At 25.2% G+C, this 72,089-nt stretch overlaps 3 protein-coding genes across 4 annotated transcripts in view; 1 reads left to right on the top strand and 2 right to left on the bottom strand.

The window, feature by feature from the left end:
• LOC132927203 (uncharacterized) overlaps positions 1-12,260 on the bottom strand; it is a 14,154-nt gene extending 1,894 nt beyond the window's left edge. Inside the window, exons 1-3 of the mRNA XM_060991688.1 lie at positions 12,141-12,260; positions 11,946-11,994; positions 4,319-4,534 (exon numbers count right to left, since the gene is read on the bottom strand). Of these exons, the coding sequence (XP_060847671.1) occupies positions 4,319-4,499 (181 nt within the window). The 5' untranslated portion in view covers positions 4,500-4,534; positions 11,946-11,994; positions 12,141-12,260. The remainder of the gene's footprint in view (positions 1-4,318; positions 4,535-11,945; positions 11,995-12,140) is intronic.
• A 3,899-nt stretch (positions 12,261-16,159) lies between these two features.
• On the top strand, positions 16,160-51,402 carry LOC132924687 (uncharacterized). Of its 2 annotated transcripts, XM_060989121.1 has the most exons (6): positions 16,160-16,256; positions 16,333-16,473; positions 46,740-46,906; positions 49,657-49,770; positions 50,475-50,559; positions 50,633-51,402. In XM_060989121.1, exons 3-6 carry the CDS (start codon positions 46,765-46,767, stop codon positions 50,712-50,714), a joined length of 423 nt encoding a protein of 140 aa, XP_060845104.1. In that variant the 5' UTR covers positions 16,160-16,256; positions 16,333-16,473; positions 46,740-46,764; the 3' UTR covers positions 50,715-51,402. The 2 variants fall into 2 exon arrangements, with proteins under 2 accessions (XP_060845104.1, XP_060845103.1); XM_060989120.1 differs by lacking the exons at positions 16,160-16,256; positions 16,333-16,473 and adding an exon at positions 31,743-31,891.
• Positions 51,403-56,984: 5,582 nt separating this feature from the next.
• On the bottom strand, positions 56,985-65,089 carry LOC132924308 (uncharacterized). Its single transcript, XM_060988539.1, has 2 exons — positions 64,522-65,089; positions 56,985-58,362 (listed from the first exon to the last, which is right to left on the bottom strand). The coding sequence occupies exons 1-2, from the start codon at positions 64,961-64,963 to the stop codon at positions 57,869-57,871; spliced, it is 936 nt and encodes a 311-aa protein (XP_060844522.1). The 5' UTR covers positions 64,964-65,089; the 3' UTR covers positions 56,985-57,868.
• Between the last annotated feature and the right edge of the window lie 7,000 nt (positions 65,090-72,089).

Here is a 72,089-nt window from a genome sequence, read left to right as displayed (position 1 = left end):
TGAGTTCCTATGGAGGGCAGATTTGCTTCAACTGCTGTATGACAATCGGTGCTGTCAGTAAAAAGATAATTTCTATTAGGTAATCTATTTTTCTAACGAAACTGTTTATTCTACGTTTTTGAAACTACTTATTAGCGTCAAGAAATAATAATGTTCTGTGTTTGCGTAGGGAACTATATAGGGAACCCATAAAAGCTTCAATTATTCCCGCAAGTAAATCATGTTCAGTTGCTGATTTACTCGCTTTGAATTACTTTATCCTTGTCTGTCTTTAAACTGGGTTTTATTGGGATTTAATTCTTTACATTTTTCACATTGCTTTGTGTTAACTTAAATTTAGCGTCTATTGGTCTTTGGCGTTCATGTTCGAATGTTTTGTTATGACATTATATGTGAACTTTTTTCGTGATTTTTTTGATTTTAATTTTATTAATATCACCATTGACCATTTATATGGAAACATAATTTTTGACAATTTTAAAAAATAATCTTAAAGTGTATGAAATACGTTTAGTGGATAGTGGATCATTGTATTATATATTTTTAGATATATTGAACAAATTCCCGAAATACAATGTGCATAATGTACTAATATAGGTTTTGTATAATTATAATAACATCTATTGTTTATGTAAATATGTATCTATAATAGATTTACAACTATATAAAAAATAACAAATATTTCAGTTAGTATATATATAATATATGTATAATATATTAATATGATATAAATACTTATTAATTATTATCATAGTATCTGTCAAATATTTTAAATAATTTCTTTAAAGTTTATTAATTTTGAAGTTATGTTAAAAATAGTAAAATATGACACTAAATTTAAAAAATATTAATCATAACGTTTTAAAATCGATAATTTAATATTTTTACAATTAGTTTTGGATAAAATAGATCTATTTAAAAATATAATACTTAAAAATTTTCTAAAACGGATGAATAATTTTATAAGAAACAGTTTATTAAAAGATTCTCATGGATGATTAAAACGTATATTACCCAGAAAATCATTTACAATTAAAATGCATCTATAACAATATCTTAAGTGGACATTTTTCAATCAAAATAGTTTCCGGCTAATAATATAATTATAAAAATTGAAAAATCATCGTGATGCATAACGCATAAGTAATTTTCTAAAATTGGAGTCATTATTTGAAGAATATGATAAATAAAAAAATTATAGGAGGAATGATTGGTCTACAAGTTTTTTAGTAATTTGCATAGTCTACACAATCTAAACATGAATATTTTTCTAAAGATTTTTTTTTTATTAATTATCTGCATACATAAGTGCAGGATGGTCCAACTTTTTGTAGTTGGCGGGCCAATTTACACTTTCATAAAAAGATCGAGGACCGCCAAAAGAAAAAAAATTATATTATTACCTATCTATATTTTATTTTATATAATGCACAAATTATTACATTACAGATTAAGTTAATTATATTAAGAATTAATTGATTAATTAATATGATGATTGACATTGTTTTTCAGAAACCAATTGAACATCCTGTGGTGGTTAATCTGATGCACGATTCTGTAAACGAATCATGAATACGGTTTTTTGATTTAGACTTTATCTCGGACTTTATTAAATTCATTGTAGAAAATTCCGACTCACAAATATACGTACTTCCAAATAATGACAAAATTTCAGGAGAAACATTCCGTAATGTTGGGAATAATAATTATAATATTATTGTGATTTTAATTTTTAATAAAAAAAAAAAATTAATTTAATTGTTGGGGGGGGGGGGGAGGCTCCAAGGGCCGCGGGTTGGACCGCTCCACTCTGCATAAGAAGTGTATGCATTAGCCTCTAGAATAAATAGTTTTCTATGATCCACTGTACCGATTTTTATATCCTTATATAAAAATATTTTTTCTTTGGGAGCAAGCTGCACGTTTATTTGCTGAATACTAAAATATCAGTGTAACCAGAAAAAACGAATTTAATATATTTATTTAATGCACGGATACACAGATACACAGATGTAGATTTTACAGAAAAATTGAACATATTTTTGATTCCTGAACGATTGAAAAAACGTTAACGTTACTGTACGTACATCGAGACTAACCCGACGTGGTTGGTAAATATTAATAATATGTATGTGGCAACAGACATGCAGGGCAATAACACACGTGTATCATTGCAAATTGATAAATTAAAAAAATGTAACAAGGAAAAAACGAATAATTTCAAACTATATTTCATTTTCAAATAATATGATTTGGTTGAAAACGAATCGATAAATATTAAATAACGATATAATATGTTATCTTAATTTTAAGGTTTTACGCTCGTTTTTAAAAGATATTATAATATATAAGCTATATTATTGATGAACATTATATTATTTATTATTATTACACAAAACATTTATTTTCTATACAATTTGATAGTTTTGTATACTCACAATGCATCGTATAATTTTAAAACGGAAGTTATAAAATCAAAATAATACAAAGATTTGTTTTGAATGTATTAATGATCATATAAATATAAAATATAAAACAAAATAATGGAGATGTTTTAAGTCATCGTCTTTAAAATATAAAGGTAAATTGTACTACTTTATTTCTATATAGCTAATTAATGTTCTATCAACATTTTATGATTGGTAAAAAATTCAACTTTTTGAATTTTTGAATGCTTTATTGCATATTTGCATGTCATCAGATTTCATCACAATATCATCAATATGTAATAAAACTAAAATTATATTTATAGATTATAAACCTTTCTATCATGAATTTTTTTTTAAATAAAGAAAAGTTATATTTTTTTCTAAATCATATTGTTTGAAGATTGAAAAACATTTTTTCTTGCTTTTGTTTCTGCTGCTTTTTTACATTTGTTTTTATTTCCTAGATTATTGAAGATTATACAATTAACAATATAAGTTATAACGAAAGTATTATTCATTCTACATAATATCATTGATTGAACTGTTTATTATAATTTGTAGTAGATGGTAATAGAAATAGGAACACCGAATAAAATGCTAATGTAAGATTTAGTCATTGGTTGGCACTAATCTGACGACGGTAAGTAATAACTAATAAGTATAGGTGTACGCCAGTACGTGTGCATTAAAAATAAGGCAAATGAACTAGTTGTGGTAAAAGAACCTATAAAATATAATATTATAGTTTATGTGGTGAAATGATCTCGATTAATAAATCCAACCGAGTGTATGAGAATGTTTTAAAAATTAATTTGTGTACTTTTAGGTACGCCGTAAGCGTACCCACGTTGAAGGTATACTGATGTAATTCAAAAAGAAGAAAATCACTATTTACCTACATGTCTGATATACGTTAGGTACTTACATATAATCACAGTAAGTAATAAAAACCAATATAATAAGGTCAAACAATAAGGTCGTGTAATGTTTTTTTTTATATAGACAGAGAAAAAATGATGTACCTTTATGAGCTGTATAATGAACTCAAATTCGTAATTGCCGAGCTATTTATATATGTTTATCTTGTGTACACCATTACAAAAATTCAGTGCGTATAATGTCATTACAAAGAAAACTACGCAATACTACGGAAACTTCGGATAATTGTCACGATTTAGTTTTTTGCTTCTATTCAACGGTGCATGACTATAGGCGGTACAGAATAGTACAATAATTATGTGTTGAAAAAAAAAATATTAAAGATACAAACGTTTAAGTAAATACTTTATCTAAAAAAAACTAAACTGTTCTAGAGATTATCAAATTTATTTGAATTTTCATCAACAATAATCTGTGATTTACAAATTAAACACAATCAATGTTTGCATATTATATAATTAATAAAAATAGGTAACTGTCTACTAAGTACCTACATATTGTCGAGTATAAGAATATTTTTGTTATTTTTGAATAAAATAATAGTATATTTAGTAATATAGAACGTTATATCTTATATCTACTCTTATAATTATATGCTTTGTAGTACTTATTATATACTTAATACTCATCATTAGTCATTTAACACCTTCTTCACTCGACGAAACTTGAAGTCTCTACCAAATATTTATTAATTACCTGTTTAAATATTATTCAGACGTATTCATCATAATATAAGTAATAAATAATAATTGGACAATAATAGGCAATAATAATAATGATAATAATAATAATAATAAATGATAGTTATGATTTTGCATTTCAGTTCGTGCCTATTTTTCAAATACGTCTATTATTTGGGAATTGTTAGATAAATTTTGCGTCATTGGTAAATAATTAGTGTTTAAAACGACCAGAAACCTCCTGCAGTCTTATAGATATTATAATATTACCTGTAAACACATCAAAAGTATCTGCGGCTGCCGAATCTCGGGATGCGATTGTGTCAATCGGGTCGTCTGCGTTGACAGAAACCTCAGTTGCTGCTGATCTGATGCTTCTACGATCAAAACTACCATGGCACGAGCAAACAGTTACAGCCAACAAGACGGCAATTGATAGTAATTTGTTCATTGTGTATACTTTGTTTTTGTCGATGATTTAAAAATCTATGAAAAAAAAAACAAGACAAACAAATAATAATAATATTCGATCGTATAATGCCTTTAATATAGTAATTCACAATTGATATATAGATTCAATGCATATAGATTAATATGTTTAAAAATAAATATACATGAAGATAAGCACTAGCAATTGACCAAATAAGTTCAAAGAAAAAATCACCTATAAAAAACTTGAAGTCTCTAAATCCCTGTTGGTACCTAATAATTTGCCAACATTGTATTTAATGACTTTTTGTGGCGATAGTCCAAAACACTAAAATAATGTCATACATGGCGGGATTGGAATGTGTATCACGCTAAATATAAATAATATACATATCAAAGGTTATCTAAATAATACCATGTCATTTTTCAAAATATATATATCAAAAAATTTAAATACTATAAAATATCAGATAGATATATTTTAAAAACCAATAAAAATAACCGTTATTACAGTAAATACGTATATTATTCTAATTTCTAAATTATTAGAATAATTCAATAAATAATGTATTATTATAATGGGTATTAAAAATTATTGTATGCGTAATATCCTAGTTATAGAAAATACGAACAGTAAATTAGTTAGTTAATTATATTCTGTTAAGAATACAAATTTTATTCTCAATAAATAAAATTAAAATTGATTAAAATATATTTGATGTTTTAGACTTATCAATTTTCTCTATCTAACTTTAGCGGATACTCTTAATTTAAATGAATATTTAAATTACAAAAAAAAATAATTATTAGGTATGTTAGTAAACCCATATTATTTTTAATATATTAATACAATATAAATTTATTTACATATTCGTACTTTAAACTTTAAACTAAAGTCCATTTTATCGATAACTTGTTAAATAACATTTTTTTAATCAGTTTGTCTAGCTAGAAATAACTATATGTAATTGATAATTAAAATGTATTACTTAAAAATTAATTGTAATATTATACTCGTATATTCGTATATCTAATCCGTAAGTATACCGAACGAATTTGTTGCTAGTTACTTGCAAGATGCGACAAGATGTTGACCAAGATTGAAATATTCAAAAATTCTTAATTATTATTTAACAAACCAATCTGCACTTGGATTTGTCATGCTATTATAAGTAGATCCTTTTACAAAACTATATAATTAGTTATTTTATATTTTATTCAAAAAATAATGTTATAGAAAACTATTTCTATGATAGGCTGATTTAGACTTTTGTGTTTTAAATAGTCTATAAGTACATTAAAAATTGATCCGGATATCCGGAATATGAATATTGTCTAGATATGGTAACGCACTTTCATGTAGCAATTCCAACTCATACTAATCTAACAAATTTCTCTTGATTTCTTTTCTTTTTTTACAAAATAGCTCATTGTATACGCTTAATATATATAACATATTAATTAATTGTTTATTTCCTGTTATGTTCTTGCTAGATGATATATTATTTTATATTTTTAACACACAAAATAATATAATATGATAATATATTATTATCTTCTACTGTTCAGTGTAAAATAAAAACTATCATATTTAGAGGTATGTGTATATTGAAATAATTTTTTTTTATGTTTGTTGTGTTATTATTATTTTTTTTTATTCTACAAGTAGAAGAACACCACTTAGATATGGGATAATGTTATATTATACTTTAATGAAATAGTAATATTGATCGTTTTCAACACATTTGTATTATTAATAACTAATACTCGTATTTGAGCAGTTAATGTGAACATTGGTTTACTTTTCATTATACCTACCACGTGTGTTAGTACGAGTTTAATTTTGAGGATCGTTCTAGTTTGCATAATGATTGTCATTTGTCTTCGGATCGAACGACAATCGTGAGATCCGTACTCGGGAGTGGAGTTCTACTTATATATTATGTAGGTATGCGTTTTCGACTACATTCTATTGTAATCGACGGCGTCTAATATCATGCGGGTGTCCAGTCGCAATGAAAACCACAATGTGACGGTCGCGAACAGAGATTCGTGGCTGGCACCCGATACTCTCACCATATATTATATAGGTATTTGGTACCCATCATGGACAATCAAATAGTAAATATGTATATACGCACTTCGAGTGTTTAATATGCATGTGCGCGACGATCGGATTTCTAATAATGTATCCATTGTGTCCGTTAATTATTATTTCTATAATCGAAACTCCTGGTGCAATGGTAATAATGATTTTAAATCTTAACGTCATTCCGGTCGCGTTCCAGTAGGAAACCGAATCGTTAATATATCGCGCCACTTTGGAATATATCAACACAGTGTTTTGTAGATAGACCGTATCCGCTTTTAACTACTGCCTACACATCCATTAATAATGATGACGGTGATTCGTCACAAACTGTAGTAACAAATACGATTATTATTAACATTCGACAAGCGGTTCTAACCGTTATTTTTACGCGACTTTTGTAACGATTCAAAAATTTCAAACCGACCGGTGACACCGAGGTATTTTGGTGCGAGTCGAAACGTTTTCGTTATGCGCAAAGTTACACACACAAACACACACACACACAAACACACACACACACATACCTACACGCACATATAAATATATAATATATATATGTATAATATACATCATTTCATAAATCAATATTTATTATACGTAGGTCATAAATAATATATCATAGAACTCGTGTACATACATATGTGTGCCAATGTATTTGATTTATTATATATTTATTTTATTGGTAGGTATCTATAAGAATAGTTTAATTTTATATTGCGTTCGATGTATAGCAGCCATTTCTTGCATATAATATTATTATTGTTAAGTATGTTTTAAACGGTTATTTAATGAGTGACAAAGATGTATTATTTAGAATTGCTGATAAATCAGTAAGTTAAAATCGATGAGCGATGTTAATTCCATATTATAAACCAGGTCATTCAATATTGAACTCGAAATCGTACAATTGCAGAACATGACTTTTACAGCGTAAACGGTACACAGTAGTATAGCATAGCGCGCGCGCGCGCGCACACACACACACATACCACACCACACACTTTTTAATTATCACAATGTACAATTGTACAAGCGCAGAGTACTTTGTTAACGATCACATTCATTGTTTCTATATATTTTTCAAACGTAGTCAATTGTTTGTGTAAAATTACATAATATATATTAAAAGTTTTGAACTTGATTTACATTCAACTACCTAATAAACGTACCACATCAATAAGATATTGCTAAAAATAACATATAAATAAATTTAAAAAATTTAATTTAATTTAAATTTTTTTGTTTTACGTGGTTTGCAACATAGATAATATGTATACCCACATCTATACCTAATATACACAGCATGTTTTATAAAATGTGAGTATAGTTATTACTTATTACTTATTATTGTTTTCGTGTTCTTAGAAGACAGAAGTGTCTTCGATCAGACTAAAATGATTTGCAATTCTACTGAAATTAAAATAATTGATATACGATTTGAATAAAAGAACAATCTAATATGTTGTTTCAATGATTATTATATTGTCCAGCGCCGTAGCCAGAAATGTCAGACATGACAATAATTTTATTAATTTTATTACCGTTTGATGGTGATACAGCAATGCGGCTCTTATCACACTTACTTGATCTTGATTTGATAATATGATGTATAATTATATGAATTATATTGTGAGAAATACAGTGCAAACTTAATTTGTTGTCATGATTGGCCATCAAAAATTAACCCCCCCCAGAAAAAACCTGGCTACGGTTATATCGTCTATCGATGGGCTGTATACGTCTTGGTACAAAAATAGAAAATCGTTTTTAAAAAGTCATGAACGTCCATTTTAGATCACTCAACGTAAAAGAAAAAAGAAAAACATACTTTACTTATGTTATTTTGTTAGCATTTTTTTTATACTGTAATGAAAATCTATGATTTGAGCAGTTTTTTTTTAGTAGTACGTACTATTATTTTGATTGAATTTAAACTGTCAAAACTCAAGAGATATAAAAGTTTGATCCCAAGGGTACAAAATGCTCGAGTTCCGTTAGTGACAAAATTAATGCTCAAGAAACAGCCAACAATGGAAGAGTGGTACACAGGCGTATAGTATTTCTTTTTCATCACACAAGTTTCTTAAGTTGAGAACTACTTCTCAACATCAATTTACTAATGAAAAAGGTAATCAGGCATTTAAAGGATAATTTTATTCAAGTTAAAATTATTATTAAATAGTTATGATTCGAGATATGAACAATATTCGATTGTATTAATAACATTAAAAGCGTTATCATTCTATAGTTTCGTAAAAATGTAAGTACACTTAGGAATTTAAAATAAATCTTATAAAATATGATTCCAAATAAACCTAATAAAAAATAAGTATTTCCATTAAGCGTGAAATCCACGTCTCTAGTTATATTCATCGAAGTTTCACGTAATCAAATACATAAGACTAGATATCTTCGAGAATATATATATTAACTGAGGTTGACAATTAGTCAAGGAAGTCAAGGAAGAGACAAGTGAACACCAGTTTGTTATGGTTGTTTAAAATATGTCATCGGAATTTTGTACATTTATAAAAATGTGTATATAAGAATTACCAACTTACATTTAAACTCATTAGACATACTATGGAGTATGGACATATTATTGCAGTGCAATAACATTAGCCTAAATAAAATATAGGTAGTCCTCGCACGTACACTATACATTTGATATTATTTATTGCCTTTTACAATAAATTAAATGGTAATAATATTTTTGAATGACGTATAACGATTTATATTTAATTTTAATAGACGATTAGTATTTTTCTGTTTATTTTTTAATCAAAAATGACAAAAAAAATGACAATCAGTTTAAAAATGTAAGCTAAAGATCTAAATTATAACCTTTTGACCGTCATCATCGAACAGCACTTTTGTTGTCTAATGTCCGCAATATATAAATCATTATGTTATATTATACAACAATACAATTGTAAACATTTTATGGTTATTATTTGTCTGGTAGTTATCTTGTAGGTATAGTAATAATGATAATAGTAAATAAAAAAGTATGTTTATCTATGTGCTCTATTTATATAATTAATCATCTCTAAAAAGTCATATTCAAACTGCCATTAGTTGTATAGTTTATAATTATACTATTGGGCATATAATAAAATTGACATTTATTTTATAGAATTAAATTACAATTTTAATTTAACAATTTAACGGGATTGTAAATTCAAAAGTACGGATGTTATGGATTGTGATGAATACTTTTTAGATATATATATTGCGATATTTTGAATTTTTTAGATTATATTTATTCTCAATGATAATCCATGCCTACTTATTTACACATTTTATGTCTTTAAATATGTTCCTTTTTTTTGGTGGGGGGGGGGGGGGGGGTAGTAAATAGTATCCAATTATAGTTAAAGCAAAGTTACTTATTTTGGTGTTTTATATATATTTAATAAAATTGGTTTGTCTATGATATTTAGTTGATATAATATATTTTTAATCTAAAGAATGAATTTCGGAATTAATCGTGTCTAGATAATAGCTTAGTAACTTTTTTATTTTTATAATATTCTGTCTTTATTTGTAAGTGGTCATTACTTATTTGTTTCGCTAACATAATAATATTTTCGTGTACCTAATTTAGTTGGAAAAATATTGGATCCATTAAATATTAGACTCAATATATTTATCAGTGGAAAATGTGATATATTTCAGAAGTCATGGTGTAAGCAAAAAAACGTAGTTTATCGTTATTCATATTTTAATATTTGTATTGAATACAATCAATTATTGTGTAATGGAATTTTTAGTACTAGTAATACAATAGGTTTTTGTGCATAAGTTAATAAATAAATAAAAATTGTTGGAACAGAAAAAAATGTAATCTTTTGCAGATAGTTAACTATTGTACCTATATAAATTATAAATATGTAGGTATGCATAAATACACTTTGTTAAACATAATACATTTTAAAAACTGTTTTGTACTATTAATAAAAACATTTAAGTAATACTAAGAGGAAAGTTAATAAATCAAAAATTAATTCAATATTATAATATAAAACTGACATATAAAATATTTACCTAACATAATTTGAATTATTATAGATATACGTATTACGTATAGGACCTATACTATATAGGTATATATGTATATAGGTATATCGGACTGGTGCGTGATATAGTAGTTATACGATTCAAATTTGTTAACATTGAAGTTGGGTTTAACATTTTTTAATGATAATTAATTAAATGTGCTTATTTATTTTAATAGTATAAACAATGTATAATTTTATAACCGGTATTATTTTGTAAATCATGTGTATTATTTAGTATCCAATCTCTAATAGTTTTTATGGATATTTTAAAGTTTAAGGAAGTTAAAAATTTTTAAATTACGTTTAAATTTGACATATTGTTCAATTATTATTTTTTTTTCTGAAAAATCGTGAGTGGCTCTTTTACATCTCCGGAAAGACAATTTTACAGCAAATAATGTATTTTGAAAATAATAACATTAATATTTTACGAACGGGAAACGGGGAAAATAATAATTAAAGTTGGAATAAAACTCTTTAATATTAAGATGTATTTAGTATACAAAAATATTATGTATTTTGTACACTAAATAAAATATATTTTTTGTTAAAGACTTTGTATTTTGAATTATTTACTTATTATCTGGTTTAAAAAATATAATGCAAAATAATTTGTAAAGACTGGTTTCAAGTTGACTATAGGTAAGTAATATAAATCCATGGCATTTTTAATCACAAATCGTCTAAACTTAAAAGTTGGTTTTTAATCGAAAACCAAAGCCTTCCTTAAACCAAAATACATTTTTAGACTTCTAGGGAAGGCTTTTGTAATACGGATAAACCATTTTCCCGCGTACTGTTTCAATAACAACCAAATGTACGGGCATAAGCGTGTGTGCGGAGTGTGTAGGGTGTGCAAGTATCTATATACCTTGCGGGAAGACACCTTTTTTATATGACATATTATAGACTCAAAATAATACTTTCTTAGAAAAATAAAAAATATGTAGGTGCGATCGATGATAAGAACCATGAAATTATATCCTTTTCAATAAGAAAATATGTTTTTGTTTTTCAACATACAAAAAATGTTGAAAAACCAAATATTTTCTAATAAAAATCAGTAATAATAATAATGGTAACTAGTGCGCTTATGCTTTTGGCGAGCACATTTCATCAGCTGCATATAGTATTCGCCCTGTGCCTAACTATGTACAAGACATACGTATTATGTAAGTAGTGCTCAGAGTGATCGCCGCCTGTCCGACGGCAATTCATTTATTACCGTACATTATTGTTATATTATTACTATAATTTGTATTACTGTTATTGTCACTGTATACTGAAACATAACAATGAGTATTTTTATAGGTACCTGTTGGCTTGGGATTCGTCGACGGCGTATATGATGGCTGTGCAGCGAACTATTGAACGAAAAACAAAATTCGCATAAGTCACAACAAACTGGAAGACACAATGCGTAAAAAAGCGATCGGAAAAAGAGACGAACAATGACCTGTTCGTATAACAATAATTCAAAATGTGATATAATATATTATAGGTATATTACACGAAACTTGTCGAAGAGACTCGGTGACGTCGTGTACGTGTTATACCGTTGCGTGTTGGGCGAGTGATGGACGCGTTCGCAAAATGCTTCGGTCGAATGTTCGCCGGTGCAGTCCAGTGCCGGGTATTTAATTGATTCCCACCAGACGAATTTGGGGCGGTGGCAGAGTGCGAAAGCCGGTGGAAAGCGAAAAGTAGAAAAATAAACCGCGCACCGGTTCGCCCGCGTCAACCGCGACCGAATACCACTACCACGGTCACGGCCACCGTCGTACGTATTATTATTATATTATTACATACCGGTTCGTCCGAAGACGCGGCAAAACCGATATGTCTACGACGCAAACATTGCAAATCACTAATAGTGGGCACCTACTATTATATTAGAGTGTACGCGAGAAGCGTTAAATGATAATTATACTCATCGTAATATTAATAATAATAATGAGTAATGACATACAAGAACTACGATACCGGATGATAGTCCGCTGTACGATCATATAGGCATAAACAGTGTTTGAAGCTAATTACCTAAAGTACTTAAGGCGAGAGGGGATTGAGTTTAGTCGTACGAAGTAGATCGAAGAAGTAATCGCGAGGATTTAAGACTATTAATATCGGAGTTTGTTGTATTTTATTATGACACATAATATTTTTACCGGCAATAGATCAAGTGACGAAATTTCTATTAAATTGTAAAAGTAACTATATAAACGATAACACGAGCCTGCAGAGTCCTCTCTCAAAGGCTCTTTATTATTATTGCGCCTATATAATATGAATAATATGATCATAATGTTATAGGTGTCTACACCAAACGTATCGTCATTCTCCAGTCGCCAGAATTTTATTTTTAGGTAAGATTATACGATAGATATATTCATAATTATAAATAAGATTAGTATTAATGGTACTAGATATGTAGGTAAATATAATTTAAAAAATATTAATGTCTGCTTCTATTTAAACAGCTTTAGGTTACTTTTTTTTAAAAATACCAATGTTTTAATGTTTATATGATTTGTGTATTTAATACATTTCATAATTTGAGTTATTATTTCTGATCAAACTAAACACATGAATAAATGCAAAAAATGCTAACATAGGTGTATACAGTAAAACTTCTTTATGGTGGAGTTGCTCTGGGGCCAAGTGATTTTTCCGTTGTAAAGGACTTTTCGTTACAGAGAGACTAAAATATAAGGATATACTAATATATAGGTTATACGAGCTAGACACTATTGTTATTTTAAATTGTAAGGAGATTTCTGTCTTATAGGAACTCGTTATAAAGAGTTTGTATAAAAATAAACGTTTCTTTTTTTTCTTTCTTTCATTGTTCTCCATATAGACTTAAAAATTACTGGACCGCTTTAAGTAAAAGTTATGTCAATAGATTCCTCAAGATTTGAGGAGGGTTTTTAGTTTCGGTTTCCTAATCATAAGTCGCATAAAGTGGTTTACAGATGAATTTTATTTCGGCTCACGAAAGTCGAATATTTTTTATATAGGATTGCGATTGGTTACAGATAATAAAATATTTACTATGATTAGGTGTAATTTTCTGTATTGTATTATTTTTTGTCGTTTAGGTTAATAGCTATTCTATATAAATGTAAAATTGATTAACATCTATTATATGTAAGAGTCAAAGTATATGGTGGAGGTTTATTTTTACTAAAAAAATACCCGACCGATTTTGACAAAAAAAAAAACTGAATATTTTAACTGAAGCAAAACGGAAATAAAATGATAGATCATTTATGATAGATGTTTATGGCTATTATAGTCTATATATATCATTACTTGGGTTATATCTAAATGACGCGTATGGAAATCTATAGTTTTTGACCAATTGGCACCAAATTTTTCACACATATTATTTGGGATAAAAACAGCTATTATAGCTATTATATTATATAACAGACAATGCGTATGGTCAGGCTAGTTTATAGAATCATAAATACACTACCAATTTTGACGATTCAACGAATATTTAGATAATAGATTGAACTAGTTATTGTAGTGTGCCTTACTCGTTAGTAATAATATTAAAATTATAACTGCATATTCGTTTGTTTCTGCATGCAATTGGTTACACGAAAGGATAAAAGTAACTTATTAGTTATTACTTAATAGTTGATACCTAATTTAGTTTAATATCCATTGCAGTTGGATTGTCAATTTCGGCTCCATTTATTTTCAATTTTGAGTGAAAAATATTATTGAAAAAATGACTAAATTATAAAGTAGGTATACCGCCTACTTTACCTATGTAGAATTTAAATAAAAATAAACAGTTTAAGGTTTTAAGAAAAAAATAATTAATGAATAATTAGTGTAAAATGTAAATCAATCTACTATATTATAGTGTTGGCGACCCCTTATGTTCTACACATAACATAGTTTAATGATTTTGTACATACTTAAGTGAGATACACTTGAATATAATATAGGGAATAATGTTATATAGGTACGTTATATTTACGCACCTATTATTCTGATAGAAGTGATGAATGTTTTGTGATGGATAGTACAATTTATGACGATGCGTATTTTTTTAAATTTTTAAATTCTTTCATCATGTTTTGGATTACCTACGTTTTTCCTTCAATCTTTAACATTGAGGATTGCTTCTACTAGAAAAATTGATCTAGTTGATGCTTAATAAAAGATTCGATGATAAATTATGTTTTTTTAAAAATTCAAATGTCAGTGATTTCTTAAAGAATGGTCGTAAGAAGAGAGGGCGCTAGATTTTATATTTTCTGAACCACTATTAAAATGTGTCCATCGGTCCTAGATCAGTCTAATCTGCCCTAAAATAAAATTATGTTTTTAAATTTATTGAGAAATCAGTTATAACTATAATATTTTGACAATTATTTATATAAATAGAAAACAATATAGCTAGGTTATAGCAATTAGCAGTATACATGAAATATTATTATCAAGGTTGTGAATATAATTATATATAGGTTAAATTAAACTATTAAATATGCATGCATATATATACTAAAAACTGACAAAATATGCTCTTATTTTTCAAAAATATGCAAAACAAACTATTAAAATTAAACGTTTATTCTTATTTTTTTTATTAATTTTAGTTTAAATATTAGTAATATTACAAATTGGTATGATTGCATGAGTATATGACTTATTGGGCTTGACTAATCTTGGTCGTCGTTGTAAACAAAATCTATAAAAAAAATATATGCTTACAATAGAATATATTTCTACTTAAAATTATATATTTTATACCTTTAAAGCAGTTATTGCATTGTACAATCAACGATTTTTGTCATCCGTTATGTACTTGTTGAAATCAGTAAATTAATTTAATCTCGACTTCAAGAGTATTGCAATAGTCAATAATACATGTTAAATACCCGATTAAAAATAGAATAATACAAAAAAAAGCATTTATACAAAAAATCGTAAAAACATGCATTTATAGGCCCTACCCTATGAAATATGCAAAAATATGTAAAATAAGATTTGGTTTTTGAAATATAAATAAGTCAAAACAAATTTTGACCGGATCAATTTTATTATACGGCGTAGCAAAAAAAAAACATGCAAATGCATTAAATTCACAGCCTTGCTCGTAATATATAAAATACGTATGCTAGTTAGTTTCTAGTTGACTTGCATCGACTTGTATCAGTTGTATCACTGTTGTTGGTAAGTATTTTATTAAGACAGCTTTTAAATATTACATTAAGTTTATTATGAAATCAGATTTTTTTCTCTGTTTTTCATATACTACTACTTAGGAAATAATATACAAATTGCATATTCTAACGATTTAATAATAAAAATGTCGAATAACAGTATTTAGTAATTATTTCGTTCATTCTACAGCTTTCGCAGAGAAATCAATGTTAACGGAAAACGTTATGTAGCATATTTGCATATATCTATATAGTTAACATATACTGCGCTTGGTCTTTCCTTGGTCGTTGCATCTAATTATTATGTTTTTTGTACTTGATGCTATTTACCGACGCGTCATTGTTGGATACGCCTGTGTGGAATTCAACACGCCCCAACAGTCCTTTATAGTGTTAATAGTTAATACGATGCATGGAATAATCTAATACGTTTTGTGTATGTGAGTGCGACAATTATATATACTAATGGTGTTATTTATTAGAAAAAGGATATATCTATTATTATAATAATTACAGAGAATGTCAACAGGACCAGTATTGTTGTCCAAGAGCATCAGATTTTAAGAGACAAATACAGTTATATTTCAAGGACATTTCTTACTGTCTTTCACATGCACATATGTAGTATTTAGCCATTTAGGCACACTCGCTAAATAGGTACGTATTGTCTTTAAATTCACGAATAATACTTAAACTATCCATCCTTTGTCGAGCTTAAAGTAGGTATACAGAGCGTCCCATGAGGATTTACTCATTGCAATATCTTCTGAAATAATGGAGATATCAAAATTTTGATTTTTAATAAAATTCAAAGGGACAATAACTATAGATATTTCATGTTTTAATTTATTTCAATGTTTTGGTAAAAAAGTTAAAAAATATATATTTTTATTTAATTGTTTTCAAAAAAAAAAATTGAAGATAGCCATTTTGTAGAGTTTATTTTTCTGAAAATATTGACGTTTTAACATCTTCAAAAACTGTGAATAGTATTATCAATGTATCAAACATGTGGCCCGCGTGCTCGTACTGCCGGCGAACGCTTTCAGTGTAATTCGCAGTTTTTCTTGAAACTAGAAAAAATATTAAAAATCATGAGATTAATGAAATTAAAATGTTGAAACGTCAATATTTTAAAAAAACTAAATTCTACAAATTGGCTATCTTAAATTTTTTTGTAAACAATTAAATAAAAAAAATTTTTTTTTTAATTTTTTTACCAAAACATTAAAATAAATTAAAACATGAAATATTTGTAGTTCTTGTTCCTGTGAATCTTATTAAAAACCAGAATTATGATATCTTTATTATTTTAGGAGATGTCGCAATGGGTATAAATTCTCACGGGACACCCGGTATAGCATGGTATATTGTATTATTTTTTTAAGATGTATCTCTGCATGGTTTCATAATATAATATATAGTGTGTTAGTATGTACCTATCCCACGAATAAATTAGCACAATTTTACATTTTTACTGCGTCTACTGATCAATATTTCTTTTATTTTTAAATTCATTTTTTTTCTTAAGAAAGTAAAAGCAATAAAATAATGAATGTGTTAAATACATATGAAATTAATGACAATAGAGATTCTTATTATTTAAAAAAAATAGTTTTTAATTATTAATTGATAATTTTTATTGCAATAACTACTAATTATAGGACCATTTTGAGATTTAAATTTTTATCTAGAAACAACTATTTATTCTAATAGGTTAACCTAGATATAACTACAAAATTTGAATCAACTTAGACTATCTATTATTTATTAAATTGTGTTTTAACTTTTAAATGACTATTACAGAATATTAATAAGTAAAGGTACGTGAAGGATCGTTTTACGTTTAATTTATTAAACGACTAATTATGTTGCTAAGGTAACAATAATACTGTATTTGGCATTTGCATTATTATTTATCACACTTAAACCTACATAAAGTGTTCCTAAAATTATATAAACCTTATTTCCTCATTATGAGTATTTGAAGTTATGTTTATTTAATATTATTTTCACATTTATTTAATAAACGTTTTTTATTATTATTCTAACTCAAAATTACGCACTTGAGCAGATAATTTTTCGGGAATTTTTACTTATCAAAATAAAAATTCTAGGTTTTGAGTTATTTAATTTTGTGCGCTAAAAATAAAATTGTTATGATAGGTTTGAAATATATAAGAGGTAATGATAATTTTTAAATTTTAATAATTAATATTGATATATCGGAATTTATAATTTTTAAAAATTATCGATAAGATAAAGTATAATAAATTCTAGATCCAATACTATATCTAATTTATATTTAGGTAAAACCATTTTTAATGACTATTATTATTTCCTTATTATATATACAGTAGATTCTTAAACATTAATACATCAAAATATTTAGATATATTATAGGTACGCTAAATATTGTACGAGTAAAAAACAGAAGTTTGTAAACACAGAACACTCATTACGTAAAAGAAAATTTTCAATTATTCCAAAAATCCAAAATAATATGGACTAAAGTATATTTATAAGTATTGCAATCATTAAATTTTCTTATTCCTCAATATTGCAGTGGGTCGCAGTTTTGTATCACGATAAGTATTCTATTTCATCATACCTCTCAAAGCTATAATAATACCTCTAATAGTATCATCTGAGAGTGTACCTACCTAATTAGTAAACAAATTATGATTTGATAATTATTGAAGTTCTATTAATTTTATAATTGTGTACTAATTAAAGTCACACAGTAGATTTCGTAAAAAGTTCGAGATATCGAGTTTTATTATAATTCTTAAAAATATTGAAAAAAAAATGGTAAATATTTTGAATACTTTAAGTACTAATAGTTAATACTATCATGCATATTAATAAACTACAATACTGAATAAATTTAATTTTTTTTAAAAATCTGTCATAAAAGTTTGTTAAATATTACTTTTGTTTTTGTAAGAATATAAAAATTAATTTTAAGGAAATTTAATTTACGCTTATGACTACAAACGCGTGAAATCACAACCACAATCACTATAATGAATGAACTGTTTAATTTTTTTTCTTACTGTAATAAAAAACATTATTTGTGTATTCGAGATAACGACGTTTGACATAATAAGAATCTACTGTATTTTATCTCATGTGTTCTTGTTTACTAAGGTAAAGGTAAGGTATTTCTGCATTCTGGTTTAATTTATCAACAGTTTTTATACTAATTTAAAATTTTTATAATTATTTTCATCTACTGTAATCTACTGTGGGTGCTTGTAAAATAAATCAAAATTTGAGATAAATTCAAGAAAAATGGGAGTGAGAATGCTTGGTAAAATAATCTGTACTCGAATATAAAATATATGATACATGAATACTTACATGAGCGCTACAATGCTTATGACGTTCGGATACGTCAATTAGTATTAATTTTTTTTTTATCAATTTAGTATTAATAATAGAGGGTATTTAACGGAGGTTCAACTGTATTTATTTAAACATTTCAAATATGGATACCTTACTACTACTTATGTACATATACAGTGGACTCACTTTGGGACCAGCACAAAGTGAGTCTTAAACCGAATAAATTTTATAGGTGAAGTGGAAAAAAAAATTAATTACGTAGGTATTTATACATTTTATTTTACTACATATTTTGCTTTAATTTTAATACTTATTACATACTTATTATTGAATAAATTTAATAATCCTGATAAAAATACTAAAATTATAATAGGTAAATATTACATATAAAAATATAAAAATTATACATTAATAAAAAATTATAAAGGATGTATGTATAATGTATTAATTATTATTTATTTTGAAAAATAATTTTTGAAAAAAATTTGTAATTTTAGTTTGTTTTTTATTTAGTTTATGTGTACGTATGTGTATTTATATACCCATAATTACGATAACTGTGCAGCCGCCAGATAATCATATACCTCACTATAATAACAAAAATCGTTGCTATAAATGTGAACTTTTATCTGCGATAAAATTTAATATACGTTATAAGGTATACCAACAGAAACTAGAAATAATCAACATGAATATTATTTAATTTTTCATTTCCAATTTATTTCTAAATTATAACCAAAAAAGTTTCTTTTCTACTATTTATTTTACGAAATTTGAGTCTTATAACCAATTTTTTTAAATGTATTTTCATACGTCCGGACCGTTCCAGACGATTCTGAACCTTATATCCGTGAGTCTTATAAGAGACGTCTACTGTAATATACATTTTTAGATTAACAATAATGGCTAATTGAACTTCCTGTCACTTTTTTCTTCTCTAATCCAATTTAATTATTGCATCTATTACTTAAAACAGACAGCAAATCAATCTAATTTATTCAATATATGTGCAATATAATATTTTAAAACAAAGAATTCGTATTTGTATAAAAAATAGAAGAAGAATAAAATTTTTAGTTTTATTATACATTTTTATTTCATGATATTTACCTATTCGTATACTTCCAGATACTTTAGTATTTAAATTAAAATTAACTAGTTATAAAGATAGCTAAATAGTATTCAAAATAGATAGATATACTTTTAATTTTACCTGAGTGATATGTATAATATAGGTAAATATATCACTAATTACTAGACATTTTCATCAGCCATCAATCAATTACTTTGTTTTAATAATATGAACTTCTATAAAAATAATTGTTTTTATTTATATCGATAAAAACATTTACTTATTAATGAAAATATTTATTTAATTTGTTTATTTGGCAAATACTTTACAAATATTGGAAATACTTTTAATATTCTATTAAAATAATATTTTAAGATATAATCATAAATAAATACTCGTATAGCATTCAGGTTCATAATAAATATTTATTTTTGATATATATAAAAATGTATCGTTGATTTTTGCTGATCAGTTTCAAAACAGTTAATCAAACAAATCGATTTTCAACATACAGAATAGATTTATTTGACATTATGGTTTTTAAGTGTCTCGACAGGCAACCTACTTTTGGGCTATTCATTATATAATATTATAATAGACCTATACATTTTATAATTTATATAATATTAGTATATAACGTGTATTACAATTTACAGTATACTTCTTTTTCATTCATCGCTCATATAAACCACCTAGAAATAACTGAAGCTCGTCTGTGGAGACTCATTTATTATGCAACAAAATTGGAACGAATTTAAACCCAATTTTTCCGAATTTTAGCAAATATAATAAATAAGTTTTTAAATTTTCTACTGAACTTTGGAATTAAGATGACAAATCAAATATTAAATTATTTATTGAATTAAAATCCACATAAAATCTCCTTATATTTATTCTTTCAACTATTATCTAATTCAATTTATTATATTTTAAGTAAAAAAAAGAAGAAAAGATAAATAAAAATTAGTTTCATAAAAATTTGAACTTGAAATGTGTAAAAAAAACAAACATGCATATGTTTTTTTGATATTTTTTAATTATTATAAAAACAACTTATGATAAGGGATTATGACATTTTCATATTTTTCGACAAAATATAAAAACTTAAATTGACACTTTATTTATAAACACAGATAAACAATAAAATAAACCTATCAAATGTCTATAAATATTTTAAAATAAATATGTCAAATATTTTTAAAATATAATTTTGCATAAAAGTGATACTTAGAGTAATTGCTGAATGTTTTAAGTTTCTTAAATTAATATTTTTAAATTATAAGTATAACAATGAAAATATAACATCGATTACATACAATCTAAGTTTGAAAGTAGATTATTTCATTTCGTTTTTTCAGATTAATTTGAAAAATATTGTAGTTTTAAATTTATACTCCTTGAGTACTAAAAAGATTCAATCTTATACTAGAAACGATCTCTAGACTTGTTGAATGATGCATTTTTACTGCTTTTACAGATGATGTTAGACACACACAAAAAAAAATATATACATTTTTTTAGAATTTAAATGATTTAGCTTTCTAGCTGATTAGAAACTCATTATAAGTATCTATAATAAAGTTAAACTGATTTTTGAAATTTTAAATATAAGATGAATCGAATAACTTCAAAAAGTTGATAAATATACGAGCTGATTAATTATTTTGTGTTAAATCACATGGCTTATTTTATCATAATGAAATAATAATTTTAGTCTTAAATATATACTATAATAATATACACAACTTGAATTTTATAAGATTTTATATATTATACTTATAGCTCTTCATCGGCGTTCTTAACATTTTACAATTCGTTGACTGAATGATATACATTTATGTATATACCTATCAAAATCGTATAGATTTGGTTTATATATATTTATACATATACATTATTTTAATCATACACAGTTAAAATAAAAAAATAGAATATGATCCCCTTATTCTTCCTTGTACAGTCAATAGTTCACAGGTAAGATGAGAATATAAATTGTAATCAAACAAACATATTCTCACGTTCTGTTTCAGTTATAATGTAGACTATATAGGTACTCGTATAGTTTTAACTACAATGACTTCTATAACATTTTTACCATCAAAAAATATGTTGAGGTTCTTTCATACTGTTGGCAGATTTATTGAAACAAATATACAATACCTATAACCATTTAACCATCTATTGGACATCTGACTATAGGTTCTCACGTCTCAATATTATTCAGCATTCTTTAACACTTTCATTACTATTGTAATAAAACATCGCATACACGTGTATTGAAGAAAATCATTTTATTTGAATCATTAAGTATTTTAAAACACAACTGTATTTTGCAAGATTGTTAGATTATATCATTTAAAATAAGTATCAGTTTAGTGCCACTGCTGAATAGCTATTCGCCTCAATAAGCATTCAAGCATATATAGCGTTCATATGCTTATTGTAAATTGCTTTACAGATTTTATATATTTCTATTAAATGTAAAAAAAAAAAAAAAAATAGGTACGTCACATGAGCAAACAATTTAACTAGGTAAAAAATAAAAGATCAAAGATAAATTTATATCAAGAATATAGGTATATGTAAGTATAATACATATTAATTTCGGATGTATATATTTTGTATATGATATTAATGATATTACGCTTGTTTAAAAATCACAAGCATTGAAATGGAATAAAATGAACTCGGGTACTTGTTCTATTGGCGTTGAGTTTCGTATATTTGGGTCGTCACTCGTCAGGTAACGTTGTTTCCTAATGTCCCCGATATTCAGTACTTCTGAGTCTTAATTGATCTGTCAGTAAATAAGAATGACAATAAGACATTTCTTATTTTGACATTAATATGAACATAAGGATTTTTTTATCAAATAGAAGTAGAATAGCCGTTTAGGATCTTCCACAATATGGCGAAGAAGATTCTGGTGAATAAAGAACAATAAGATAGGACTAGACGGGCGGAAGAAAGGGCACATCATCTGTGTGGTAAGAAGCTGTCCCGATTATCAATAGCAGGTGCTATATTTATTTATTATTTTTTTTCCTTGAAGCATCAACTAAACCCAATTATATATTTGTGTATGAGTGGATTATATATCTCCAATTATTATTTTAGAAATATTTTCCATGCAGAGAAACCTATATTAATAATTTTAACAAGTTTGGCAACTAGTATTTTTTTTATTAGTTATGATTAGACATCTCAAAAAGTATTAAAATTTACGTAAATATTTTTTTTACATTGTTTGTACTTTTTATTTTTTACTTTTTTAAAAAACAACATATAGGTGCATTTTTAATTTCATAGTCTAAAGAATATACTTTTATGTGTACAATTTAATTACATGATTTTATTGATCCACATTATAGTTTATATATATAAAGTTTATATTATCGTACTATCGTAGTGGCATAGTTAAAGCTACCTCAGTTGATGGAGCTAAGGGATAGTGTATTAATATTTGAGTGTATTTAGCCCCTAGACTAAGTGATCCCAAATACTTAATTGAAACTAAAACATTAAAGTGCACACTGTACTTATTATAAACATGGGTAATTGTAATATACATTTATACACATATTTAAATTTTTTAATAATATAAATTATAATTAATAATAAAACCTAATCTATAATAATGCATGAAAATATTATATTTAAGAAACTTATTTTAAATTCTATAACATGAGTTAAATTATATTTATATAAAATAATAATAAAGCTTATAAAAAAAAAGTTGGGGCTTAAACTCTTCTAAATACGTGCATTAAATTTCACTTATTGGTACTCCGTAAAATATTGGTCTACAACTCATTCAATCGTAAGTTTAAATATTTTTATTTTTATTAAAATAAATACAATTACAAACTGTATTCATTTATGTATAATATAAGCATTTAATGTGATGCGCAGTCTCACGAGTCTTAAAAAAACACAATTGTGATATCTCCATTTTTTAGAAGATATCGTAATGGATAAATCCTCATGGGACACAGTATATAGGTATATTTTTTTTTTGAGAAAACGTCATCGAGTGTAGAACATTATAAAATAATATTAATTGAAAATTGTTTAATGATTCAAGTTTCTTTCTATAATTTATATGTTTTGAATTGTGTTAAAATTTGTTTAAGGAAAATCTACGTTTTACATTAGAAATACAATTTTGATTCATTTAAAAAATTGATAATTTATACTAATTTATTTTTGATATCTTTGATATCCTATAAGTATTTAATATATTTAATTTGTAAGCCTTAATTATCAAATTAAAAAAATTTCATACATTTTCAACTACAAAATAATTTTCAATTCATTGTTGTGATTTTGACGAATTTTGATAAGATTTGAATATAAACACTATAATTATTTTTAATTATTACAAAATAACTTATGAAGATATTTGTATTAAATATTCAAGATTTTTGACATAAAAGCAAGAATTATATCAACTTAAATCGAAAAATAGCTAAAGATAGTCAAACATTTAAACTATCTATAGTTAACTTAAAAGGTATTAAAATATTTATTAAATTATTACACGACGATGGTATTATAAATGTTTGGTGAATGTTTCAATAAACAGTTAAAACTTGGTGTTACGTAGATATTATTATTTTTTCGCTATATCTTGTTAGTTTTTGCCAATTATATAAAATAAGTAGGTACATTTTGAATTAATTTTACTTTTGATATCTTAAAGTTCCAAACTAATCCAATTTTCTACCTAAAACCACTCTCAAAGTTGGATTTAAGAATTTTTTGTAAAAATCAATATACACATTTCTTTAATAATTAATTACGAAAAAAAAAATAATAGAATATTTTGGTACTAATATTTTTTACTGTGGATATTTAAATTTAAAGATAAAGTCAACGCAAGCTCCATTTTCGATCCAGTATTTCTAATGATTTATTATTTTATCGATAAAACCGTCATCTAATTTTTATGTAATTTTTATCTTATTATAGTATATTATTTAACAAATGGCTAGTAAATATTGGTAATCTCATATACTTTATAGAAAAAAATTTTAAATTGTCATATTTTTCAAAAATTACATCATTCAATACCATTGATATTCTACATGAACAAACTAGTTTCTCTACATTCTCGGATGATATTAATTTCATTACACGAGAAAGTGAATTGAGTTCTTAAATGACTTATACATCATATATTTTTTTTATTACAAACATTTACAGCAAGCTTTTTTTTTTGTAATTGATGCGTTTCTTTTTTACTGATTTGTTAATTTTAAGGTTTTGCGTCGAATCTTTTTAATTTACTTGAATAAAAATACAAAAAATAATTATCAGTATTAACATTAAACAATTTTCTATTTAATCTTACGATGCTAACTTGATTGGTGAGCATTTTTTTTTATTACTTTCAACTAATATTACTTGCTGATATTAACTTATAAGTCAATGCTAAAATTTTGCTGAACTCTGTGAATAAATCCATGATATAAATATCTTAAAATTAATATGAGTATTTTGAAAACTTCACCGTGCATACATTTCTAATAAATTAATATACGCAGGGAATGAGTAATGACAAAAAGTTTCAAGACCTTACGAATAATAATTTCACTCACATCATGATCAGTTATGAAAACTTTGTATAAAAATAATGCATAATTTACCGATATCAAAAGTCAATAAAAATTAATATAATGTCAAACTTGTGCAATTAATATGATTTTGTGAAGATAATAATATTATAGTTAATTAGTCCCTACTTCGTATATATCTGTTCCGCAATTTTAATATTTAATGATAACTTATATACCTATTATCATTGATTTAGTATTATATTTATAAATTAAATCAATGCTAATATCTATAGTTTATACCTAGAAATTTCGAAGATGTTGAAAACTAAAATGCCATTAATAATTCCAGATTACGTGCAATTTAATAAAAAATATTTGTACGGTTATGTTATTGGTTGGACAGTGATTATATTTAATTTTTTTTTTTTAGTAAAACAATAGAAACAGTAATAGTGGTATTACGAAGAATGAAATAAGATTTTTTTATTATATTATTAATTCTAATAAAATATTTTTAATACAATATTATCAGTGATAGGATATATACGATATTTTACAAACGAATTGCTATTAGGTATATAATACCTAATATATACCTAATAACATCATTTTATTTATATATTTTAGTAACTAGTTTAGATATTCCATATTTTTAAGTAGCGAGAGAAATTGTAAATATATCGATACCTATATAAACATATTATACGTGAGAGTAATACAAGTATATAATATATAGTATAGTATTACTATTAAGTATTAGTAAGAGTTTTAAAAAAAAAAAAGTTTCCTAAATTAAGTTTCAAAATTATGAATTTAAAGTTAAAATTAAACTTAGAGTGGGTAGACACTAACAAAAATGCCTTTCAATAATTTTAAACACGTACCTATTTATAATTAACAATGCTCATTCTGGAATATTAATGTTACGGGTGAAGTGGGAAATCTGAGTGTTCTATACATTTAACCAAAAATTATCAACACAAAAATGGGCGAATTTCGCATAATGGTAGGTATACCTATAATTGAAGAATATATTTCTGTGGTTTTGTATAAAAGTAGTGCGCGTACAATGTATATACATGCGTATTGCGCTTTTAATGTGTAAAAACTTTAAATACACACTTTGTTTTATTTTTAACCTTACAACATGCATGTAATTACTAATCACAATATATACAAATTATGCATATGAAGCTACTAAACAATTATTTCATAAAAGTTTAAAATAAAAGATAATATTGAGTATTAACACAACGTAATACATTTAAGATTAAATTTTGTATACTTTCAAATATCATGATTTCTAGATACTATAATATGGTAAAGAGCACTGAATATATTATAAGAGTATTCATTTGTATAATATAATAAACATTAAAACATATTATATTATTTTTATTTTTTATTGATTCAGCATCAACTACATTGTTATTAGCTTACAATTGTTAGATGTGTACTTAGATAATTAAGCTCTATGGAGTGATATTTATATTCAATTTAAATTATATTAAGTCATAGTATTCGATATTTTTTAAAAAAGTAAATAATTTTTAAAACATATTATTATGTTATAATAAATATTAAAAACAAAATTCTTAATTTAAAATTGTATTAAATATTTTTTTATAATTATTGACTGTAATAATACATATCAAATGCTAAAATTGAGGCAATTGAAACTAATACTATATATACAACAAAATAATTTAATAATAATTTATACTATTTAGTATATTATATTATACTTATTATAATACATGATATAGGTACCAAATTATAAAACAACGTGGTTCTCCAAGATTCTCAATCTTCATTTTTCCTGTTATACAAAATGTATCCAAAATTGAGATTTTTAGAATTTTTGAGTTTAATCAAGTACCATCTTTTAGATATTTTCTTTACTGCTTAAATAGTGTTTTGTGATGATACAAATTTCTTTTTTTTTATATGAGAACTGATCTTTTTTACTTTAAATTGTTAAGAAGATGATTTTTTTTAAATTTTAATGTTTTAAAATCATAATTCAAAAAATATGTTTCTGAGTTATCAAATTTTATGCGCAATAGTCCTTAAAGACGGTTTTACAAAAAAATATAGAATAAATATTAATTAAATATTGAATCTAGATTTTTTGACTCAGACAATTTTTAAAAATAATAGATTATTAATAGCAATTAATATTAATACTAAATCTATTATTATAAAGTATAGACTTATCATCCTTATTTCTTAGTATGGAAAGGTAAATAAATCAATAACTACTTATTCAAATTTAAATTTATACCTATTCATCATTAATCTCAAAAAAAATGATTGGCTTAACAATTTGCAAAAAAAAAAGAGTGATTTTCATTTAAAAATATGAAGTGGGTATTATTACTGGACAATCCTTCAATGCTTAAAATCTAAATAATTGAAAATACGGTCGATAACTTTAGTTGAAAATTCCCAAAATCAGAATTTGAATAAACTGTGAAAAATAGGATTACTTTGCGAATCACTCTGCTGCGTATAATATAACTTAATTTTAACTTTGTAAGAACTAAAAGAATATTAAAAAATTATTATTTATAATTTATCATATACCTACCTAAATGTTTAAATCAATGTACTTGGTAAGCTCAGTTGTTGTGTAAGTAATACGTTAATATGATTGGATATAATATTACCACCCACATATGAGTATGCATGACGTAATAAGGCTGAGGATAAATCTATATACCATATAGGATGCGTGTTACAAAATTGACATAATATTATATATTTAAATATAATGATGTTTTCTGTTTGCTCCAAACTCAAAAATGTCAAATAAATACAAATGTCATCAGCTAAAATATGGAGATTTAGTATTAAAATATTAATTACTCAAAACTTAAATAATTGTTATAAATAAATAAAAAGTGTTCGAAGAAAACTTTTTTAAGAATTAAAATAGGGTTTAAACATTTTTATTAGAATAAAATTCTTCCCAACTACAAAAAACTATCGGTATATCACAATTATATGAATTTCAGTTTATAATTTTAATACTAGTAAAATATATTATACTGTAGCCTAAAAGAGTAAAATATAGTCCAAACGCAATCCAAAAACGCACAAATAAATATCCAATAGGTGAAAAACAAATTAACCATTAACAACCCAGAAGCGCAAATAAATTTAAAAAATTAAATTGTATATTATTAAAATATTATAATCATTGTTAATTGAGTTTTTACAGTGATATTAAAATGAATTAAAAAAAAAATAAGTGTTTTTAGTTATTTTAAATTTATAAGTATAATAAATACCTTACAACAAAACTTACAAATTTAAAGCTCATAGATTTTATTAGTAGTCCAATCTGGATTTTTTTTTTAAATTCGTAAAATACAATATAATAACACTAATTAAATATTCAGACTTCAAATGAACTTCATCCTTCATCTCTGTTGTTTTTGAAGTATAAATACATTATTTATTTGAGAATTAAACATAACGAGTGTCGAATTTTTAACTAAACTTATAGTGTAACGGCCAACGGATACTATATTGTATTAGGTAATTTAATTTATTTTTTTGCTTTTATCCTACTCTATCAAGCTACTAAAGCGCAAAACGAATTTGTGCTTTTAGGTATCACCGATAAATATACATGGATAAAATATAATTAATATGTATTCAATTCCATGTTCTAACACATAACGATATAAATTTGATTCAAATAGTTCTCAAAAAATTACATCATTACTTATATATCTAAATATAAAAATAAACATATTTACAAAATACTTTAAATTCATTTAATATGTACCTAAATGCAATGTTGACCGTTATATGATGTTTGAGGTTTAGTTATAAGTTAAAGATAAGACGTTTAAAACTAAAAATATGCACTTAATATGCCCTAAAAAAAAATTGTTCACCCATATTACATTAAAAAATTACATTTTTTCTTTAAATATTTTCTTTATTTTAATTATTTTCTTTTTTTCAATTGTTTATGTTTTTATATGTATAAAAATAAATAATACACCCAATATAGATCTAAAATAATTAACTCACTGACCATTAAGATAAAAATTATTTTCTATCGTCTTTAGATACAGTTTAATATGACTTTGACCTTGATTTTTGAAAAATATTTATATTTTATAAACTATCAAAATATGCACTAAAAACTTTGATTATTTTATCACGAACGTTGTAAAATGAATTGTGTACTTGAGAGCCCTTGATCTAGTTATAACAATTACATATTATATAGTATTAATTGTCTATTAAATTTGTAGATCATTCAATCTGGAAATATTATAAATTAAATCTGGTAAGAAAAATTAAATTTTAAAATTCTTTATAATCTAGTTTCATTTTTAAGAAAATTATTTCACTTATATATAAAACATATAATTAACGATGATTTATATAATTACTATTCTCAAAAATGAACTTGTATGTTTATATAATTATAGTAGGTACATTTCACAAAAAAATAATTAAAATCGAATTAGTTATAGTAACGAGTACGCTAAATGTTTGAATATTTATGTAAAATTTGTTACATATTATGTAAAGCATAAAGTAAAAAATACGCAGTAAATTTCACTATGTTTTCGATAATTCTTATTCAGCTTTAGAGTATTAAAAAAACCGGCTTCGCTTAGAATTTAAAATTGAAATAGTATATTATGATAAATGATTATCTTATTTTCCGTATTATACCTAGTAAAATTACATGATATGTAATTTATATAATATAAATAGATAAATAGTATTTGAAAATTTCGTAAAATATAAAATGTGAAGTATTTAAAGTTACTTGAATTGACATAAAAAAAATTACAAAAATGTTTAAATGATTCAATATCTTACAGAAATATAGAATATTTACTACAATAGAATTAAAAATCTTTATTTTATTTTCATTTAATTCATTAATATCATAAATATTTATAAAATTTAACGTTTTTTTGAAATATTTCAGACTTCAAACACTAAATAAATAATGTACTATTATTATCTTTATTACTAAAGTATAGGGTTTGGAATTTGAGGTAATATAAATAATAGAAAAAGCACTTAAAATGTGAAAAAAGTAAAAAAAGTTTTTCTTATTTAAAAAAAGTAATTAAACTGTATTAAGTTTCCAATTAAAAAACCTGTGAAAAAAAACTGTCTAAAATTTACCTACCTATCAATTTATTATATGTTTACCAATTAAATGTGAAATTAAGTATATAGGTAGTATATATATATATATATTGACAATCTATCTTCAGAAAAATGTAGATGGTTCCTACTTAAAATATACTTATATATTTAAAATGACCTTTGAACGAGCACTGAAGTTAATGGTGCGTATTTCATACATAAATAATTATCCAGATTAATAGTTTCCAAATCTCTTCGAACTCTTATTGATTTGTACCATAAATATGTATACAATTATAACTGTTATAATTTAACACATAATATCAAAAAACTACAATTAGGTATCCATTATTATAAAAATTATACGAAATACATTAGTATACAAGAACTTACTACAAGAATCATTCTATAATTTTCAAAAAAAAAATAAAAGTATTATTAACAAGCATTATTTTCTAACAAACTACTGGTCTATACATTAAAATACTACAAGAATCCAATAGAGATGAATACCTACAATAGAAATTAAAATAGCTATACATGCGATGACTAGAAAGCAGAACTTGGGTTGTTTATTCGCCATGTATAGAACACGATAGTCGACCATATATACACGCAATATATGGTATTCTATTTTCACCGTAATTGGCATTCAATTGATTGTTTTAGAAAGTGCAAGAATAAAGAACAAACAAATAAATAAATAAATAAACTATAACATTATATATTTTTTTGAAACTTATGGATTAAAATAAAAACGTATGTAATATAGATACATGCAAATGAATCATAAGATTTTATGCGGGGTGAGATGGGTGTGTCAGTGGGTGTGAGGGAGAGAACACGAATTTACAAAGTCTCTTCCATGGCGCAGGGGCCAGTGGTGCATATAAAACGCTTCACATAGTGCCGCTAGTGTCCTATTCTGTACTTGGCCATCACTACATACCGTCCCTTCTGAATAGTAAGTACACTGCACAAGTATTTTATTATTTTTAAAAAATATTTGTTTTTATTTTGTTCTGTGTAATATATTATATTTTCTCTTTGTTAATATAATTGCTGTATATTTTGAAATTAATATTATTTAAGGTGGAAAAATAATACAAACGATAATAATATTATTGTGCACATAATAAATTATATATTTTTCTATGACAAGTATTATAGATTTAAATTTTAGATTTACATATTTTAAATCTATAACCAAAAATTATGATAGAGGTAACTATATTATAATATATATAAATTATTATTATAGGCATTATTATGATAAATAAATTATGTAGGTAGAATGTAAGGTATTTAACTCTTTATATCAAAAAGTGTATAATTAAATAATATTATAAATAAGTATTTCTAAAAATGTATTATTATGTTAATGTAGGTATAGTTTGTAATAGGCACTTATCATTATATAATGATAAGAATAATATACGATCATTAAAATTAAATTAAAATCATTAAAACTAACAATTTCTTATGTTCAAATAAAAATTTATAGAAGTTTTAAAAATTGCAATTAAAATTAGTACGAGAATTAGTCACAATAGTAATAACTATTTAAATTTTTATCTTTTAACTATTTAAAAATAGTTATACATATTTACTTTACAAATAATACAAAACACTTATAAAGTAGAAAGAGAAGAGGAATTATGTGCTATTTGGTTCTAAAATAATAATTTTATGATTATGCATCAACCAGAAAGAAACTGTTGAGTAAGTTCTGAGTAGTTTAATCAAAGTGATAAATATAATGAAATATGAAAATTAAACAGAAAGAAAACAAGCATCTATAGTTATACGATTTTATCATAATATTATGTTATAATAATCTTTTTTATAGTTTCGACTGTAATGACTTTTTTTATTATTATTTACAGTTAGAGAATATTAGATTGATTTAATGTGCATTGCTTACAAATCGCCCATATAAAACTAAGGGGGTTTTTTTTTTTATCCCATTACTTATTACATTACAACCTAAGACAAATAATTAATTTGTTTTATTTTAAAAACTAATTTTTTTGACAAAATAAATTTAATGTAATTTTAAACTTTATATTATATTGTAAGAGTGTTAGACTCAATAAACTGAAATATAAGAAAAATCAATTTAAATATTCAATGCTGTAATAAAATGTGTTTTAACATAACATATTAATTTGTAAGATTAATATTAAACGTTGTATACAACTATAAAATATATTGTATTATAATCACAACTAAAAAAATAAAATTATTTTTCATAGTATTGATATATTATGATTTGTTATAAAAATATCCATTATACGTTACCTAAATAGGTACCATTATAATGCTTCAATAGATATATAACAACATAAAAATAATTTTTTTAATTAATAAGTATACAATATCCATTTTTTAAGTTAACCAAAATATTACGATAGTCAATTTATGTGAATTTGTTTAATTAAGAGTAAAAATATAAATAAAAAATACTTTATAAATTAATTTTATTAAACTGTTAAAATAATATTAAACAATAATAAAAAAAACAAATGTCAGTTCTCTCGTGTAGTCAAAGTAGATTGTTAATGATAATAATTTAAGTACAATGTAGTAATTTGAATTTCCATTTTGTCAATAAATATAGATTAACATCGAGAGAACAGGGATTGGTTAGGGATTGTTGAAGTGTTAGACTGTAAAACAGATTACAGATATGGACACGTTCATAGGCATGTTATGATAGGGTTTATTAGTAGGCCTGTAAAGCCATTTTAATCGCTATAATTTTATTAGTATATTAATAACAATATTCAATAAATGTTAAAGATACAATAAATAAAATAATTTTTCATGATTAATCAACATCATTAGTCATTTAGTCATTATAAAGTGTAAATGATATATTTTAATAAAAAATATTTTTTGTAATAATCCTCCAACAATGTAGAATAATATTAAAAACATTTTTTATGTTCAATTAAAAAAAAAAAAAATCAATTAAACTATGAATTTATTGTTAATATTGATATTAATTTAATCGCTATAACAAATTATTATTGTCGTTTTAATGAAAGTAAAATTATTGTTACAATATGCTTACGTTCCACGGTGTTTTCATTAGTAATTGTTAACATCATTGTTATCTATTATTAAATGTTTTCAAACTTATTATTTCTGCAAGTACAAATACAATAATCGTTTTGAATTAATCCATAACATATTATGAATATAAAATGTGATTGTTCGCATATCTCAATTATTTAAAGCTCAATGAATTCACACTGCATTTAAGGTTTTGTCATAATTATAAAATACAAACTGTATAAATTATATGTTATATTATACTATTTATACTCTATTATTAGGTGACATAGTTTAATAAAAAGTGTATGGTGTCGGTATTTTATGTATTTATATTTTACAATGAGATAATTATATGTATTGCAGGTATACAATTTTTTAATACATAAACATTATAATACCTATATTATTATTTCTAAAAAATACGTTCGTGTATTAAAGAACACGACGAAAGATTAAATTCAACCCTTTATTTATTATGATAGTCTAAAAGAAACTGTAACCGGAAACTTGTTTACCTTATAAATAACATGATAGCTTGCGATTTGAATCATTTATTACCAAATATCAAGCTCCAAAGATATGCTATTAGCGGGAATAGAAATAATTTACAAGGGTCTATGCGTCTATTGAGTGGGTCCAAAATTATGCTTTAACTAATAAGCTAGTTGTATTCATATTGAATACTTACTTATATACACCTTATTCATATTTCATATGAGTTAAATTAATTTATTAAAACACGCTTTGAAAAAATAAATAATTCTATAAATATATATCTTTTGATTTTTTAATTCAGACTAATAGTGTTATAAGTATATCATAATTTATTTTAAGAGGTCGCAATTAAGGACAATTTTTAAGTGATGATAACTTGTTAGCTGAATTCTAATAATATAATTCTTTTCATAAATACATAATCTTAAACAAAAATTGTTTTTATAATTGTATGCAATATTTTTTTTCTTAATATTGAATTAAATATAATAAATTAACTTTAAATTTCTAAAAAAAAAATAATTTATTTAATTTATAATAAACTAAAACAATAACTATTCAAACTTCAAAAAAAGTCTAATAATGCTATACGAGTGATATTAAAGTTAGGTATCACACGTCATAAAAATACAGATAGGTATTTAATTTGATCAAAAATGCTTAATTTATATTAATCCATTTCAATGTCTGTACATCATTAAGTTATTGATACAGGTATGGTATCTACATACGATAATTATACACACAAATGTAGTTAGTTATTATAGATCCTTTTTCCCAAAAAAACATAAGAAAAACGAAAATTCTTGCTCGTAATAAATTGATATTATCAATTTATAAAAAAATAATTATCAGTGAATAGAATCGTCATTGTTATAAATTTAAATATTATTTAAATTTAAATATTTAGTGCTTATTTTCGTAAATTTTAATACCAATATAAATATTGGTTTTAAACCAATTTTATAATTGTAAATATGTAAAATAATAAATAGATTTGATTCATTTTACAGTAGTGAAATAAAAGTTTTATAACAATAATTATGTATTTCAGTAATATATAGTAAACATTTTATAAATTCTTTTAGAGACTAATACTGTATTGAATACCCACAGGCTGTATTATTTTATTTTCATCAATGAAATTATTAATTTAATTTCATATAGTTTTTTAGAACTATAATTTTACATATTTATTATAAATAATCAAAAAGTAATTTCGAATGATTTTTTTTTATTAAAAATTAATTTATTGATTACTAGAGTTATTATTCGAATAAACACAGTGCGAAGCTTTGTGTACTTTTATAATAATATACTAAAATACGTTTAAGTTAATATTTTAATTATTTTAATATTAAGTAGATAAGATAATTAAAAAGGTAATACAATAATTGCGTGTGATAAAAATATTAACTTAATCAAAAAAACATGGTTTTTTTTTAAAAAGTTCTCTCTAAATGTCATAAAATAATCCAGTAAAATATCTTATAAAAGTATTTCTTAGTTTGAAGAACTTCAAATTTACAATTAAATAAAAAACGTATGGCTTTATATTCCAATTACCTCCCTTCTGGAGTACCTATATTTATTATGAAAATATTTAAAGATTTTCGAAAAAAATTAAATTGAGCATAGAAATTCAATTATACGCATTACTTATGTATAGAATTCGTTTTTCTTTCTTTATAAGCTATAACACACCTTCAAATTTAGGTATGTACCTACCTAATACAGTAATATCTATAATTAAATGGTACCAAAAGAAACTTTTATCATATTCAAATTTACTATATTACTATATAGTTGGCTATAGCCAAACGTAATATGCTCGTAATAGTGGAAATGTTTATTAAAAAAAATAAATTAGTTTTCAATTTTCGTACGATTGTGTTATTTGTGACTTTTATATCAATATTACATAATTAAATTTCGTTCATATATTTTTAAGTTTCATAATTTATTGATTATAAACTATACGAACTGATAATTTCAAAATGCATTGCAATAATATTACCATAGGCATAACATTATTTTTTGGATGGAAATGTTCTGAAGAAATGGTACTTATTATATAAAAACAAGGACGAATTACAGAGTAATTTGTTTTCAAATGTTTTGTATGATAATATAATATATACACAAAATAATGCGTATAAATATTTTGAAATATAACACTATTGTCTATTTACATTAAAACTATTATACGGATCTATCATGAGTAAGGCTGGAATTTCGATGCACTTTGCATTTTTTTCTGAAGCTTTCTGTACGATGCTCGTTTTGTTACAAATATGTTTTAGGTATTTTTAAACTGGAATAAGAAATTTTATTTTGCATTTTTTGACAATTTTTGATTTTAAGGTCATTTTTCTAATTTTTTAGGGCATTTTAGGGGTTTTTAAATCATTTTTGGTGTTTTTGAATTTAAAATTAAAGATTTTAGATTATAGATTTATAATATAAAAATATATTTATATGCTAACAATATATGAAAAGGAGTTTTTTTATCTACAAAAACTTATTACCTAGTGGACAACAGGAGGGCATTTCTATTTGAAAACCTGAAGCACGTTCTCGTGATTTAGTGTAACAATAAAGAATAATTATTTATTTATTATTATATTATTAATATATGAAGTAAAATAAAATATTTATGTACATGTAATGTAATTTTTTTAAATTGTATGCTATTTTAAATAAATTTTGAAGACATTTTTTTAATGCATTTTTTGAGTTTTTTAAGACATTTTTCTTGATTTTTAAGGGCATTAAAATCCCAGCCCTAATCATGAGTATTATGACTTATGAGTAATGTGTAAAATAATCGATCTAATTATAAACAAATTCAAAGACAGTTGATTAAAATAATATTAAGAAGAAACAATAATAACGGGCGAGTCTCGTCGTTGTACAAATCTGATACCTACATATATATATATTAGAATATCAATATAGCAGTTAATAGCTTAAATATTAATACAATATTAGGTACTGCAGATGAAGCGTATAATGGTATGAATAGGTTTGTAGTATAAATTATTTAATAGAATACAATATATACAATTAATCTAAATATTTCGAAAGTTAAATAGTTTATAATAAATAAAATAAATAATAATCAAAAGTTTCAAGTCCCTATGAATAATATTTTTTGAAATACTTACTTCAAATTAATTGAAATCGTTATTTTTCGTTTAAATAAATTTGCAGTTTCTTCAAAATATGAATTTAAAATTACAGTAAAAAAAATACCGTATGTATTTTCACTATTACATTAGATTACATTTTCAAGTTTCAATTATTAAAATTGAAAATTGTATGAATTTTAAACTAAAAATTAATTTTCAAATTAGGTTATAGCATTCATGTACTTCTAAATAAAAATTGTATTGGTATAATATTATCATACATAAATTGAAAAAATACTAAAAAAAGTTCAAAGTTGTAAATAATTTATAGTGATTATATTACAAAATATTTATACTAAAAGATGTTAATAATAATACAGTCAAGTTGTGATAAGTCGAAGTTAAAGGGAGATAAATTCGCTTCGAGATATGTATTATTCGAGATACCTAACTCGATAATTTATATTTTTAGGGGAATAAAAAAAAAATTCAAGTTATCATGACTCGACTGTATTTTGCGAAAATGTCAAGTATTTTAATTTTTAAGTATCTATAGTTATGTATTATTTTAAATTACAACAATAAACTTAAATTGATTTACTCTTATACTGGTTACACGTTTTTGTTTTTTTCTATAAATTAAAAAAAATTCTGTAGATTTTTAGATTCCGAACGGAACCCGATTAATGAATTATTGATATTACAATTATTCCTTTGTTTTTATCTATGTATTTGTGGTTTATTTTATCTGTCTTTGATTTTAGGATCACTAAAAAATACTTCAATCTTGAATTTCTAAACAGAATTTTAACGCAAAAACAGCCAGTTTTAGATTTTGTTATTATTTTTTTTTGCAGATACTACTTATTCCACAATAAGTATTAGTTTGATAATCTAATTTAAGGCTCTTAATAATTTTTTCTTATAAAAATTTTTAAAAATACGTAGTAACGAATTTTGTTATATGCATTTGAAGTTTAAATTTTTTTTTTTTAAATCAAAAAAATTTTTAATTTATTTTGTTGTTAAAAATATATAATATTTTCAATTTTAATAGCTGATGATTAAATATTTATGTAAGATTTTTCATGAGTAGTTCTTAGTGAATTCCAAACATTTTGAAATATTTAAGTAGGATTTATTATAATACCTAGACGTTTTATGTAAAATATATTTATTTATTAATATATTATTGCTTAAATTTAGTTATCTTGTTGTCATTCAAAAATATAAAATATTATTCATAAGGATAATATTTTATATGCAATAATTTATTATTGAATTAAAACTTAATTTATCTATAACAATAACCTACTCGATGATGAAATTACTACAATCTATACCTGCTGTACAAATGTACAACGTAACCGTTGCTGACTGCCCAATTTTTCCCACTTCATTATTTTTAACCCTTCAAAGTAGATATAATTTTCTGGAAACCACTCTAAAAGTTAAAAATTGAAGTAATATTTTCAAAAAGACGACCTTTTTCAAAATACATTAAAATTCGTTATATGATTACATTTTTTAAAGTTAATATTAATTTATAAACATGTTATTTTTAAACATACCTTAATAGTCGTTCTTAATTTTTTACGCAGCATTAAATCTTACAAAAAAATATTTAGAATAAAAAATACAATACCTACATTGAATTTATTATAATAATATAAGAAATAAAAAAACTTTTTTTCCTGTTATACATTACTTTAAAACTTTAGAGATTCCAATCCCACACAGGTTATAAATATCTCATGATTTAGTTTTATTAATGTAAGAATCTATTTAGGGATAAGAAGGAAACATTAATAGTTTAATTTTAATTAAAATTTAGTGTATTCTAATTTCTAGGTATACATACCTATATTGGCTATTGATCTATATGATATTTGTACACATCATAAATATTATTCTACTTTATATCTTATTATAAACAACAAAGCTCACAGAGTTTTTTTGTATTGTATCACATATTTTTAAGTTTGAAATAAACGTCAGTATTTAATAAAATAATAGTATTATAATTTAAAAACAAGATATTATCATATACTATATAGTATATTATACTACAGTATCTTTGTACAATTAGCTTAATTTCAGGAAATTTGTAGTTATAATTTGCGGGATGCGATTAATTTGATAAGACCTTTTTTTTTACTTGAGTGAAGGTATAGCTACACCGATTCCGTCACAAAGGGCAACGCAAATAATTAACCAATGATTCCCTTCAGTTACAGCTATAAATAGACTCGAGCTCGATAATATATTGATTTATTTTTGAATACCAAAAAAAAAAAATTACATATCGTCATTCATCAATCTTTTTAAAGTGACGTAGTATAAACTATCGATAATATAATATAGGTCCAGTTTTATTATATATTTGTATAGCTATTTTTTTTTTTTTTTAAATCAGCACAAAAGAAAACCGAGAAATTTCACAGAAAATTATAAATTAGGGAATATTTGCTCTATACAATATATTCTATTCAAATATTTACATTAAAATAGAATAAATAGATAATAATGTTTAGTACTTACAACTAGTGATTATTTAGCATTTTGAAAAAATAATTAATGTAAAATTTATACTGATATATTGATATTTTTATTTTAGTTATATAAAGATTTATACAATTTTTTGCAAAACTAGTACATTCATTGCTCCACTTAAAATATAAAATTAAACATATTATTATCTATACTTTATAATAATATTTTGATTTTAATGTTTAAATGACCTACTTAACTTATTTATTTTATATGTTATTAATATATTAGGTATTATTATTTATTTATATAATATGTATTATATTATAAATATTATAATAATTGTTTTATTTAGTTTTTAGATTAAAGTTTATTTTTTATATAACTTCGTGAGTACTTGATTATCTTAAAAAAAATCAAAACTATAGTTGATAATCAAAAGAAAAATTATAGAATTTCAATAGTGCATATAAAATAAAACATTTTATTAAATATTAACTCATTTTTAAATTAATTAATAAATTTAAGTAGTAACCAGTATGATCACGGACAGCCGTTAGGAATAAAACATTATTAAATGAAACTAAACAATAAACAAAGCTACAGAAGTAAGCAAGTAACGATTAAAATTGACCAGTGGGGAGGGGGGCACGTATTCGGAAAACTACGTTTTTATACAATTTTTATAGCAAGTTAAAAACTTGAATATTTAATACAAGGTTATTCATAATTTGTTCTTAGAGCAACAATTAATATTTAAAAAAATCCATAAGTACTCGTGATTTTTTTTTTATGACAACATTTGACAATGTTGACATATCACACTAATTGAAAATTATTGCTGTAAATTAGACTTCATAAGATGTTTGATTTTAATACCCAAAGCTTGAAAATGTAATACAAGTTTTCAAGATTCTTCATAAGTTTATTATACTAGAATAAATTTTTAGAAAAAATTCAGACTAAAACAGGTACGTCCATTTTTTTATGAGCATTATTAATGAAGTTTATATCTTGACAAAATTGTATATTCAAACGTAAAATAACGATTTCTCTCCAAAAACTTTATTCTAAATCGTTTTTCATACTCAATAATTAATTATTGAATTCAAATTTAACACTTCTACTAAACTTGTACATAATAATCATTTATTAAAATCAACGTGAATATTAAGATTTTTATTCAATTGTTGAGATGAAATTATTTTTCGGCCTTTAAACCGTTACATTATTCAATTGTTGTCATTCGAGAGTTTGTTCTAGCATAAACTCGACATCCTTGTAATTATGATGACACTGTACACCTAATAATAGGTAGGCTTTTTGTGAACTGTGTCTTTTAATAGAAAATAGGTCACAACCCTACAGGTATTAAAAAAAAAAAAAAATGGAGTTATTGGGTTCATTGTCACAATTCGCGCTATTATTTGTTGATGTATTCGTATCTTTAATGAGATCATTATTTATAATAAATCTAGTTTTCGACCCAACATTTTTTTATTTTTGGAGTTCTGCTACCAACTGATTAATCGCTTGAAATATGACATTATATATTAAATGTTTTATAGTTATATTATACATAAGCAGTGGTGCCCGATACATTTTCAGTAGTAGCAATACATAATTTTATAGTCAACCATACCCCAAAATCTAAATTTTGTAACCTTTTTTTTAGTCAATTTAGTTGTTGCGTCGATTGATTAATAATTAAATTAATAAATGTTTATTGTGTAAAATAAAGTCAATATCGTCAAATAAAGTTCTATGCCTCTATTGTTTATAATATAATTTATTAGTCAACTGATTGTATTAGTAGTTAAAGTAATAAGCACCTACCTATATTGATATTAGTTACTTTAACTTTTGATTTACTTTAAACATAGTGACTATTGTATATTTTTTTTACATATAATTATGTTCCATAAAACTTACCGGAATCTTAGAAAATAATCTCTCAACCTCATTCAGTATGAAAGTTCTATACAAATATATATGTTTATATAGATAATATATATTGCGTTTTGAGTATAAATAACGATTGAATTTGCAGATTTAAACAGAATCAAATTTATTACATTATACCTAACAGATACATGACACTATCTATAATATTATAGGATTGTCACGTAAATAATCATAATAAGTATAATATTAATTATTGATTTAACACTACGTGTAATGAAAATGTAAGAATTTTATTTTTAAAGTTGGATATGGTTTTTAGACACGTATCGTCTGTAAAATATTGACTTTGAAACCAGCGATGTGGGTTGTATACGTCTTATAAATGAAAATCCAATTATTTAACCGAAAAGATGATTATCGCTTTAATTTATGCTGTTCACGAATTATTTTTCAGCTATATAATCAAAGTGGACGGTGTAAATATATCATAATATATGTATCATTGTATCCTTTTGAACAAAATTAAAACCTGAATTATAACAGGTAATAATAATAATAATATCATGTGCATATAATAGTTTACTATAAATATATGCAAAATATTTTATATTTTAAAGATACTTAGCATTCGAACTGACATTGCGGCATTTGAAACTATATAATTAAACGTATCACATCTTTCTAAACTAGTCATTTTACCGTATACAGCCATACAGGACCGTTCAATGGGATGTGAGTGGGTTGCCCGACAACCTCAACTGTGCAATTTTAATATTACATGATCGGAAATGTAATTTTTACAATAAGCTATTTTTAAATTCAGTTTCTTGAACAAATTGAATATAATAATTATAATTTACAAAATTAAAATCTTGACAATTTAGGCTTTAGTTAACAATATTATTAATATTAATATTAATTTAAGATGAAAAAATAATATTCAAAGATTTTATGTATTATAAAGAAAAAATATTAGACACATTCGCAGTGTTGATCAAGGTTAATTTCTATGCATTTCTATATTTTTACTATATCTATTATAAATTAACCATATTATACATAAAATTTTCAAAATTGCATTTCAATAATTTGTTTTTAATGTTTTTTATCATATTACAATTGTTCAATGTTATAATTTCAGTATTTTTAATTATGAAAAACGTACAAATAATTACAAACAATTTTTATAAAAAATATGAACAATTTGTAAAGCGGTTAACAAAGAAAAATTCATTACCATTTTCACCACAATAAAAAAACAATTTTTATTTATTTATAACAAAAATTTGGTCAACGATTTTATGCTCTTTACCATATTCAATTTGTTGTTATTGAGATGGCCCTATAAGCCCCATAATACTCTGTTAAAACAAACTATTTCATTTACTTTAAATGAATTAATATAAATTATAATGTTTTTATCATGATTTTTTTTTTACAATGTGATTGTAGCTTATTATTTAGAAATTAATTCTAAAATGTATACATGACATATAATATAATGACAATGGTAAATTAATAAATTCATTAGCGTAACTATATATCAACAATTTTTTGGGATGGCTGTAGTAGCCTTTATATTTTTTCTTTATTAATTCTTAATTAATAAATATAAATTTACATTAATATTGTTCATATACCTAATTGGGTATTTAAAAGAACAACATTTTTTTTTAAATAAACAATCTTGTACAAAATTAATTTATAAGTTAGTAGTTAGGTACACTATGAAAGAGTTATTTAACTACCCATTAGCGACACTAACCTTGAAAATTTTCTTTTTTGGTTAACGGTTTTGTTATATTATATTTTATATTATAAGTTAATTTATATTATTAAAATAAACTTAAATAAATATTTTTAGTATAACAAAACATAGTGGATAGTTTTATCCTTTTTAGTCTTCATCGAGGGTTCGCTGAAGAATTTCACACCATGGTATTATGGTAGTGTTAAGATGGAAAGATAATTTATTGGAGGATTATCACGATTTTAAGTTGCCTATGAAAACATGTATAAAAAAGAAGATTCATGCTTCTTCTTCAATAGTTTACATAACAATATAATTACGAAGAGTTTGGTTGGATATAAATAACTGCGTGTTGGATACTCATCGGTGTAAAAACTGAAAAGCATGAATTTTATTTAAGTATGATTTTTTCGGTTCATAATCAATACATTTAAAATGTATTTCAAACTATAGTATACCTATTACTAATATGATGAAGATAACTCTTAAAAATGATTTTTCAGCATACTCTTTCTAGCCAATGTTTTGACTAGTAAGAAAAAAAATAACTTGCTTTAATAATATTATGTATTCAATATTATTTGGTAATTTTCTATAAATATTTGAAGGACGAAGCCTTCAATTTAAATTATCCACTCGATTGCACCAACGGGTATATTATTATTAATATATTTATTGATGGTAATTAACCATATTACATAATTTTACGTATACCATAATTATAATATTCCTTTAATTAAAAACCAATATTTAATGTAATTCGACAACGACAATATGATAAATCATAATAAAATAAATCTGTGATCAAATTAAATATTTTGTTGTAAATATAAAAATGTATTATTAAAACTATAAGAATTTAAATATTTAACCAATTATGTTGATTTGAAAATTTTTGACACATTAAAAACGCACTCGGAATTTAATAGAAATAAGAAATACAATTAATTATTTAACTTTTATTATTTCTATTATTTTTTAGTGGTAAATTCGTTTTATTACAAAATTCACGTAGAAACTGTATACTTGTCACAGTGATTTTAATAATAATGTTGCCACTTTGACAAGTATTCTAGCTCTTACTTATTTAATAAAAAACTTCAATACTAAATATAATTTGTCATTAAAACTGTAAGTTCTTAAAAATAAATAAAATCTATGAAAATGTGTAGAAATTCACAGCAATATAATTTAATTTGATAATATATCTTCTGATTACACCTACCGAGCTAAGTTTAAAGGACAGTGATATCATCATTATTAATTTATCAGTATTTACTATTTATCGATATTATTATTATGTAAAAATGCTTTATGAATCGAGATTAACTGATCAATATTTACCAATAATAGCTGTAATAGCTATCAGTGTATTATAGGTACATTACTGAATTTCCAAAATATTTAATACTTAGTTACCATGATTTCAATTGGATAATATAGCATATACCATGACGTGTACTTTTGTCTTTTAACAAATTTTTCCTTTAAAAATAAATAGGTTTATTTACTACAAACCAACTTATTTAATGAAAACTAATTAAACTTCAAAGTGATTAACTTATAAACAAGAGAAACTATAATATATTAATATGTATAACGGATATAGGTAGTAGTAATATATTTACTAACTTAAGTTTTTAATTATATTAAAATAGGTTTAATATAAACATAATACTTATATGACATTTTCTAAAACTAATGATTAAGACTTTACTTGTATACATATTATAAACCATAGGGTATTACTGGTTTTGATAATCATAATAATTTTTTTTTACCCGTATATTATATCTTACCGCCTCTATACTTACGAATATTTGCTATCTTTTACATAAGATATTTTAAATTATAATAAGCCATTACCTTCGTTTCCACTTCAATTCATGCCACATATTTAAAAATTTAGTTAATAGAATATTACTTTTAGCCTTTAGGTAAGTACCTAAATGAAATAAAGTTAATGCACTTTTTTTAAAAAGGTTAGTTGTTATAAGTAGGCAATCTATATCTATATCTAATGTCTACGGTTATGAGTTTTTGACTTATTAAGTTTATACTTTGTATAGTTACATTTATTTATTAAATTGTAACCTGCGCCAATAAATTATAAGTTAAAATGTTTTAAGATATGGTGAGATTATTTATTAATAATAATCAATATTATCGTACGATATGCATTGAATTTACGGAATTAGTCAATGGAACATAATATGTGCCATTTGGTAACATATATTAGGTACTTAAGTACTTGTCATACCTATAATACAGACTATGAATATTTTTGTAATAATAGTTTATCCTAAATTATCATTAAACTTATTTAGAGGTTTATTATAAAAATATTTTAAAAACATTTATTATATATTTACATTGTAAGCATGTATAAAATGGATAGAGATATATTAACCTACCCGTTAATAACTTTTTTCTAATTTACATTTTTTAAATAATACTATTACCAAAACTGTTATTTTTGTAAATTTTCTGTACGAATTGTTATAATTATTTTACCACCTACCAGATACACGACATTATTAAACCAATAGCTCCTACTCTTTGCTCTGGATTAAAAATACTGTTTGTGATACATAATTATACATGTATTGATAATGTTCTTTTATAGTGTTAACAAAGTTTGAAATTTCTTGGATTAACAACATTGTTTTGTTTTCTTTGTAAATATATTTTTAAGTGATTTTGTTTTGGAATATTAATTGTATTAACACGTACTCTAAAAGGGCGTGTAGCCTGTTGCGTCTTACATGTATAAGAGTATAAGACTACAATATATTGCGAATTTTGCATTTATGGAATTCAAATTTGTTATGTGTTGCTCAACTTATAATGAATAAATTAAACGAGTGATTATAAAATGTTCGTAGGTATTATACCTACTAAATCCTTATAACTATAGTTATGTATAGGTACTTGCTTGAATATTGTGTAAAAAGATTACTATTTATGTTATTTTTTTTTAGAAAAAAATTAAGTCACGTTGATAACATGACGACGAGTATAACAATAATGGTACTATGCATTCTTGGGTCGACATTGTTGTTAATAATGCCGGATAACACCACAGCATCAGATAAGTTCTTTCAGACCGGTGGCCGCTTTGGTAAAAGACATGGTGATCATATACCAGGTACAAACAGTTGATTAATATAGAAATAGGTATAAAAGTAGTATAATTTATAATAAATAATAATATATAAGCTAAGCATTAATAATCAACATATGGTGTACGTGCACGACCGAAATACGGAAAGCCTAGGGTCAAAAGGTGGAAACAACATGTTTTTACCAATTCATGTAAAGGCATATGATTAGACTGTTCTAACCATCCGTCATTAATAGGAATATAGGTCCCTTATAAATACGGATAGAGCATTAGTATAGCGTTAACCAGAAGGTAGTCACAGTTTTAAACTGACTATTCGATCGCCTAGCATATAAAACTATTGCTCGTCGTGGACATTGGCAGAGCCCCATCACCGTGAGTGCATACAGTCACTTCCAGACTTAGTAATTTTTAAATAGCAATAAGCTATATTAATTTGTTTTATTATTTTACATAGTAATACATTTTCAAAACTATTTGTACGTTAAAATACAAGTTTTCTATTTCTTAAACACCTACTTTCTCGTCGCAACATCAAGCCGAAAGGGACGCATGCTACGTCGTTTAAATAATTAATGTGAAAACAGTCGTAGTGTCCTGCACAGCGATCATTACGGTAGGTTCGTAAATACCTTTATGACGAATGTTTAAGTATAAACATAATAGTTAATTATGATGATTTTATGAATTGTATTCTTAGCGTGCGTTCAATCGATAATGAATAAAATTAGAAATGTATATGAATTTTGTATTCAATGCTATGCTATATTTCTCATTTAAAATCAGTTCTAATTTATTTTGTTTAAAAATAAGACAATTCTAATACAATATTTTTTATTATTAATAAATAATGTATTCTTTTCCAATAAATTTGATCTAAAATACAAAAATTAACATGTCATCATGTTCATATTGCATTATCTTTTTATAGTATTCACTATTCAAAAATCATAAATAACATTCTCATATAAATTAAATATAAAACCAATAAAAAGAAAAAATAGCTCAATAGGAAAACAACAGGTAGCTATTTTCCGACTACAAGATGTGTACGAGCATAAGCACAATATTTAGTAATAATTGTATTGTGGTAAACCGTATACAAAGGACATACCTATAGGAATTAATTAAGTTCAATCTGATCCGATCTTTGATTGGAAATATGATATGATTTTGAGAACTTGGATTTGCGAACAGGGACTAGAAATTACCTTGACCTGAAAGGACTAGGAAACTGCTTACACTTTTAGTAAGGACCAACATGTGTGTAGTACGACACACTTTGTGTAATACGAAATTTTAAGTTAATCTTAATTACTTTCATGTATAAGATTATGCTATGTATAGGTATATCGAACAAATATATCATGAAATATATTTATATTTATATAGGCGATAGACCATCTCCGTTCAGAATCGTGTTTAATATACAATAATATATCATTGAATTCAAATTTAACACGCCTATAACAGTGACCCATTCGACACCTAATGTATAGTAGAGCGGCATCCATTTACCTACCTTATTATTATAATTTATGGGTATTTAATCATATTTAATTATACTTGTACAGCCATATTTATTTCATAATTATTTATATTTTATATATAATATATATATAGTAAATAATATGCTACGGTATTACCAAAATTTGCGTTTTTTCCAGTAATCTAAAGCTTAATATAACTTATGTAGTACGAAAACATATTTATATTATTCTTTGACTTTTAGTATATAAGGGTTAGATTGGATATTTTGAGGACTAAAGACCGAAAAGAGATGTCTGTGAGAAAAAATACATTGCATTTTTCTTTGTCATCTATAATTTTGGAGATAACCGCTCGACGAAGTGGTGGGCGGAAGCGTAGTTTCTACAATAATATGGTCAAGTAATTTCTTAGTAGCTTTCAGGAGATAGCTATATCCAGGATTTAAATTGGATATATAGCTGTAATAAGATTTGTTTTTAAAGTTTTTGAGTTTTATTTTTAGTTTAATGGTATGGTAGTTCAAAATACGTTTGTCATTGGGGCTGTGCTTTGAATGCCCTTAGCAATTGCAAAAAATACTCTGAAAAATATGTATTTAAAAAATGTATTTCTTACAGTTTTAAAAGTTGTATAGTGTTATATGCTGTACAGTGTGATTCATAATTTTCAGAATGGTTAATACTTTTTCATTCAAATTGAAGTATTTTTATCACTTATTTAATTATTTGAAAATATAAAAATGGTAGTCAACGTGTATATTATATTATACATTTAACAATATCTAACATTCAGATCATAGAATACTTATACCAACGTGCTGGTTTATATTACAATAATAGATTTGGTAGAAAAAAAAATAGTTCAAAATGCTTAAAAACATCAAAAATCACATTAATCTAATCAGTAACACCTAAGATATATTTTTTTTCTTACAAAGTTACGTTTAATCTTTTTATTTTCTAAAATAGCAAAAGCGTGACAAAAACATGACACGTGATGAATAAACATAAATGTTTCAATATATAAGGCTATACGCTCTTGTACTATTAGAAATATATGTAATAACAGTTTTATTTTTTATATAATTGGAATTATTTTTAGTATTTTATACATATTTAGCTTAAGTAATATTTGATCATTATTAAAAAAATTAACATTAATGACTGATGTAATATATAATGCCTATTAAACTTTTTAGTTTATTATTATACCTATTTATAATATGTTTACTTTTTCAAGAATAAATGGAATCCATTATTATAATGATATTTTGATATTTTAAGATATTCGGTATGCTACCATGGTAAAAACACGATCAGTGGACAATGTACCACCTAGGATAGAAAGAGGTTTTTACATATCAAGGTATGGTAAACGAAGTACTAACTCAATTACAGGTAAAATATTTTTATACATTTGTATGCATTTCTTAATGTATTAAAACAATAAAATAATACTTATAAATATAATAATTTAATAACTGATATTTATAAATATAAAATTATTTTATTTCATTTTAATTCAAAACGTATCATTTTATAAATATTAAAAATATACATAAATAAGTCTAACATCAAATCGTTAGTTAAAATTTGAATATTAAACTTAAAAAAAATATTCATATTTCACTTTATTTATATCGATAAATATTTAGTATTTGAAAATTTTACAAAATTTAAAATTTATACTATTAAGAAAATAAATACGTATTTTTTGTGTCTGGTTTTATATCACAAAAAAGGTTTAGATTTTCAATTTTGAAAGTAGTTTCTAGATCATTTTATATTTTTATAAGCATTTGAAATTTACAACTTTTTTATATTGTTTCGATTTGTATTGAATATATTTTTAATAATAAATTAAACAACTTTAATACAAAATACCTCACAATGTGATTCTTACTGTAATCGTTTAAATAATAAAAAAAAAATACAAACGCGAAAATTGTACTATTCAATTCTTAAGAAAACACTTTTTATTTAACTAAAGAAATTATTAATATCTTGAAATAATACACTTAAAAGTACTCAAATATACACAATTATTTATAAGAAGTCTATAATTTTTAAAACTAAAAATTGGTTTATTTAATTTTTTTCAGATCCTTACTATTTTACACTTTGTTTGCCATCCTATGGTATATATTGTGATTTTACAGGATTACCTAATTTACTTCGTTGCAAAAGGTAAATATAGTTAATTAATTTTGGTAAAATGTGTTTCATTAATGTAGGTACAACAATTATTTTATTAAAACAGGATCCAACCTACAGCATGCTCGAATCTGAATTATGTCGATGATAAAACTCAGATGAAGCCCGACAACGACATAATCATTTAAAATTGTTAGTCATTTTCCTCAATAGCCTAGATTAAAATATATACATTTAATAATTGATCTGAATATTATTATGACTAGAATTTTAAGCAATTATAATAAAATTATTTTGTGAATTAATAACATTTCATTTTACTAAAATATTTTATGTTGTATTCATTTTTTTAGCGAGCCCTATTGGTCTTATAATTGAAAACATCATAAATACATAGATAAGGATTAGAACTTATAAATAGTAAAAAGTATCTCTTATAATAGTATTAAAAATTTAAAAATATTAATAATTATAAATTATTGTGTATTCAAACATTTAACAGACATTGATGATTTGAAGTATAATATTAGTGACGTGGAGTACTGGAGTGGACAATTCAAATTATTTCTAATAATATTAATTTTCATAAAAAGTTATTGTCAAAAAGATTGTTGAATTTAACAATTACAATCTGGATAGGATTTAATATAATTACACTTTATATTGTTGAAGTAGATATTCAAAATAGCATTTTATTTTGTAAATATAATACAAACAATTAAAATATACTTTTTTTTTAACTCAAACAAAGTCAATAACCTGACATTGTCATAGGATCAGAATAGTGGCATATATCTTAAATATATATGTAATCTGTAATTTTTATTTATTTTTAAAAGTAATTAAAATACCTAAATTATATTTTTTAAGTACCTATTTATATTGTTTTTTTTTTGTAATTTATAAGCAGCTTCGTCAATTTATTGATTAGTGATTAACTTACTGATATCTGATAACTTGGAAAAATATTACACGACAATCAACTATTTGATTGTGTAAAAATAACAAAATATTATAGAACATCAAGAAAATATATTTTAAACTTGTTGAAACTGGTATTTATAAAGCCAAAAGTAAAATTAATTGGTTTATAGAAATAGTAAGTTGTATTCAATGAAAACGTAGAAGTATTCTTCCTTATCAAGCTACAAGACAAGTAGGAAAATAAATAAACATTAAAAGGCGGTATGTATAGTGAATAAAACATAGGGCAAGCTTAAGAAATTGCCTATTTAACTTCTTCTTCTTCGTAATTCTGATTAAATATATTATTTTTATTTTACGATCCAATAACGGCAATAACTAATAATAAGTCAGAAAATTGTACAAAATATTTCAAGACTATTTAAATCATAGACCTAAATATATATATTTAAATATACTAAGTAAAGCACTAATAAAAATAATAAATTACAAAAAGGTATTGTAGTTTCTGAAAATGTATTACTTACGTTGAATGTTGTGATGGCTGTTGAGTAACATACTAATATTGTAATATAAATAATAGGACACCAAGTATTATTGTATTACCTTATAGCTGATCATTTGAAAAAGAAATATTCATAAAAGTATTATCAAAACAATAAATCATAAATTATAAACTAAACCAAATTTAGCAACTGAATCATGAGCTTGAAACCAGAGTGCGCCATGCATACCGTTTTCTTTGCACAACTTTATGGCAAATCATCGTCGATTCGCAGTTACGGTGTTTACGATTATTTACCAGGTTAGGTAATCATTACCACAATAAATAATGTTGGAAAATATTACCGGGCACCCGTCTTTTTGTGTTGTTTTTGAACTTGTGTAATAATTTGTATACAATTTTTTCGTAAACCAATAGCAGTGGCGCCATTGGAAATATACGACAAACGGATACCTAACCTGCACAACTATTGGATTCAAAGCATCGAACTGAACAGGTTTTAATCTTCAAATTAAATTCATCTTTTAATAGGTATCCTATAATATACCGCTAGGCTTCTCCCTCAGTATAGCCATATTGTATATCACCATTAAAATACGTAAAAATTTACGTATTTCTTTAATTAACAAAAAAAAATTAAATGTCTAATACAATCACACAAATAAACAAATCATCCGTTAAATTATACAAATTGAAAATTAATTAATTTACCGTGTACCAACTAAATACACTTAGTGATGTGACTTAACCATAAATTATAATTGTAATAATTAATTGTAATTGTAAAACAGACTAATTCATACCTACGTCCTACAACTATACTAGACAATAACTGCAATATTTCAACACGTTATATCATTATAAGTAAGTACATTAAATGTATACAATTAAAATAATTGTAATCGTATTATATAAGTAGACAACAGTTATTTTTAATTATTTTTTTCCATTTAAACTCAAGTGTATATTTTTTTGAAGAGAAGTGGAATGCGAATGAGATCTTGAAAAATTATCATAAAAAATGTGCGTTTATTAAAATTATAAATGATATAAGGCAACTTAGCTATATCCTACATAAAATTGTAAAAACGGTAAAAATCATAAATACTTTTTAAATAGTTTCACATGCAAATAGTTACATCGTTCCTACTCGAATCTATGCAAAATACAATTTTAAATAAGATTTTTTAAAAAGACTAAATATGTTACTTTTTTGGATATTTTTCATTTTTATGATTACATAATCAATGAATCTGTAGAACAATAAATTCTAAAACCCGAGTTTTCAGCTAATATTTTTCCCAAAAATTAGCATATAACAACGAATTTTTTAATTCTGTAAGTAGTGACATTTTTTTAATCTTTTTAAATTATGTGTCATATGTATATTAATACTTAACCTAGTCATATCTAATAACTTAGTTCCTGAAGATAGAATCTATACTGCGCAAATTATAACTTTAAAATTTCTACGTTAACAAATTAAATATTTTTTTCTTATAAAATGGATTCTCGTTATGTCGAATCTCAAGAGTAACAGAAAAAAGATCGAGATATCGAGTTTTATTAAAATTCTTAAAATATTGAAAAATTGATAAATAATTTTAAGGAATTATTTATCTCAAACTTTTTCATGTTATAGTTTCATGCATAGTTTTAATACTTAAACTACTAATACTACATACATATCAATAAACTAAAATAATGAATAAATAATTTTTTTTTAAATCTGTCATTAAAGTTTGTTTAATATTACTTTTGTATTTGTAAGAATTTAAAAATGAATTGTAAAGATATTTAATAATTTATGCTTATTTTTAATTTCACTATATAATATATTGTATATGAATGACTACAAACGCGTGAAATCACAATCATTATATTGAATGTACCGCTTATCTTTTTTTTCTTACCGTAATAAAAAATATGATTTTTGTATTCGATAAATCGAAAAACGATTGATTTTATTTCGAATTATCGAGAGCAAAACGCAATCTATTAAGTGTACCCAATAGTAGTTTTTCAAGGGGAATTTAATGTAATTCGATATAACGAAAACTTTGAAATAGCGACCTTCAACATAATAAGAATATACTATATAATTTTTTATAAATATTAAGAACTTAAAATACACTAGAACTTGGTGAAGATGTTTTTTTTTTTTTATTAGTTCAGTATCTATTCACTGTTCTAGATTTTAAATGGGTTTTTGCTATTTCGATTGTACATCTAAGAGAAAAGTAATTTTGTTACATAATAATCACTATTTATATCTCATACTCATTACAGTATATCATATTGACGAAATGACGAAGAGTTATTATTCATGAATACCTATATGCATTGCAATAGAAGTATAAATTTTCGATTGTGTGTGACACCAGGAGACACTGTTCAATAATACTGCCAGTGGCGTAATTGTGGGGGGCAAGTGGGGGCACTTGCCCCCCTGACAATTTTTTGAAAGCTAAAGGTATATATTTTAACCGGTGGGGGAGGGGTGTCAGGGTTTTGATAATAATAAATATATTACATTCATTATACATTGCCCCCCCTAGATTTTTTCCCAGTTACGCCACTGAATACTGCTATAGTGCTATGTATCAGCGATATTTTTAAGTGTAAGTAATAATTAGGTATCTATACTGTATGAAAGTATGAAACCTCAATTTTTGCTGTCCTTGCAAACTGTACAAGTGACATCATTGGGCATTGACAAAATAAGGAAACTAATTAAATTTATTTAAAATAATATTAGGTTATTAATAGTTTTTTTTTCAAATGTTAGGTAAGTATGCCATTTTCTATTGAAAATATATATTAATTGTAATTCTATAGGATGTATTAATATCTACTGAGGGAACGCTAAACTCTTACATAATACAGTGTTAACTCCTATATAAGCTTTTATAATAACGTTTGAAAGAAATCAATTTTTATAAGACTACAGTATAACTTGGTCAAGGGAAGGATTTCTGTTCCTTTATGAATAATTTTACCGTATCTAAATGTTTGAGCACTTGTGAAAGTGATTTTTTTTATCAATTAAAAGATAAGCTTAGTTTATAGATCTAGAATAATAAATAATTAATATATTTAAAATTTTTCTTTACGGAAGATAGTTTTTAATTATTTTTTACTTGAGTTCGTTCGTGTTTATGATGAATATCAACTAATTATCTTGTGTTATTTTATTAATAAATAATAATTTGAACGGAGAAGAAAAGTGTTGACTTTCAAGTGTATATTTTAGTGGTAGTCAATTGTATAGGTAGTGCATATTATTAAAGTATAGTAAGTATTTATATTTGTATATAGCATATAACAAATGTTATACGTATTACTTTTATAAAAATATCAGTTTTGTAATTATGATAATATCATATTATATTATTACATATTTAAAAATCAAATCAGTTATACGAACAAAAAAATAATAATTAAGTTAAATATATCTATCACAGAAAGCCAAAAGCATGAAAAAAATAAAATTTGTCGATTATCATTGAAATACAACTCATAGAAACGTTCAATGCTTGTTTACAGTTTATTTATAGAAACTCAGCTATAAAATTCAAATTATTATATTTACTACATTTTATTTAAAATTGTTCAAATAAATATAAATTCAAATCTCTTAAAAATTAAACATTTATTAAGAATTATATTTTTTTTCCACTAAAGGCAGATTGTTTTGAGATATTTCAAACTTTTGTCGCCAAGTAATAAAAAAAGTAAGTAAAATGTCAGTATAAGAAATTTCTTCAAACTATATTTTCGAAAAAAAACATTATTTATATAGGAGCCTAAATTTTTGGACATCCATCGTATCTATCGTATTGATAATGATAAACATGTTTAAATTTATAACATATCGTATAAACTTATTAATTTGCCACATTGTAAATAGACATACTCGTATAACTGCAATGTAACTGCTACATAAAATTAAAATTACGCTTGTTATATTACTATAAAACATTGTTCAACTTGACAATTTATAATAAAATAATAATATTATTTATAATATTTTTATTAGGCAGCCTTTCTCTAATTTTAATAATTCTCACTGTCTATTAATGTGATTAACAATACCTATTATAGTTTATACATTATTTATTTGTAACACTCTTCTTAAATTTAAGATTATAACAGGAATTAATCTATGAATTATTTTGCTCATGTTTATAATGAGACTAAAATATGGGTAGATACCGCGGGCCATTGTAATTTTAATATTAGTATTTGGTATACTATAGTTTGAGTAAAAATGTTAAAACTTGTAAGTTCCATATAAAATTAATTTTGATTTTGAAGGGCACGTTAATTTATGCGTTATCTGTACATTTTATTTTTATAAGATTCAAAAAAGAATTAAATGGAATTCCTACGATAATAGGATTTTGAAAATATTTACTTTTTGTCCTAGGTATCCAAATATCCAATGAATTATTTTGGATCGTTTAGAGAGGCAATATGCATTATTTTAATTGTTGTATAGAAACTAAATAAAGACTTTTTTTTATTATTTTCAATAAATTTCAATTTACCTGAATGTATAACATTATAATAACATAATAAAAATAATTGGTTTCAAAACTGTAACCTATGACTTTAATGAGAGAAATTAAAATAATATAATATCTCTAACTATAACTCGAAAAAGTATACAAATACTTTATCATTGCATACGACGTATGTAGATGTTAATATACATTTTTTTTAAATACACCAATTTGTATAAATTAACTTTTCCTTATTCACTTACACCCAAGTTTAATTGTGTTAGTCCTTTATTTCCATATCTCTTTGCATAAATTAGCACCTAAATTTTTAGGTGTTTTTTATTAAAAATTGATAAATTATCTGTTTTGTTAAATACTTGGGTTTCTTAATTATTTGTGGTATTCTGAACTGTTTGAATATAAAATAATTTATAAAAAGCGCATATTAAAAATTAAAATATACCAATTATTTATCCAATAGTTATTATAATACCCAGCTAAAGTATATAGTAGGAAAACAAAACTTTTCAGATGTAAACGTTTATTTTACAATATAAAAATAATATAATAAATTAAAATAAATAAATAAATAAATAAATAAATAAATAATACAATAAGTATATATGAATGCATAATATCAGTATTTTGAATAATAATTTTCATATTATAATATCATTCTTGTGATATATAAATTAAATCAATATATAGATTGACATTTAACTATTGTTGTTAAAACCAAAAATATTGAGCAATTTCTTAGGCCAGGTTTTATCCCGTAAATGTCATGCATGTTATATTTACGTATAGGTATGCGTCATCATGATCACCATACAAACGACAAACTAACTTTTTTATAACATTAAGTTAAGTGCAATATATTAGTTTAAATTAAGTAAACAAACAAAAGTCTTTTACACTAACACTATAAGTTTCAAATTAATTATTAAATATAATCTAACTGACCAGACTAATGAGTTGTCAAACTATATATAATCCTAATTTTATTTTGTTAAGGACGATTACGATCCTAATTAAATAAAAGTATATATAATAAATAAGGAGTGTGCATATAAGTTAATGATAATATTATGGCCTAGTTTAGGAATTACAGGAAAATTACTTTCCATAGAATAAGAATGTTTTCTCGTAACGTCTTTTGATCTATATAGTAAGACGATAGAGATTATTTATAGGAATGCCGATTCCCGCAATCAGCTCATCCCTCTGAATAATTAGCCCCGGACGAATGCAAATTCAATTATTCATTGTACTACACTCGTCACTCTTTAGTCTTTTTAGATTACAGATAATGTAATAGTTAGAAAAATAACGATAGGTATTTAAAAAAAAATGTCCTAATGTTTTCTAGTTTTGGTTAGGGTGAAGAGAAATTGGAAAGTGAGGCTAATTATTGAGCTGGTATTTGAGCTCCATAGGCCAAGTCCTGTGATCCAATCTGGGGTTGTGTCGTCCTTGACACACGTCTGATATAACGACTGATGCCATCTCCATGTGCTCCAGATACAGCACCATTAGATTGTTCCATCACAGAAGGCTCGGTGGCCACAATGCTCCTACCCCAGATGCTACCTCCAAAACCGTGATGGTCGTCGAAATCTCCGTGCTCTGGTGGCTCATAATGATGTTGGTGGTGAGCATTCTCGTAGTATACAACTTTGTCGTGGTGGTGGTGCTTGCTCCACTTGATATCGTACCAGATCTTGAAAGTGTTGGATATAGCGTAGATCATTGCCACGATCAAGAACTTGCTCATCAATATCGATTGGATTGTCATAATGATCATCTTGATCTTTTGTTTGAACAGATAGATACCGAACAAAACCTTCAACACGAATTTCTTGATTTCCTTTTGGATCTTCTTCTTCTTATGATGTCCTCTACCTAAAATAACAAAACGTTTACATTAAGCGTATATTTTTTTATTCAGTCTAGAAATGGCTTTGAAAAAACAATTAAAATATTAATTAAATCGCTCTATTAGTAAATTTAATATTTACGTGCGCCCATAGGTGCATGCAAACGATGACATAACATCGTAGAAGAAGCAAACTAGAATAGTTATAATGCTCAGAAAATGGAAACATGAGAGACTAACAAGATAATCTTGATAGAGGGATAAGGTCGTCGATCGAAAATAAACGGTTGCTTTCGTCCGGCGCGGCGGATACGTGACCTAGTTTAATTAATTTATTGTCGGCTGATTTCAATCTATCTTTATTTACAACCGGTTCCTAAGTCGTACACATGTTGATTTAAACCTAGTTGGCCTACATACAATCAAGTATAATAAAAACATTCGTATAAATGATCACTTGCTTATGGAAATTATACCCTTGGCAATGACATTAACCATACACATCAATTACCTTCGTGCCCACGTGTCCAATTATCTATCTATGCGTATTAAACCAAACGATACGTCTCCAATGGGGTGAATATAAATACATAGCTACAAAAATAGTATGATCACACTGCAATTAATTAATTGCTAATAGGTAAATAAACCAAAGTGTATTGGCTTTCTATTTTAATATTATTTAAGTATTGAAAAAAAATCTTTTAAATCTTTTATAATTTGAATAAATAACTTAAATATTCATCACCTACATTATGTGATTATGAAAAATTTAAATAGTTACCAAGGTACTCGTAAGTAAAATTATTAATTATTAAATTTAAAATTTCTAGTAATTTTAAAAATTGTTGATTAAACAAATAACTTTTTATAGATTAAAATACACTACATATGTATATTGTGTTTAATCATTGTATCGATTTAAATTGTAATGATAAAATCGGTAAACTCGATTTTAAAAGAAAAAAATTCATTATTTTATACATGTAAAAAAAACTGATATACCTATAAAGATTTTCAAGTTTATCTCTAATAATATATATGTTCAATGGTATTTTAATATAAATTTTTGCTTTCACTGTATTAGCAGACACGTTTTTAAGCTTTATCGGACAGAAAAGGTAAAACACACAAAAATGGTATCACTTAAAAAAGACGAAACCAACAATCGTTTTTAGTGTACATATTTGTACATAAACTGGTTTATTTTAGAGATACATGATATTTATAGTAAACGATTTAATCTGGACGCTATAACTGATTGCTAGTATATTGCAGTTGATCCGGTTGACACAATTTAATACGGTATGGGTACCTAATCCGACAGAAATTCTTACAAACTTTTACTACTAGAGAGATTATGTAAAGGAGACATTCCGTGTTTTGTACTTTATTTTAAAAAATGTCAACTTCTCTGGGCCTGTATTGCTGTTCACGATTTCACTTGTTATTTATTTTAATACTAAAATATACCTTAATTTAATACTTATAAACTTCAAAAATATTATAAAACAATGTCTTCTTAAAATTTTTACACTGTCTTATTGATACTCTTTTTTTTAAATCCTCAAGCTATTCGTGTATGATTTGTTAATAATTGTCTATGAAGGTTTGTATATTACATAAATGCATTCGTTTCGATCTTGTTAAATTTTTTTTTTCGTCTGATACAAATAGGTGATGAGTACTTGGGTTATAAATTATCAGTAAAAAGTGAAATTTACGTGATCGTTTTCAATATTAAAATATATATATAATATGTTGTACTGATCAATATCAACATTTTGAAGTACACGCCTAATGCAATATTCGTATTTTAAACGGTCCATTAATATTACAATAATATTAGATTAATAGATTTTGTTTCGTTATCTTTACATATACTAATGCACGAGTGCTATATGAAAGTAGATAGGAAAAATATTAAACGAAAGGTTAAAATCGAAATATAATAATTCACTTTTATGCTTTACGCTCTAAATAATTTCGTGTAATTATAAGTGTTAACGCATTTGAAAAATAAAATTTCTTTAACACGTCTTGATAGTAATTTATAATAATTATAAACGTATAAATAATGGTTTCATTGAGTAAAAAGATTCAACATTAAACCTTTACAATTTTGTGTACATATGTTATCAGCATAAAATAAAAACAAGTAACAACAGTTAAAAAACAATATTTTACTACGTATGATAATTTTATGTTCATTACATAGGTGCCAATTACACGAGATGCGATAACGTTTTATAATACGTAGTTGTTATTTCATTTCATTTCGCGTATTCCTATACATATGAAATATTATTTAAATATTATTATAATTATCCCATTACTCGTTGATGCATTAACTGTTAGTCCATATAACTAATTTTATAGCAATATTAAATCGTTAATTCCCGTTAAAGCCATTAACGGTTTTTGAAATGTTCGGGATCGCACAAGTTCGCTATACGACCGGTTGTTTTAAAAACGAGTTTTACGCAGATCTATATATTATTATTATTATTTAAATATATTTTGATGCTGTGTTATAGAATGGCTTTAAACGGTAAATTAAAAATACAGCCACGAGCCATTATACCAGTATGGACACCTCTTCCGTTATAATTTAATAAAATACTGCCCGTATACTTTCTTCTGGATATTTTTCGTTTTTAAGTATTTTGTGTACCTATACGTATGTATAATATTATTAGGAGGTACGCGTTATAACATAAATATGCGAGTATCCGGTTCGTGTATCGCGGCCGGTAGATCAAAAATATATTAACAACACTGATAGAATTTTGACATTACGAATTCACTTAGTTGTGTAATTAAATTCAAATAGGTACGGGAACTCTCTGACACGCACTTCAGTCCACTGTAGTTTCCGATTGCGCTGTTTTAAGTGTACAGCCATCAGTTTAAAACGACGGTGGAACATATACATAAATTATCATATTTTTTTCGGATCAGAAGAACTGGTTTGACACCTTGTACTTAATCTTTCTCCTGATGTTTGCGTGTTATTTGTCCTCATCCGTAACACTTTTAGAAACTGGTTTAGTGATGAATTCCAAAAAATATGACCACCCACAAAAAATTAACAATATTATATTACGGACGTTGTCTATGTGATAGTGTAACGCGGTCCCAACGGCCAATAAAGCCGATTCGATACATGACGGATACTAAAAAAAATCTAAAACGCATTAGAGTCGACTCATAGGCACTATGAAATAATTCACACTAGTTGTAAACAACTACGTGTAACTACACGAATATTAACAATTATTATTCTTCGGAAGATAGGCATTTAGTTAATCTAGGTAACGGCCGTACGTATTCAAAAGAAATTAACTTTGGGCAGTGGTTGAAAAGAAATAATGGTCGTGAGCCTTTGATGGCGGTAAACAACGCCAGTAAGATATCCAATTGTTATGATAGAATCTCTACGAGAAATCGTAAGAACGCGGGAAGTGTTAATAACTTCGGTGAAAGTCCTATACCGTATCATCTTCACGACGGCGTGGCGTGGTATAAATATAATACATGTGTAGGTATTTGTGTTTCCGTGGCCTTGTGGACCATTATCACACGTGTGATTATTAAAACATAAGCTATACATATATTTTCTTCAGGAGTGTACAGAACGTGAACGTTTTCACTTTACAAAGATATAAAAAATAATACATTTTAATAAAACCCATTGGGCAAATATCGAACAAACAGAAATTGGAAAACTCAATCGTAGATCGGTAATTGTGTTTAGACGAGTTTCGTGAGTGACAAGACACAAGCTAATTTAAAAATATTATCTTACTATGGACGTATTGTTCGATCGTACTCCGATCAATGTCACTCCCACGTGTATCAATATATCCATTTCTACAACTGTATACGCTCGTTGATATGTACACATGTGTGATATTATGTGAATTTTACAACTGATACGTACGATACCTACCTAGTGTATTATTTTATTCATTTGTATTATTCGATTCTAAGTAGTTTGTTAAGAGCAATGAATGAAAGAAAATAAAAACCAATAAAAAGTAGGTGATGACTGATGAGTTAAAAAATTTATATAATAAGTTTTCTTTTATTGTCGGCAAAGAAACAATGATCAAGGTTAAAATTATAATTCTCAATTTCTAACTGTACTTACGTATCGGTCGACAATTACTTTTGATAATTTATATTTGAATATCATTTGTTAATTATGTTTAGAAATCATATTTCTAGGCTTTGAATAGAATTGTTATTTACAATAAGTGTCTATATGTATAAAAATGTAATGCCATAATTATATATTTTTGAATAATTAATTTTTGTTTTAACAGTTGCAAGTTATATAATTAAAACAATTATTTTATTTCTAACATTTTCATTAATGCATAACTACATACTTGCATTTACACGTAACCGGATCACGATTGTTTAATTCGCCTAATTTCATTAATTTAATTCAAAAATAAATATTTCATGCTACGAAATTATCGCTTTACAATTTATTTTAGCTACGTGCAAACGACAATTTGTAAATATAATGTCTAATAATAAAATACTATTTCAACTGGCGCCACAGGCCGAATGAACAATTGTATTTACCATGTACACACACGGCGATAAATAAATAACGTATTTATTATTATCGCTTAATCAATAGTAACTTTTAATAGTGGTAATAGTAGAATAGTGTTATGAATACATATTGTGTTTATTGTAAGTCATAAATCATGTAGTAGAAAAAGTTCTTTGGTGTTCATTTATGTACGTCATTATCGGCGTTAAACGATCAATGTCATCAATGTTTAAAGATGTAGATAATATTATATTGATTGTTAAAATAATATATTGTAATACTTATTAAATTACTATTTTAACTAAAATTAACCCTTTAAATTGTATAGTTTTAATTAATTTATCGTGTTTTAGAAAAAGATATATATATATATATATATAATATACAATGCGATTTTTACAGACGAAATAAAACAACATTTTTAAATATTTTTTATCCTTATAAATTTTAAAATTTTTACTTTTATGAATGACTAATTACATTTTCAATTTAATATTCTAAGCATAATATTCTAAATATTATTCAATATAAAAAATTTAAATTCGAATGAGTAGTTTATAAGTTTAGAGTATTTAAAGTTATGGTGAACGGGGATAATCTGCAAAACGTTGGCTCACTACTCCGCTCACCCAAACTTTAAATATTTATAACTCATTAACTACTTTTAACTTATCCTAACCTCGTCTAACGATAAAAAATATTAAAAATATAGTTTCTTCGAAAATTTATTGTTTTATTTTGACTGGAAATTATGTAAACAAAAATATTGTCAAAAACGTTAATAGATTTTGAAATAATGAGTGGTTAACAATAAAATGATTACTCTGTACATATGAAATATATGCATTTTGTATTAGCGTTGATAATAACTAAACATTTCGTAATAATATTTGTGAACACTTATCCGCGAGTAGATTCGAATCGAACACCTGCCGTAACGATTGACTGTATGCGTGTATTCGGATGAATAAATAAGAGAAAAAAGGTATTAATTGACGTCGGTTTGACGTCTGATTATAATGTAAGATTCATGTCCAGTTTGTGCCTAAAACAATCCTTTTACAAACTGGCCACCGAATTGAACGTGGGTTAGATAATTAATAATATAATTTACATAGGCGTGTACCTGCATCGTGTGATGGTGACGCGGTAAACGCCAGTCGGAAAGTTAACTCGAACCGCAGTTCAATATATCGTATCATAAAAATTGGAGTACAGTATAGATTTTCCAGTATGAACCAACCTACACACACGCACACTACCTAGGTAGGTATACGAAAACGATTGAAACCGAATACCCGGCATATAATCGGCGGCACCTGTTGGACGAATATCGCGAAAAAACTGAGAAATCGGCGGCGATCGACAATGGCGTGTTTACACGATATTATTATTTGCTTTACGAGTCGAGTGGATATAAATAACGTATGTTATTGTAATGCATAAAGAAGTAAACATTTGAGAACTTAGCTCTCCGAAAACTCTTGAAGCCCCCTCACCCCCCCAAAAAAAACCAAAAAAATTACCGTTACTCAATTCCGTCATTAATATTATTATAAGCTATAATATATAACCGCACATTTTCCCGTATAGAATGCATAAAACAACAACTCACCTTCGTCGAGGTCTTTCGGCGCGTTGACGGGTGATCCTCCGGCGGATGGGGCCGATACTTCGTCTTCGTCACCGCCACCGCCGCCATTGCCGCCGTGGAAGTAACTGGAAATTCCGTAAGTGATGAACTCACCGATCTGTTGGACCAGATCGCCGACGCCGGCCACGTCCTCGGGCGCGGTTTCCGGGTCGCTGTGGGCTAGACCGACGGCCGTGTCGCGCATCGACACCATGGCGCGGCTCATGCGCGATTCCAGGCACCCGATGGCCGCCTGCGGCTTCTTGTAGCACGCGATCACTTCGGTCCAGGACAGGCCGCCGTCGGCGGCGGCGTTATTCTGCTGCTGTTCGTTGGACGACGGCGTGGGCGCCGTCTGTTCCGCTGCGAGGGCCGCGGTTGCTGCGGCAAACGCCAACACCAACGCTGTTGCGTACTTGACCATCGTGTGGTGGACGGTGGCAAACGGTGTGTGGTGAGCGTGTGTGTGCGTGTGTGCGTGTGGAACTGCGATGCGTGTGCCGACCGCTGTCCCCGACGACGATGAGCAGTGCAATGAATGTATGTGAATGGATGTCCGGTGACTTTATAGAAGCACCGCCGCCGCCACTGCCGCCGCCGTCGGGCAACCCGGTCCGGACGTGACCAGTTTCTCGGAAGTAGCGCACGCGGGAGAGAATCGCGCGCGCGCGTACGACGCCGCATTAGATTGGGTATCAGAAAACGCGCAATAGCCACTGCCGCCGCAGCCGCCGCCGCCCGCGGTAAACCTACCCAACACGTTCCGGGAGGCTTCGTTTTCCGTTTACCGATTTTGTTTCTACGATGTTTACGCGAGCGCGTATAATAATATCGTGTGGCAGTAGGTCTTTACGCCGACAGTCAAGGACGCGGCACAGTGTTCTCGCCACATCGGCGCAGGAAAACGTCAATTTTTTTAACAATAATTTATATCATACGCGTCATACGTAGGTATTAGTTGGTATCTCTAAATGACAGTAATATTAAAAGATTATGCCAATAAATCATGACGACGGGCAGCTCTACGGCTAATGTAGAAACTATTAGGGGCGTACTTCTTATAGAAATTTCTTCTCTTGGACACGGGTCAAAAGTGAATCTCATGTATTGTATCCGCGCGATGTCCCCAAAATATTCTTACACGGTTATGCGTCGATGATAGACATATGCGTGCCCGATTGCGTATTTAGGCCGGGATCTACACCCCCCCCCCCAACCACAAACTCACGACCACCACAGGTAGGTACGACAAAGTTTGGACAACTTTTGAGTCCGCAAAACTACTCTTGTCGTGCGACGGAAAAATTTATCGTTACACCGATAATAATATCAAATCCCGAAAAGGAAACAGTAAAAATTATCAAGGGTTGCGTATTATTAAAATTTGATTTTTTTTTATATTTATATTAAAGATTTTTATGGTATTAGGTATATTTTCTTTTACACATAATATTTGATGATTAGAGGCCCTTAAGACAATCTTAAGTTTTGTGGACCGGAGTTGCCTTGGACTTCTCTTGGACACCCACCCACCCTTAATCCAAGCACAAAGACATTAAAACAAAAAAAAAATAATAATTTTTTTTCTATCAAATAAAAACATGTCAAATTAATTTTTAAGTATGCAATGCTATTGTTTTTCAAATAATTGTATAAGAAGTTAAGCAATTATTATCATTAATATATGTTTTTAACTATAGCTTCTATAGCATCAGGATTTATTAATTTTATGTCTGTGTTTGGGCCACCAAATTTCACGCCACGCCACTGCACGTGCTCCCGTTTAAATAAATTTTAATCACATAGATACTAAGTTATTATTAAGTTATGGGAACTATTATACCAACACTAACAGTTAACACACTATGTAAATGTGTCCTGGGGCGGGGGTAGAGATCATATACTTAATATGCATTGTAAAATTATATGTATACAAATAAAGACAATTGGGGGGTGCACGTTTTGCACTCTCCCTGAAATACACCCCATGTGCAAAAATTATTAGGTATCACTGCAGTATCATAGACAGACTGTCCAAGATCGTCCTAAAGATAAAAATCATGGAGGAGGTTGCAAAGTTTGAAAAGTCGACCAAAATTTGAACATTGTCTTTTTTATATTTATACCAAAATCAAATATGGTTGAACCACCAGCCTTATATTATATTCAATTTTATAGTTTAATATCGAAATTAGTACCTGTTTTGAATTCAATTTATTTAATTATTTTAAAAACGAAAATATTCTAGTACGAAAAGTACCCTGATATTAGTATAAAATGTATTTTCAATTTCCAAAAAAAAAAAAATTATTTTTAAATGCCCATCCTTGAATAAAAAATGTGAATTTTTAATCCTTTTTAGATACTTATAACTTACTAATATTACATTACTACGTACTTAATTTAAAATAATAATATTATAAAAATCTTGAAATGTTATAATAGGTATACTAATATTAATACTTTATAGTAATATGATACAAATTTTATGATTTCTGCTAAAAAATTAATTATTTATATAAAAAATACTTTATAACGTACATTAATAACATTTGTATACTATAATAAATTTATTTTTTGTAAATACAATTTTTTGGGGAGGAGAGGTTAAGATGCTCCCCCCCCCCGAAGACCCCCTCCGGGATGGCACTGAGAGATGTACAGTACTTTTATTGTATAATAGTATTATATTACCGATTATAAGGTATAAAAATCTCTGGAAAAAAATCTTCCTTATTTTATATTTCGTTAATATATTATCATAAGTACCTAGTGTTCAAGACCAAATAATGTAAATTTGCATGATATTTATTCTTCACAAATAAAAAAGTTTCTTCTGTATCTTTGTTTGTTTTTTGTAACTGATTTTTGAAATACGAGAGATTTTTTTCATGGCCCTCTATTTAACATATATTACATTAATCAATAATTATGTATTTATGTATACGAATACTATCTACGTGTAAGTAATTTTTCCAAAAACTAAATCGTTGTTGATCGCAACAGTGGCTATATTATAATTATTAATAACATAGATATTTATAATATTATATTAGTCGGTTTTTATTGCAATGAATTTAAATCATTTAAAGTTTGATTTCAGTGAGGTCAAAACTAAAATATGAAGATTTCGATAAATTATATAATCAAAGAATAACTAGAACGCTCTATACTTTTTGGGGATTTAGAATAATTGGTCAAAGAATTATCATCAATAATAAAAATATTTTTTTAATTTATTTATTCAATTTCATTTGTTACAACAACAACTTATTATTTCAATGTTTTACAATAAAACGAATTTTACAATTTACAAATATACATCAGCATTATTTTATGTACTTAATATTGAATAAGTTTATTTATCCATTGAAATAAAATAAAACTATTAATATATTACTTAAAATAATATTATATTAAACAGATACCTGAGGGAGGTATACTTATAAAAATATGTGTATAAAATATACACATTTAGACTAATAATAGCAGGTTCTTTGGTTATATATATAAATTATATGCATATAAATAGATACCTACTTTAAAGAGTCTTATTTTCAAATGTATTTTATATTTCAGTAGTTAATATAATGGTTGTGTAAATTTTAATCATTATATAAGTAACGGCTAAAATTCAATGATTTAAAAAAATATACTTTATACATGCCTAAATGCCTTAATATATGCCTTAATCAATAATATTGTCAGTTTTTGTCCAGTATTATCACTGCTTAAAATGTTTAAATTATTATGATAGTTTTTAAATATTATAATCATATTAAATAGCGACTAACAGCTAGCAGTCAGTATTATTAATAGCTATTACGATAAAAGTAGTAAATCTATTATTATTATATAATTACATTTTGGCAGATTTTTAAATTATTTAGTATAGCATGATGTAGCTAATTCAGAGCGAATAGCGTGTGTAAAACTATACAAATTTAACTTCTTGAAATGTTTTACTATTGGAGAGATTATTTCACGATAGTTTAAATTAAGTACCTACCTAATTTTATCATTTTTTTTCTTGACGTTATAATTACCCGGTGAAAGAGATTTAATTTATTCAAATTTTATTCACGATAAAAGGGAAAGTTTACTATATATTATTTTAATTATGTGAACATTGAAATATTAGCCATTGATTAATCTGAATTTGTTAAATTAAAATAAATATGAAATACCTACTTATCTATACCGGCTGTACCTAATAAATAGTATGTACCTACTTAGTACTTTTAAATTATAATTAATTGCAATGTTTATTTTTTACAGCAGCCACAAGGTACCTAGTATAATCGATTGGTAATTAATCTATTAATAAGCATGTGCATACTAATTAATTTACATAACTGAAAAGGAAAACAATAATAATACACTAATTGAGTCCGAGGATTGGGAGACAAAAAACTATACGAATTAAGTCCGCACTTTGAAGAAGTAAATATTCTATTGATTTTTAAGTTGAAACAAAAATATTAAAACACTGTTTTAGTTCGTAACTCGAATCTTACTAGAAGAATTATATTTTATTATGAATAACGGCTTTATTTTATATAAAGCCGTTGTTCAAAACAAAACAAATACCAAGATTTGACTATATAAAAATTAAAAATTAAATTATTGAAGTTTTTACTGGTATAGGTAAGACATTACGTTCATTTATTTATTATTTTAAGCAACTTTATATCATGAAAATATACTACATAAATATTATATAATGTGTATAATAAATATTACCAGTTTAATATAAAAAAAAATTACCATAACAAAAATATTCTTTAAGTTTGTTAAAACGAAAATGAAAATGTTTTTTCCGTGTTTGATGGGATTTAGTAATAAGTATTAAGACGAGGACTAATATTAGCATCACATTTTTAATTTTACGGTGCTCAATATTAGTATGAGCTTAAAAGCATCCGAGATTTCAAAGATCCTCTTGATCTTTAAATACTTTTAGAAATACATACAATATCAAAGTATTCCATTCAATCGATCTTCGTTTCTTCACTTCGGAATCTTGGAACGAAATCAACTCAACGCATCATCGCGATTTATAAATTAAAATAATAAATCACCCGTTAGCGTCTAACTACCTAATGGAAAACACTTAATATATTTCTTCTCTTAATTAAAAATACATAAATACTTTAATATGCTCGCAATGATAATAAATAATAATATTGAGATTTTACAAAAAAAAATTATTTATTTAAAAAAATTAAAATGTACCTACTTCAATTTTCTAAAAATATTACACTTGCTGACAATAATTTTTCTCAATAATGATACAATTTGAATTAAATGATACAATATTCATACATAAAAGTAGTATCTATACTCTATAGTCTATAGTGTAACAATAAAATATTAACTAAATCCTATTATACATACCTAATTCTTAAGCAATATCTTATATAGATTTTGTGAATATCTTATATATCTAAGCTTTTACTATAGAAATTACAAAAAAATACAATATTTTTTCATTACATTTACATAAAGAACTTAAATTTAGCTCACTTTTTATTTATAAAATTAAAAAAATGTGTATTTGTAATCTCATATTATGTATACTTGTTTGTATGTGAACTTGCGTTTATAGACATTTTTTACTTTTAAATATTCTTGTACTGTACTATTCTTAAAACAAAGTTAGTATAAAATTTTTAATTAGTTCTAAAAATCTAATTATACAAGTATGTTTCAGAAGGTCAGAAAATAAGGTTACAACATTAATATTATAATCTCGAAAAACGCATACGTATATTTTAACATTTTTAACCAAATTCACAGGATAATATGTTACAAATATAATTTAATATTTTTCAACATAATTGCCGTCAAATAGATACATTTTAGTAATCAGAGAACCAGATTTAATATATATCCATATCCTACTAATCTCCCAGCAACCATTTCAGCCACTTCTTCACTGGCTGCTTGATCTTGTTGTTTCCCACCTAGAAACTTTTTTAATTCGGCAAAGAGATAAAAATCCGAGTGTTATATCAGGTGAATAAAGAGAATGATTTATGATTTCCTGACCAAATGAAGAAAGCTAGCACTAAGAATTTCGAGTTATTACAATAATTTACTAAAATATACTAAATAGTTTTGTTATCTATTATTATAGATATAAGGACTGAGAATAAAATTAAACATACTTTTTAAATATTATAACATATATTATTTCATTACAATTATTAAAATAGATAAACCACATAATTTTCAATTAGTATTTCAAAACCTTATATACTATTACATTAAGATAGTATTAGATAGTACATATTATTAAAATGTTAGGTTCCGGGTAAAACGACAAATGTATAATTTTACAATGTTTTTTAATTTTTTGTTACCACTTTTTGGAGCAGTGAGAATGCAACAATCTTCATCTATGAGGATGTGGTTTCTGATTGAAAATCGGATTTCTTAAGGTTAGTATTAAATTTTCTAATACTTTAAAAATGAACAGGAGCGTTTTTAATTTGTTCACAAAACCAATTGTAGTGTATGAGCAAAGTTTTATGTTGTAAATTAATTTAAATTTTAAATAAAGCCACATATCCACATTTTTTTTAACTAACCCAATAAATTAGCACCAACATCTTAGGCTATTAGCTTAAAATCTTATTTACAATTCGTACAGAATGTAAGCTTCATTTAAATTAAGTAGAATAATTATTGATTCAATTTTTATGGTCAATTGAAATTCACACATAAAAGAACGATTTCACTTTAAAACGATTTTTGTTATTTTATTGTGAATCAAAAAGTGTTTATCGTAGAAACTTGAAAAATTTCACTATTATTTAAATTATCTTCTTCAACACAGTGAAATATTCAAAATATTTTAAATATTTCAAATTTTGTGAATACATTATAGTGTGATTTGTACAACTTTTCTATAATTTATTATCATGTACATACCATAATATATACTATACAAACAAAAGTGTTTTTTAAAAAAAGGGATAATATTCAGATTTCTTAAAACCATCAACCTTATAGAATATAGACAGATACACGATTGAATTCAATTATTCAATTTCGGAATCAAAATAAAAGCACCCAACCGTTCAAACTTTAATTATCATTGAGATTGTAAATCATTAAAAACTAAAACCAACTCACAGCAGTGATATAATTTGAGTTTGACGTTAAATAAATAAGATATGAACTGCATTCATCATCGTTTACTTTACTTGTCTATGTGTCATAACTTAACTGTCGAAAACACATTTCATTTATTATTGATTTTTACCTGCTTATCTATACTACGCCTATAGGCATAAATATTTCAGATAAAACTAATATTTGTTTATTTTTAAATCGACAATCCATTTATATATTGTATTTCCCAATATGAATATTATTTTAATCGTAATTGATTATTATTTTTTACACCAAATTTGAGCTTAAAGTAGTCCAATATAGGTATTTGATTTAGAAACTTATAATTAATTTTAGTAATTAATACCTACCTAATTTTACTTGTGTGATTTAAAAAACAATTGTGAACCTTTTAAATAGAATATTTTTTC

Source organism: Rhopalosiphum padi, chromosome 3 (genome assembly GCF_020882245.1).
Source record: "Rhopalosiphum padi isolate XX-2018 chromosome 3, ASM2088224v1, whole genome shotgun sequence".
NCBI lineage: Eukaryota > Metazoa > Arthropoda > Insecta > Hemiptera > Aphididae > Rhopalosiphum > Rhopalosiphum padi.
Note: the sequence above shows the minus strand (reverse complement) of the source record. Positions and strands in the feature narration are given on the sequence as shown.

What these genes read in the sequence shown, in the direction of transcription:
- LOC132924687 (XM_060989121.1), top strand. Translation starts at nt 46,765, where the DNA reads ATGACGACGAGTATAACAATAATGGTACTATGCATTCTTGGGTCGACA. An exon ending in ACATGGTGATCATATACCAG is followed by an intron (nt 46,907 to 49,656) that starts GTACAAACAGTT and finishes TGATATTTTAAG; the next exon opens with ATATTCGGTATGCTACCATG. An exon ending in AAGTACTAACTCAATTACAG is followed by an intron (nt 49,771 to 50,474) that starts GTAAAATATTTT and finishes AATTTTTTTCAG; the next exon opens with ATCCTTACTATTTTACACTT.
- LOC132924308 (XM_060988539.1), bottom strand. Translation starts at nt 64,963, where the DNA reads ATGGTCAAGTACGCAACAGCGTTGGTGTTGGCGTTTGCCGCAGCAACC. An exon ending in GCCGAAAGACCTCGACGAAG is followed by an intron (nt 58,363 to 64,521) that starts GTGAGTTGTTGT and finishes TTGTTATTTTAG; the next exon opens with GTAGAGGACATCATAAGAAG.